Below are 68062 nucleotides of genomic sequence, written 5' to 3' on the forward strand. Positions count from 1 at the left end.
GGTGTGAGCTAAGGGTCAAGTTTTGTTCTGTTTTGTTTTGGCATATGGCCATCCAGTTGTTCCAGCACTATGTGCTGAAAAGATTATCCTTTCCCCATTGAATTTCCTTGGCAACTTTGTTCAACATTAATTGATCATATTTGTGTGGATCTATTTACGGACTCTCTATTCTGTTCCATTGATCTATGTATCAATCTTTATGCTAATACCAGTACTGTAGCTTTAAAATAAGTCTTGAGGGGCCAACCTCGCGGTGCAGTGGTTAAGTTCATATGCTCTGCTTTGGTAGCCTAGGGTTCGAGGGTTTGGATTCCGGGCATGGACCTACACACTGCTCATCAAGCCATGCTGTGGTGGCATCACATATACAAAATAGAGGAAGACTGGTGCAGATGTTAACCCAGGGACAATTTTCCTTAGGCAAAAAGAGGAAGATTGGCAACAGATGTTAGCTCAGGGCCAGTCTTCCTCACCAAAAAAAAAAAAAAGTCATGAAAGCAGAACAGAAGTTTCTTTTGTTCTTTTTCAAAATTGTTTTGGCTATTCTAGGTCCTTTGCATTTCCACAAAAATTTTAGAATCAGCTTGTCAATTACTAAAAAAAGTCTGCTGGGATTTTGATTGGGAATGCATTGAATCTATCAATTTCCTCTTTGCAGGAGGTGGTTATGGGGTTTTTTTGTGCTTTCTTTGTGGGAGGTTTTTTCCCCCATTAACTGCTGGTGACTTCAGCAGCATTGTTCAACTTACCTATGTGCCTGTCTTAACAATCCAGAAGAGGATGAGTTTCCTTCCAGTGCATGGAGCTGCTGCTCCTTACACACCTTGTGAACTTACACACCTCTGGCCTTTGCTCACCTCCTTCCCCACTTAGGTCTCCCGGGCACCATCCCACTCCCCCTCAGCTCAAATGTTACCCCTTCTGTGAAGCTGTCTCTAATTCACCCCAGACCCTGACTGAATCCTCCATTTTTCTGGGCCTCACACCACTCTGTCCTCATCTCCCTCATAGGCACACGAGACTTGGAATAACTTAATATCACTTTGAGTAGCCATTATTGCTTATATGTCTGTCTCCCTGATTACATGGAACTCTTCCACGGAAGGGACTAGGTTCTTTTTCATCTTGGTATTCTTTCTTTAATCAAGCTTTTTATTTCGAGATAATTGTAGATTCACATGCAGTTGTAAGAAATAATACAAAAAGTTCCCATGTACCCTTTACCCAGTTCCCTCCAACAGTAACATCTTGAAAAACTTTAGTACAATAACATAACCAGAAAACAGACACTGACACAAGCCACTGCTCTCATTCAGATCTCTGGTTTTACATATACTGATTTGTGTGTATGTGTGTGTAGTTAAGGATGTCTTTTTACTATTTAAACGTTAACAATGATTTACTTGGCTCCTACTGTGTGCTAGATAGTTGAATTCTGGAAATACAAGGTTAAGACAAGGTCCCTGCCTTAGTGGAGGTCACAGTCTTGTTGGTGTTGGGAGTTGAAGTTCTAAAAGTAATGTATTAAGGGTGGGGTATTTGTTGGGACCTAGAACCTAGCTCACCTTTTTGGTGAGGAGAGTGAGGGAACGTGGAAGGATGTCAGGGAAAACCTTGTTCAAGGCCCGCCACTACTAAGTGCTGAATAAATGTGTTAAATTGAAGGTTGAACCCAACATTATTTTCCAAGTAGTCTCATGCAAATCCCCACACCTTGAAGGTTTTATTATCTTCACGTTCACTTCTCAGGCAGGAAATTTAAGGCTCAGAGCCTTTATGTGAGCGGTGCAGGGGTCACGCAGTCAGGAAGTGAAGACAGCCCAAGTACTCTGACTCCAAGCCTAGTGCTCTCTCCCCCTGATGGCGATATTCGGTACACAGCTCCTTGCACTATGCCTGTGAAGTGTGAAACAAAATGGAGTCATTCATGTCAATGGGTTTTAAAACGGAGCTGGGAGGCCATTAAGGAAATGAGCCTTATGCATATCCTCACAGAGTGAACCATGAACCTCTGAACTAGGCCAAACGCAAATAGTCCAAGTATGCTGCAAGAAAGTCTGCAGCTTGTTACAGTGATACCTTTTTGCCTAGCCATAGTCTTAGCAATCAATCATAATTAGCCACGATTACCTTTCTGCCTCCGGGCCCAATTAAAATTCTTTGTAAGGACTTAAGCAAGCCTCCCCTCTTTTAAAAAAGGCTGATTTTCACTCCTTAGCGGGACACTGTTCAGGTTGCTACCTGAAGGATCTGTGGGCCCTGAATTGCAATTCTTTGATCCCAAACACTTCTGGTTCTATTATTGCCTCCTAGATTTCTTTAGGTAGACATGCCTTATCGCTATTTGGAATTCTGCCCTTAATCCTCTTCCTGTTTTCCTGGCTGTAAATTCTGGACACGAGGCAGTCCCACAGAGAACCGATGGGGCGTGCAACAGCCAACACTACAGCGCCCCGCGCCCGCCACGCGCTCGTCACTCCCCGGCCTAGGGGGCGGCTGCTCCGGCGCATGCGCAGGCTGGCGGCTCGCAGGCGTGAGGGGCGGGGCCGGAAGTAACGCTCCGTCTCCCGGTTGCTAAGAGACGGGGCTTCCACAAGCCAGACGGTGGTTCTTCGGCTTCTTTTCCTCCTTTTTTCCACTTCAGCATCTCCGAATCCATGTCGGACCAAGAAACTGACGGCTTGCGAAGCACCTTTCCTTCTTACATGGCGGAGGGCGAGCGGCTCTATCTCTGCGGGGAGTTCTCTAAAGCCGCCCATAGTTTCAGCAACGTGAGTCGCTCTCTGAACCTCTCACTCACCCATGCCCGCTTTCGATTCCTGATAACACTGAGGTCCTGATGATGCCCGGAGGACCTCTTGTTTTTCTTATTCACTTGTTCCTGATTGACGCTCTGTGAATTCCCTGCTTCATCACCAATTCCCGCTTGCGACCTGATTGTTAATAACCATTCTCTGCATTAACAGTGACCTCTTCTGCTTTTTTACTTAAAAGTTTTGTGATTGACTGGCCACCTTCCACAGAGCAGCCTCAATTTCCCATCATTGGCCAAGAGATTGGCTAGGAGGCTGCGCGTAAAAGTGGTGAAATCTCTGGCACGTGATTGCTCACAGAAGATCAGTAAATAACATTATAATACAACCTTAGTATAAATTGCTCCACCCCACCCTAAGGGGATTGAGTGCTCTTTTACGATATCACACTGCTAAGCTCAGTACAAGCCTATGAGAGAGGTGCTGTTATTACTCCATTTTATAGATGAGAAAACACATAGGAGTTGAGTAACATGCCTGAGATCACTGGACTACCAAGTGGCAGAGGAAGGATTCAAACCCAGGCTCTCAGACTCCAGTGCTGAGGTGCTCACCACCATGCCATACTCCCTCACAAGTAAGCTATTAGATGTTCTTATGACAATTTCTTTTACAACAAATAGCCCACTTCTTATTTCAGATGGAGTGGTAGGCTAGCCCTCTAGCCAGTGCCAAGGCTCCCTCTAAAGTCAAACTTCTCAACTGCTGCCTAGAGTCTTTCGTCCCTTTTGATCACCAACCGCACCCTAAAACCAAAATGATCAACCAGATGGGCCAACAGTTGGGTTCAGGAGCCCTGTCCCCACCCATTCTCCTCTTTCTGGATCATATTCCATCCTACAGAAGCTCAGGCAGAGAGAAAAGAACACCCTGACGGAAGATAGCTTTGGGTGAGAAATGGCCTTTTTTCACAAAAGACAGTACCGACTTCCTCTTCCGGGAAGGGTAGAAAGGTCTTAGAAAGGGGCTGCAGTCTGATGCCTCAGGCAGGCAGTACCCCACAGGCTACAGTCATGATCTCAAACACAAGAAGACAGGATGGGAGTAGCAGAAGCTTTCTGCTCCCACTTTAGGGCCAAAATCACAGTTTCCGTTCTCCTGGCATTTTCATCTGAATGCCCTGAAATAGTGATGCATGCTTAGTAAGCTCTGTGAAAAGAGAAGGCTAGTGGAATGGGTAACTCAAGTTGTAGGTTTTCCTAAAATCCGTTTTGTCAGCCTTCCGAATGCTTAGCCTTTGAACTGTATTTTGAGCGTGTTGTGCAGCCCTTTCAGGTTTGTGGCTGAATTTGGTGTGTACCAAACATCCTAAGATTCCATTGCCTGAGTGGACTGGAGGAACCCCAGACATGGGGGGAAATTCAGTCTAGCCCCAGTGATATTCTTACATTTCAGCCAGTGGCTTCCACAGTAGCTTGTGATTTGACTTTGTTCAAGAAGAGCTGCATATGGATAATCAAGTTGACTGAGCAGAGATCAGTGTTGTGCTGCTTTTGGTCTGATAAGATCTGAAGACCTGTTTGCTGGCTTGAGGCCCCTTGAAATTCTGGCAGGAGAGTTTGGGCTGCTGTTTCCAGTCCAGCTTCTACCCTGCCCTGCTTGGGGCCTGTCAACCTGACTGCTTCCTCTCTCAGGCTCTTCACCTTCAGAATGGAGATAAGAATTGCCTGGTGGCCCGTTCAAAGTGCTTCCTGAAGATGGGAGAGTTGGAGAAGTCCCTGAAGGATGCTGAGGCTTCACTCCAGGGTGACCCGACTTTCTGCAAGGTGACTATGGGTGGGAGGGCTCAATCTTGCTTTCATCACTGCCATTGCCTGTAGCAGCCTCAGGTAGAAAGTGGTTGGAGAACCAGCCAGACTAGGTAGAGTTTGGTGTCATTTGCTTTTATAGATCAGTTGCCTAGCACCCTGCCCCTGTATCCCAACCTTGACCGTCAACCAAGGACACTTCTGTTCCACAACACCTAAGTCCTGTAAGGCCTCATCTGTCCACTTCGATTTGACTCTCTCTCATTCCAGGGGATTTTACAAAAGGCCGAGACCCTGTACACTATGGGAGACTTTGAGTTTGCCTTGGTCTTCTTTCATCGAGGTTATAAGCTGCGGCCTGATCGGGAATTCAAAGTTGGAATTCAGAAAGCCCAGGAAGCCATCAACAACTCAGTGGGAAGTGAGTGACTATGGGGCCTATGCCCTTATCCAGGAAGGCTCTTGGAATCCTTAGATTTGAAGGAAGGCCTGAGGTGCATTGGGTGGGCAACCCTCACCAGGCCTAAAAGGGGTCCCATGCTTGCATTTGGCTGCTCTTGATTTTCTTGAGGGTTAGGAGCTGTCTACTGGGAGAACCAGTACCTCAAGCACTGTACTGAGCACCACAGCATCTGCTTCTCCTCAAAGCCGCCTGAGAATGGCTGTTTCACAGGCCAGTCTCTGGCCTGGTGTCATAGGGTAGAATGGGGTCCTGAGTCCAGCCTTCCCTAGTCCCTGGTTTCCTCCGTTACCATGTATGCACCATGGGCTCGCCCTTCCCATCAGCTTAGTGGCAGGAGGCGGAGGGAAGAAAGCAAGGCTTGCCACTGGGCAGCAGAGTGTGGAAATAGCATAGAATGGAGAGCTCACCTGGTGCCCAGGGCCTTCGTTTGTTTGGAAATCTGGCTGCCATGGCCTTGGGCTAGTGGGGGCTGCCTAGCTCCTAGAAGAGTGTTCTGTGAAATACCCTGTACCATTTGCCCTCTTGGCTGACTCAGAGCCAGTTCTGACACAACCTCCACATGCAGCCATTTCCACATAAAAATATGTGATAGGTTGTGCCCAGAGGCCCCTGCCGACCTGAGCCCCAGCTTCTGTCCTTACAGGTCCTTCTTCAATTAAGCTAGAGAACAAAGGGGACCTTTGCTTCCTAACCAAGCAAGCTGAGGTAAGGGCCCTGGTTCTGACGCCATATCCCCCTGAGGGAAGAGGCCACATGTGGCTGCAGGGCACAGGTCAGAGCGGCCTCTTGCCTGGGAGCCATTAGCTCCTGCCCATCACGGACAGCCATGGGATTCTTCCCCAGCTCAAGAGGGGTCTTGGGAGTCCAGCTGTTCCTGCACCAGACACCATGGTCCTCGGCCGCAGAGAGGTCCTGGAGGAGGAGCCTGGGATTGTAGACCCTGGGGCTGTGACTGGGTAATCCGTGCCTCTTGTTGAGGCTCTGTTGGTTCTTGCTCTGTCTGCCTAGAGTATGAAAGCCCAGCAGAAGCCTCATCCCTCGAGACACCTCCTACATCACCCCAAGAGAGAGTCCAAGCGGAAGGGCTCACTCAAGAGTGAGAAGATTGTCCGCCAGCTCCTGGGCGAGCTCTATGTAGACAAGGAGTACCTGGAGAAGCTCCTACTGGACGAAGGTTTTGGACACTTTCTTTGAAACAGGGAACCTGTGGCAAAGGAAATCTGGGGTGAATGCTTAACGCATGAGCCAGGGGCAGAGCCTATCATATGATACTTGCCAACATGTTCCCATGGCCAGATTTCACTAGCATTCTCATTTTACAGAGGAGGGAACTGAGGCACAGAATGGTTAAGTAACTCACCTAAGGTCACATGTAGGCAAGCAGTGACATGGCTCTCAGACTGGAATCCAGGACATCCAATCTCAGAACCAGTGCTCTTGAGCACTGTGGTGCCCTGCAAGGGAACGCTGGAGCTCTGGGCTCCTCTACCACCCCATGCGGTCCCTGAGGGGTGTCCCCTGGGCCTTCAGTCTGTACAGAGGGCAAAGGAATCCTGCTGGGAGGAGCTAGAAGGGGACTCTTAGGATACGAGTACTAGAGTGTCCCGGAACCTCGTCTGGTCCAGTCCTTTGTTTATAGAAAAGGAAAGAGAGACCCTGAATGGGGAGTAACTTGTCCAAGGTGACAGCAATTTAGTGGTGGAGTTGACACCAGAGCCCAGGCCTCCTAACCTCCAGTCCAATGTTCTTTCTACCCCACTGTGCCAGCAGCGACAGGGAATAGGACAAAACCTTGAAACGAATGTCTCCCATAAATATCGGGGGTGGGAGGATTCCCCTTAGCTGATAAGCCTGAGCAGGGATCACCCTTGAATCCAATGCCTTTTCTCCAGGACTGACTTCCCAAGGGCGTCTGCAGGATCCCCTGCAGGTCGGGGTCACAGGTAGCTTTACTGCTGGCACATCTCCTCTGTAACAGGCCTGAATAAACACTGAAAAACTGTGGAGGGGAGGGGTGGCCTTGCAGCTTTGCTACCAGCTCTAACCTCTGGTCAGGGCGATGGGCAGGACTTGGTCATGCCACTCCACCTCCCAGCGTGCACTAGCCCACTTGGCACCTGGGGAATCACTTGGCGGTGGCAACCTGGGCCAGGTTGGGCATCTAGACTCAGTCTTCTCTGAGGACAGAACTTGAAATGGGGGAGCCCCGAGGCCTGGGGGCTCTCCTCCAGCCGCCCCTTTTGCCAGCTCCTCATATCTTGCCATAAGGGGCCTGTGCACTAAGCTCTTGCACCGTGGGAGTGCCTGAAAGGGGATCTGGCCTCATTTAGTCCCAGAGAGACTCACCCTGCCACCCACATGCTCTCACTTTCCTCACTGTTTCTGCAACTCCAGGCAGAGATCCCCATAGGGGCCCCCGCAGCAGGGACCCCAAGCCAAGAGGAGGTGACTCCCTTAGACGTGTGTTCTAGTTGGTTCCTCCTCACCCCCTTCCCTACAGACCTGATCAAAGGCACCATCAAGCATGGCCTGACCGTGGAGGACCTCGTCATGATGGGCATTAACTACCTGGATACCCGCAGTGACTTCTGGAGACAGCAGAAGCCCATCTATGCCAGGGAGCGGGACCGGAAGCTGATGCAGGAGAAATGGCTGCGGGACCGCAAACGCCGTCCATCTCAGACAGCCCGTTACATCCTCAAGAGCCTCGAGGACATCGACATGTGTAGGTGTTGTTCTCAGAAGGGTGGGACCTTTGCCAGGTGGAGAGGGAGCAGCCCAGTAGCTGAGCCCCTGGATTCACTGGCCTGTGGATGGTGTCTGGGGGGTGGCTTCTCCCGTCAGCCATGAGGACGCTGCTCCTACCGCCACAGCCCCTCTTTCCCTTCCCAGTGCTGACCAGTGGCAGTGCTGAAGGGAGCCTTCAGAAGGCTGAGAAAGTGCTGAAGAAGGTGCTGGAATGGAACAAAGAGGAGGTGCCCAACAAGGATGAACTGGTTGGAAACCTGTACAGCTGCATCGGGAATGCCCAGATTGAGCTTGGGCAGATGGTAGCAGCCCTGCAGAGCCACAGAAAGGACCTGGAGATCGCCAAGGAATAGTGAGTGCCTGTGGAAGGCCAAGAGGCTGAGGCCGTGGGCCTGTGGGGGGGCTGGGGTCTGTCTCGGCCGTTTGCCAGGGCTGCTGGTGGCTGAGCTCCCATTTTCTGCCCTGCATGCCTGAGGTGGATTCCCCCAGACAGAGGAGCCACCTGCCCAGGACCGAGGGTAAGGGGAAGACCCAGACAGTCAGCGTTTTTTGCCACAAAGAGGAAGGCAGTGGCCTCAAACTCCCAAAAGCTGCCAATGGTTGGGCTCTTAGGGATATTTTTATTCTTACATCATCTCAACAAGCAGTCATCAACCCCAGACATGCCAGATGCGGCTAGCATTGGGAACACAATAGTGACCAGACGCCAGGGTCATTTTCCTGCAGATGTCAAATAAAAAGTGACATAGCTAATAAACCGCAATTGTGGTAAGTGTCAAGAAGAAAAAGTACAGAGCCCAGTGCTATGAGAAGTATATTCCAGGCAGACTTGACTGGGTGTTGGGGAACACACTTGGCCTGTGGGAAGGCCCTGAGGCAGGCAGGAGGGAGCTTAAGGCTGGAGAGCACAGAGTATTGCCAGAGGAAGAGTGGCCAAGAGGAGGCTGGACCACGTGGGTAGGGGTCGGGTCATGCAGGGCCTTGGAAACCACGGTGCTGACCAAGAGCATGGGCTCTGGAGTCGGGCCTCCCTGGGCTTCGGAATTGTTCCTCCTAGCTGTGGGACCTCAGGCAAGGCCCTTAGCCTCTCAGCCTCAGTGTGTCCTCTGTCAAATGGGCATAACAATAGCCCTGAGCTGATAGGGCAAAGGGAGCATGGCATGTGCAGGTACCTGGAAAGACCTCAGGATAGTGTCAGGTATCCACAGTAACAGTCATTTCAACTCTCGCAGGAACCAGCTCTTCCCGAGACTTGAGGGCCCCCTCTCAGAGGTACCATCGCTTTCTGGGAACCCTGGTTCTAACCTTGGGAGTCATTTGTGACTTTCTTCTGCCCAGTTTCCATTCACCCCACAGTTCTGAGCCTCTCGTCTCCTATCATCCCGTTTCCACTCACAGGTTGGCCCCCAGCTCTCCCTGCCTCCACCTGCTCCCTCCTCACCTCCGGAGACACGCTGCTTTTCATCCACCCCCTCTCCTTCCCATACTGACAAACAGGGCTTGGCCCCTCATTGCCTGCATGTTAAAACCAAATGCCTTTGCTTGGCACTCAAGGTCCTCACAACCCCCTTCTGCGTGCGTCTCCTGAAGGCTGTCAGTCCTTCATTTGGGTCAAACTGTATTTCGCGAACACTCTTGCCTCCTGCCCTCTTCTCCTCACTCATCCGAGCCCACATGCCATCCATTCCCGGTTCATTTCTCACCCGCCTGCCCCGTGCTGAGCAGGAATGTCACATGCTGGCCACACAGCAGGAGAAACAAATAAGCCACCGCCAGCTGTGGAGACAGAGCTGTCTTGGGTTCCTGGCTCTGTCCTCGGAAGCTGTGTGGATTTGATTGAGTTGCTCACCTTCTCAGTCTCCTTACCTCTGACAAAGGCACACTGTTACTGACTCACAGAGATTAAGAGGATTAAATAAAATATGTGTCTCCAGTACTTTGAATCCAGCCATGGCCCAGGCCTTAAAAATGTGAAAATCCTTACTTCGTACCACTCCTGCGTATCCACCTGATTCCAAGGCATTTCTACTTGGATGTCCCACAGGAACCCCAAATTTAACATGTCCAGAGTGGAATCCCTTATCTTCCTCCCAAGCCTCTTGCTCCAGCGTTCCCTCTCCATGAGGATGGCATTGTTGGCCACCCATCCCCAAGAAGAAGCCTGGGCAGCTTCCCAGACACCTGCCACCCCTCAGTGCGCAGGCCGGCGCACCCGTGTCCTGTCTATGCCTCCTCCTTCCTGTCTCCTGAGTGACTTCCCTTCTCTGTTTCCCTCCCACAGCTCAGGCCGGGCCTTCCTCACTTCTTGCCTATTTCCTCTGACCTGGGTTTCCCATAGCCCAGCTGGTCCTTCTGTGCAAAACAAATCCGGTGGTCGGGATAAAGTTCCAGCACCCTTCCTGACCTGACTTCTCCAGGCCCCTGTTGACCTGGCTCTCCCCGGGCCCCTAAGCATCCTGTGCCCCGGCCAGCACCCTGTGGCTCCTGTTAGTCCCTAAAGGGACTGCTTTCTCTTTCACTAGCACTTTTTTCATGAACCCCCCTCCTTCCCATCATTCAAAATTGAAGTACTAAGTGTCTCCCTGCCGCCTCTGCTCCCTCGCGCGCCACCCCTGCCCTGTCTGCCTTCAGACTTCACACTTGGGAAGGAACTATTTTCTATTCCCTTTTTCTTGCCAGCACCTGCCACATAATGGGCGTGTGATCAATGTGTGCGAAGTGGCTGCATAAGGAAGCAGAGATGTGCCCTCAGTTAGTTCCTTGTGAGTTGGGTGTGCTCCCTGGTGCTGTGCTTCCTCCTTCTAACCAGCCCCACCCCTCCCTGGCTGCCCCGCCAGCCTGCCATCTTCAAGGAGCAGCTCAAATCCCAACTGGTTTAAGCAGCTTCTTCCGTGACCCCAGCCTTCATTTCTTGGAATTCTCTGTGGATAATCTGACTATGTGCTTTCTCATTACTATTATGGTTGTTCCTTCTTATTGTTGTTACCTATTTTGTTATGAATGAATTAACTTATTACAACTTACTCCTTCATTCATCACACCACAGCAGAGCAGCCGCTCTAGAAGGGGAGGCCAACCCCAGAGGGGCTGGGAGCAGGAGCAAGGGATGGCCGACGGTCCAAGGAGAGAGGCAGGGCGAGCATTGCCGGGGGCTGAGGCGGCCTCGGAGAGGATGGGCGGGTGCGGGGTGGGGGAAGGGCACCCTAGGCAGAGGGACGGGGCAGGGACGGAGGATTTGGGGAACTGCAGGTAGCGCGGCAGGGCCGGGGCCAGGACCTGTGGGAGCGGGAGGACCGGGTGCCATGGGGAGGAGGAAGGAGCTCCGCCTGAAGGTCCTGGGGGCCGACGAGGTTTGCTTCCACACGAGTACTGCAGTGTCCTGCTCGATTCAGAACTGTGTGGTGCTGAGAGCAGAACTTACAGGATTTCTAAAACAAAAGTAACTTGTTTCTGTGTTTTTTTAAAGAATGTGTCTCGGAAAGAGTCCCATTCTTTAAGTGGCTTCATGGGAAGGTCTTCAGCAGCAGAGGGGGTTATGTCACTCCACCCCTGTGGGCGTGGCCGCGGCGGGGGCGGGGGGACAGGAATGAGAGGAGGAGAGCTTCGCGGAAGAAGTGGAGCCCTGCTGGGCTCCCGGGGCTGGGGGTCCAGGAGGCGGGAGACGCTTGCCTGGGAGGAGGGAGTGAGAGGAGATGCTGGTGGCGGAGGTCTGGGATGGGGGGGAGGGTTTTCTTGATTTATTTGCTGGGAAGAAGGTATTTTTTACCAGAGAGATCAGAATGTTCATATGGTAATGGTAAAGAACCGACATAGGAGGAGCAATTATCTTTTTCTTTATGGAAATATCTTAATCTTTTTTCTGATGACACGTGAATACTGCAAACAATTTAAATAATATGGATAAAATACAAGTTTCCCTCATACTGTCATTTCCCTTGGGTAATCATCGATAATAGTTAATTCTCTCTGCTTCTTTTAAAAATGCCCACTTTTAGTTTATTTACTGAGTTTTTGGTGGCCTAAAACAACATACCTTTATTCTCTCACGGTCTGGAGGAGGGAAGTCCGCAGCGTCTCCCTGGGGCCACAGTCAAGGTGTTGGGGGCCTGCGCCCCCTCCCGAGGCTCGAAGGGAGCTCTCTTCCTGCCCTTTTCAGCTTCTAAGGGCTGCATTTGTCATGCTCCTTAGCTCGTGGCCCCTTCCTCCATTGTCAAAGCCAGGAGCACAGCATCGTGCATATTTATTTTAACACAAATAGGACAATACACATAGTATATGCACCTGTAATCTGACTTTTAAACTTAGCGTATCAGACTTTTTCTCATACACAAAAATTGCCGTGCCAGGGCACTGATGAGGTGTAGATTGTTTCCAGTGTTTATTGTTACAAACCATGCTTTAATGAGTGTTCTTGTCACATTATCTTCTTGAGTAAGTTCCTAGAAGAGGAATTGCTGGATCAAGGGGACATCTTTGTGAGCTGGTGACTGATTGCCCTCCAGAAAGGTCCCGATAAAAACACAGGGCATGAGACAGCCTGAGTGCCACAGCCTTGCCGGCCTGGGCACTGTCCCTCCACTGGACCCTGAGTCCCTGAGGCCAGGCCCTTTGCTCTGGCTTCTTTTCCTTCTGCACAGTGCCTACAAAAGCCGGTGTCTAGTGAACACTCTTCTTGCTTCTTCCCCACAGTGACCTTCCTGATGCCAAGTCGAGAGCCCTCGACAACATTGGCAGGGTTTTTGCCAGAGTTGGGAAATTCCAGCAAGCCATTGACACGTGAGTGACCAAGGACTGCCCCTCTCCCACACTGGGGCCAGCATGTCCCACCCTCACACCGGACTCCCTGCCTGGGGCCAGGATGCCAGGCAAAGAGGCACCAGAAGACCTGAGTTTGGCTCCTGGCTCTGCTAGGCGACCATGAGCAAGCCAGTTTGTAAACTCTGGGGCTCATTAGTTAAATTAGTTAACAGAATAGTATCAGCATTTTCTCAAAATTTCCCATTGATAAGAATCACCCAGAAGGGCTGTGAATTACTCTCCCCTGGGAATTCTGATTCTACAGCTTTGAGTTGGAGCTCAGGAATCTGTTTTTAACAAGCGCCCCAGGTAATCCTTACCTTTGGGCAAGTTCAGGAACTAGTAGACCGATTGACCCTGGGACCTCTCCTAAGGCTGTTCTGTGACTCTGTAAGGTCACGCAGGGTCACTGGGAACAGAGTCTGAGCTCGCCAGATGGCTCAGCTACTGGGCTCTTGGTGTCTAGCTCTGGGGCTGGTGATTGCTCCAGTGGAGTGACTCAGCCCCAGGGAGACTGGGGCGAGGGCCTGACCTCGAGACCGGCCTGCACTGGGAGAGCCGGCTCCTTGGGCCACTCGCTTAGCGCAGAGGGGACTCATCCTTCAGGCCCCCATCGCTCGATTGAAATAGACTTGCTCACCAGTGGCCTTCTGCTACGGGCAGTTTGGTTTCCAGAATGGCCCCTGGTGTCTAAAAGACAGAGGAGTATGAGAGTTCACCCACCCTTAGTATCTTTTTATAGTAAAACATTTTATAGTAAGTGTGTGCTTATTGTTAAAATATTAATTTGGAAAATACAGAAAAGTAGAAGAAAAATTATTCAGTTGCATCACCCATCCTACTCTTTCTTATATTGATATTTTGTTCTTTTGTTCCAGTCTTTTTTGTTGATTTTCTCTTATATGTACTTAATAGTGTTTTTAAGCATTGTTTTTATGTTATTTCAAATGCTATTTTGTCAACATTATTTTCAACTGTTGTATCAAATTTGATCCAACAGATGTACCAAAATAGCTTTGGTAGTTCTTTTTTTTAAAGATTTTATTTTTCCTTTTTCTCCCCAAAGCCCCCTGGTACATAGTTGTGTATTTTTTAGTTGTGGGTCCTTCTAGTTGTGGCATGTGGGATGCCACCTCAGCATGGCTTGATGAGTGGTACCATGTCTGCGCCCAGGATTCGAATTGACAAAACCCCGGGCCGCTGAAGCAGAGTGTGCGAACTCAACCACTCGGCCATGGGGCTGGCCCCCCAGCTTTGGTAATTTTAAAATATATTAATGCTTATTAGCTCCACCCCTGTATCTAAAAGAACTGGTAGTTGAAGAACCTTTTTTTTTGATGAGGAAGATTGGCCCTGAGCTAACATCTGTGCCAACCTTCCTCTGTTTTTGTATGTGGGATGCTGCCACAGCATGGCTTGATGAGTGTAGGTGTGTAGGTCTGCACCTGGGATGCGAACTGCGAACCCTGGGCCACTGAAGTGGAGTGCGCAAACTTAACCTCTATGCCACCGAGCTGGCCCTTAGAAAACAATTTTTGTTCAACCACCCAGTAGGAAGCCTTGGTCTCCTGTGGCCAAGTGCAGGGTTTGAGGTGATGAAGCTGACCCTGGTTCATCGCGTCCCCAGGTGGGAGGAGAAGATCCCTCTGGCAAAAACCACCCTCGAGAAGACCTGGCTCTTCCACGAGATTGGCCGCTGCTACTTGGAGCTGGACCAGCCCTGGCAGGCCCAGAATTACGGCGAGAAGTCCCAGCAGTGTGCCGAGGAAGAAGGGGACATCGAGTGGCAGCTGAATGCCAGTGTTCTGGTGGCGCAGGCACAAGGTATGAGCTCAGAGAGGATCACCTTGCCTTCCCCAACCCTCGGGCCCAGCTGCCACACTGGGGCTGGCCCTCCTGTGGGCCGGACTTACCATCCCAGTGTGTCCCTGCTCAGATTAGCTCTGAGTCTGAGAGTGGGGATAAACCCCTCCATTTTGAGCCGCACGAGGCAAGTTCCTACTTTAAGCTGAGCCAGTTAGGGCTTGGGCACCCCTGCCCTGAGGAGCTCAGCTGCAGACAGACCAGCATTGTGTGATCATCAAGCGGCCCCACTTCCTCTTGCCATGGTACTCTTTACACATGTGCCCTTGCATTTCATCGCTGCACAAGCCAGTGAGGTAGGCACTGTGGTCCTCTTGTGTCGATGGGGAAACTGAGGCACCAAGTGGTTCAGCAGATTGCCCCAGGGCATATGAGAGGACTTTTTAGAGTGATGGAAATGTTCTAAAATGTTCTAAAACTGGGTTGTGGTGATCACAACTCTATAAATTTACTAAAAATCGCTGAACTGTATACTTACAAATGGGTGCATTTTATAATATGTAAATTACATCTTAATAAAGTTGTAAAAAACAGCAGGGGGCCAGGGACAAGGAGGAAGAGATGAAGCAAGGTTGGTGATATTTTGATAATTATTGAAACTGGGTGATGAGAGTTCATTATGTTATTCCTTCTTCTTTTGTGTATATTTTAAATATTTCATAATACAAAGTTAAATAATACAAAGTTGAAAAAGAAGGCTGGTAAATGATGGAGCTGGGACTAGAACCCACTTTGCCCGACTCCTGCACTCCGGCTCTTAAACCCCGCACTGAGCTGCCCCCGCCCTGGGTGCACAGCGGACCCCAGAGAGGAGGAAGTGTGACAGGCGCTATAATCGGGCATAATCCTTCATTCATTCATTTGCACTACAAATACTTACTTGGGACCTTCTAGGCACCAAGTTGGTTGTAATTAGAGAGCAAAACTGATAAATATTTCCTGCCCTCACGTCTGAGGAAGTAACTTTTAAGCAGAAACTTTAGGGATGAGAAGGGGCCAGCTGTTCCAAGCTCTGAGGACGGAGCCTTGCAGCCAAAGGAACAGCGTTTAGGAGGCCGGGCAGGAGTTCGGCTTATTTAAGAACCTGAAGGAGACCAGGGTCGGCTGGGCTCCTGGGGCCAGGGAGGTCTGGAGGGCGGAGGTTGAAGAGGGGCCGGATCTGCAGGGCCTCGGCCTCGTGGGCCCCATTACAAATTGTAGCTTCTTTCCTAAGAGCGTGGAGAAAACCACTGAAAACTAAGCTGGGGGGAGCCCTGATCCCTGAGGCCTTCCTTGGACCGCTTTCCTGTTCTAGGGAGGGCACCCGATAAGCTGGAGGTGAGACAGGCTGCACCCTCAGGGTTGGTGTTGTCCTAGGCCTCTCTTGAGGACTTTTTAGGCCCTGAGGGCCCCTAGAGAACCAGGCCATTCCCTGTCAGTCTTAGTTTCCCTACTCTGGGGTTGAAAAGATCAAATGTGGTAGCCTGGGAGCCACTGGGCTGGCGAGGCCAAACAGCCTAGCTGGCAGAGCTTGCGCTCTGCGCCATCCTGGCTTAGGGACCCTGGGCAGGTGCCAATCTGTGCCTGTCTCATCCTCTATAAGCAGAGATAATTATAGTACTTAGCTAGAGGGTTGGTGTGAAGAACTAAGGTAATACTTGAGTGCTTAAGCACTTAGAACAGGAACTGGCATATAGTGAGCGCTCGATATGTATTAATTTCTCTGCTCCTGCGCTCTCATCAACTTCCCATCAGTGTCTCTAACAGCGATGAGAAACAAGTACAGTCCTTGCAAAAGCCTATTTGTGGCTCAACAAAAATGTAGGTATAAATGTGTAGATTTGGGGATGCAGAAAGGAGGGAAAAGTAGAGGAAAACAGCTCCTAGACTCAAGATAACTTTGGGTTATGTACTCAGTTAAAAACGAGAGGAACAGTCTTTAATGTTTTACTCCCTTGAGTAAGTGTTATGACTCCTGCATAGACCTGCGTGTCAGAATGACACTGATGTTCGTTCACCGTGGTCTCTGCGTAAATACCGTGACTCCCCTTTTCAAATGTGTATTTGAAGAAAAGGTATATTTGACCTCATTTACTGTGATTCCACGTACTTTCAGAATTATTTGAATTGGTTTTCCAATAATAGCCTTTTGCAGTTTGGCTTACAGATACAAGGCCCTCCTTTCTCCACGGATCCCAACGCTTGGTGGGGAGTGGATCTTGTACTTAGTTATAGGAGAAAGTAGTGATGTGTGAAGTTTAGCCCTGAGCTAATATCTGTTGCCAATCTGCTTCTTTTCTTTCCTTTTGGTGAGGAAGATTGGGCCTGAGCTAACATCTGTTGCCAGTCTTCCTCTTTTCACTTGAGGAAGATCTGTGCCAATCTTCCTCTATTTTGTATGTGTGATGCCACCACAGCATGGCTTGATGAACAATGTGTAGGTCCATGCCCAGGCTCTGAACCTGTGAACCCTGGGCCACTGAAGTGGAGCATATGAACTTAACCATTATACCACTGGGCTGGCCCCAATCGGTCTCTTTTTTTGCTGAGGAAGATTAGCTCTGAGCTAAGATCTATGCCAGTCTTCCTCTATTTTGTATGTGGGTTGCTGCCACAGCATGGCTGACGAGTGATGTAGGTCTGTGACTGGGATCTGAAACCACAAACCTGGGCTGCCAAAGCTTTTTTCCTCAAGCAAAAAAAAAAAGGAAAAAAATTTGAACATTTTAAAAATATGAATTTTCTCTTTTGGAACAATCTAAAGATGGGGCAAGATGGAGTTGTCCCCCTGCCCTGGAGACACATGATGTGTGCACAAGTCCCTGCCCCAGACCCTTTTCCCTTGCTGACCCGGTTGAATGGCCTGAGATCCAAGGCTCAGGTTGCCAGGTTCTGGTCCTTCGTGGCGAGATGGCCCAGGAATGTGCTGGAAAGGGTGGCGCTGGGCAGCTCAGGGATGCTGCCTGAGGCCTGGGCTTACTCCAGCTTGCACAGGCTTGTGACTGACCCTGGGAGTGGCTGAGCAGGCCAGGGGTTCCCAAGGGCCCCCAGCACCTTGAAGCCCCCTGCATTGTACTGTACAGCATCTAATGTCACAATCTGCCTGTGCCGTGCCTCCCCCTGCTCTCCAGTGAAGCTGAGAGACTTCGAGTCGGCCGTGAACAACTTTGAGAAGGCCCTGGAGAGAGCGAAGCTCGTCCATAACAACGAGGCACAGCAGGCCATCATCAGCGTGAGCCTCCCCACCCCGCTGGGCCCCGGCTGTGGGGAGCAGGGCGGCTGGGCCCTCAGCCCCTCAGCCTTCTCAGTTGGCCATTCCACACATCTTTATTACCCACCTGCCCTGTGGACGGCGGTGGCTTTCAAATGCTTGCTACTGCGGTCAGTTTATAGAGCAACCCCATACACATGTTTTTATTTCAAACGCAAAATAGAAACAAAAGTTTTACAAACATGCTTACCTTTACTAAGTAAGCTGATATTTCCTATTGTATCCTGTTTTATTTTTCATCTTCCTTTCTTTTACTCAATGCGAGTTGAGACCTTCTAAACTGATTTTAGGATTTGTCATTTGAAAAATGCTGCCTCCTCCAGGAGACAATGTGAAATACAGTGTGCCTGCGCTCCCTCGCACTTCTCAGTGAGGCGGCTGCCAGCCACAGGCAGCTATGTAGATTAAAATGAATTAAAAGTAAACAAAATTTAAAATTCAGCTTCTCAGTCACACTAGTCACATTTCAAGTGTCGATAGCCGCACGTGGCTTATGAGTGCCACCCAGTGCAGATCTGGAGGACTCCTATCACCGCAGAAACTTCTGTTGACCGGTGCTGGCCTCGACCCTAAGCTTCAGGAGGCAGAGAGCATGTCATGATGCACACATCGCTCCCAAGGGACCCCACCATGTGGCGGGTTCTGCCCTGCCTTCCCCCATCCCCCACTGAGGATCTTCCTCTGTCGAGGGGGTCAGCCTCCCGAGTGTGAACCCTGCCCCTAAGTCTGACGTCCAGGGGAAGCTCACGGTGTCTGCCTCGTGGAAGCCCTGCCTGCGCTCCTCGGTCCTCATGCCTGTCTCTCCCATTGAATCCTCTTCCACATGGTTGCCCTGCAAATATGTGGAGAGGATGGCATGGCAATTCAGTTCAGTAAATATTTGCTGACCACCGCTTGGCCTGGGCTGCCCAGCCCAAAGGTGACGACGTGGTCCTGGCCCTCAGGAAGCTTAGTGTCAGCAGGAAGGTTAAAACAAAAACCCCATGTTCACGACCAGTGCCATAGGGACCAGGGGATTCAGAGGGAGAGAGCCCCAGCGGGGAGGCACGGCTGGGTGCTTCCCATCAAGGAAGGTTGGAGGTCACCTTGAAGGCTGGGCAGGGTTTGGGAAGGTTGAGAGGTGGAGAGAAGTGCCTGTTGGGCAAGTAGCCCAGGGCCCTAAGCAACTCCTCCTGGGACCAGGTCCCTGACACTTAACCCCCTAGATTGGTGTCTCGAGGCAGGAAGTGTACCAGGGGGCAGACCAGCACTGCTCCAGGCCCCGTGGTCGTTTGGCAGGCGTCTCTCGAGTGCCTACTGGTGCTCTGCCCTGGGCAAGCTTCGGGACAGCAAGGAAGAAGGCAGAACCTGCCCCCAGGGGTCCCCCAGAGCCCCGGAAGCCCCTCCGAAGGCGGCCGGCCCCCGCAGCCTCACCCTGCAGTGTGTTTCTGAGCCCCGTCCATGACTTGCTGCCTTGCTGCTACTTAGGGCCTTGAACTATCTCTTTACATTGGCTGAAGCAAAAGAAGCTTTAGGTAAAAATGTCGAAATTAGCACGCAGACACAACTCCCATTACACACCTGAGCCCAAGGGAAGTGAAGTCTGCGTTACCGCAGTCCTGTTTCTATATCTCTTACTGTGGGTAATTCCAGGTCCATAAGTATCAGTTAACCTCAGGACAGGAGCCTCCAGAGGAGCTGGGAGAAAACAGGGTGGTGGGGTTAGTACAGAGTCTGCCTTCTGGGGCTGGGGTTTGCATGGGGAAGGGAGAAGTGTAGGTGCTACATAGGGTTAAGAGAGGTCACCACTCCTCTTCTACCTGCAGGCCTTGGATGATGCCAACAAGGGCATCATTGAAGAGCTGAAGAAAACCAACTATAGAGAGATGCTCAAAGATAAGAAAGAGAAAGGTGAGCTCCTGGAGCCCCAAAGACGGCAGCTTCAGCATTCTCCCTCTGCTTTCTCTCCGGTTACTTCCAGCCACGCTTTCCTGCAGCTGCTCCCGTCGCGAGCTTGGCACTGCCCACCGAGCTTTCTGATTTCAGAGCCCCCAGCAGCCCCAGCCCGTCCCTGGGGCAGGAGAGGGAGACTTCTAGCCTGCTCTGGCTGGGGTTGGAACCCATGCGGCCTGCCTGGGAGCCCCCTCCTGTACTTCTGTTAATTCATCAAATATTTGTTGAGCATTTGTCACATGCCAGGAAGGTATGCGATGTAGGGGAGACAGAGGCCCGGCCCCTGCCCTGGAGGAGCCCCAGGCCCAGTGGCAAAGCCAGACAATTTGAGTTGTCAGCAGCTGGGTACCCTGCTCAGCGGGGGAGCCGAACGAGGGGGCTCTGATTGCCCGGGGGGAAACGGGGAAGGCTCAAAGAGGAAGAATCATCTGCTCCAGGCTCCAAAAGATGGTTCTCCAGGTGCGACGGGGAGGGGGCAGCCTTTCCTGCATGAAGAGCAGGAGCCGACAGAGGCAGAGTGACAGTAACTTACCCTCTGGGGGCTCGGACTGCGTGCCAGACACAGGGTAAGCATGACAGAAGGATATCCCTTGGTCCTCACGCCCTAGGATGTGGGGACTGGTTTTGGGGCAGTGGAGGCTGAGTGGGGTTGAGTGATCTGCGCAGGTCACAGAGCAGTGTGACTTAGGGCCGTGCTCGCCCGCGCTGCATGGAATGGCCCTTGGGCCAGCAGTGGGTAGGGCAGGGGCCGGGCCTGGGGACACGAGGATGAGCTAAGGGGAAGGCGGCTCTGTGTCACAGCTGTGCTCCTGCTGGCCTTATCACAGTCTCTTCCAAGGCCTCCCGGAACTAAGGAGGCCTTTGACGCCCCAGCCCCAGCTCTTTGAGTGGCTCCGCTGTGGAGGGAGTGAGGGAAGAGGAAGGGGCCAGGGCCATGTGAGAAGCTGCTCTCCACGCAGTGCTTCCTGTGCGCCAGGCGCTCTTCCAAGGGCCTTGTATGGACTGATCCTCTGAACCCTCCAAGAACTCTATGAAGTCAGTATTATTGGCTTGATTTTACGGATGAGGACACGGAGGCAGCATGGTTTTAGTCTCAGGCAGCCGGCTCTAGAACCCGGGCTTTTACCGTGGTTCTACACCGTTTCTGTCCAGCCCACTGTGCTGCCCTCACTCCAGCCAAGTCACAGCGAAGAGGCGCCAGGGCCAGGGCTCCATGCACCTGGGAGGACAGAGTCCCCTCCAGCCATCAAGGCTGAAGCCGTCCCTGACCCAAGCATGGCAGCGGGAATCTGGACGTGGGGTTTCTGGGCACCTGAGCAGCCACATGACATCTCTTTATTATCCACCGCCTGCCGTGTGGTGGCTGGGTCCCCTCAGAGAGGGATCTGCCTCTGCCCCCACGTGGCCTTGGAGCTGCTCTCAGCAGCCAGGGAGCAATAGACATGAAGAGAGCCAGGAGGGAAGCAGCGGGTGCTCCCAGCAGCCTCCCCTCCCCTCGGCAGGCGCGCTGTGCTGAGGAAGGTGAAAGTCCTGAAGACTCATCAAGCAGGCCCGGTGGCCGGTGGCGGCTGCCAGGCACTTCCCCCCTGGAACGGCAGGCGGCAGCATTGTATGTGTCTTCACCGCCAAATAGCAGCCTTTTCCCTGCTGTGAACCGAGAGCCCCTGTGGGCATCTTAGAGACCGGGGGCCTCCAGGAAGAGAATGTGGGGGAGACTGAGGCGAGGACTGGTGCCTTTTCTCTGTAGCTGGTAAAAGCAAGGAGCAAGGATCCCTTTGGCTGTAGAATAGCTCTCCAGCTGAACTTCCTGCTAGCAGTCTGCTCATATTTTTACAGGGAGCATCCCAACAAATGATGAATCTGCTTCGCAGGGACAAAGAGAAATGCAGAACGAGGATGCTGGAGAAATGAACTCTTCTGTCCTCTCCCAGCACCTCTGCTGTTTCTTATAGGGAAAGAGAATGTGCTCTGGGGCAGACTGTCCAGGGTTCACATTCTGGCTCTGCTGTTTGTTTATTTGCAGTGTGACCATTGTGTGTGATTTTTCTTTTATCAATCTCAGGTCCCTTGCCTGCAAACTCGAATCAGTGACACTGTGCAATCTCATGATGGCCGAGTAGTGTGATCTGTGCAGCTCAGACGATGGCTGGAACAGGGCTGCTGCTCAGTAAATGATGATTTCCTTCCTTTCTTTCTGAAAAGCTGCGCCGTCTCTCAGAAGCACAGGCCCCCAGGCTGGGCTTCACCCCGGCCCAGAGGTGAACAGACTTTTACCTTTCTTCTCTCCTTTCTCTTGTTTTTCAGAAGAGGCTGCTGAGCTGGATGACACACCAGTGATGGCAAGGGAGAAGGAAACGACGAGAAGAGGGAGAGACGAACCTGAGAAGGTGATGAAGCAGTGGGAAAGAGAGCCAGTTGAGAATGACAGAGAGACAGAATACGAGTCGTCTAAGGAAGCCTTGAGGATCACAGTGAATGGACAAGAAGAAAACAGGTGGAGAGAAGTAGAAAAAGGCAGCTCCTTTAGGCAAATGGAACTGGGAGCGATGGGGAGAGATTCAGCAGACATTGCCAAGAGGCTGTCCGGAGAACTAGGCCTAAGGTCAGGAGAAGCAGGCAGGAAACTACCAGAACTGAGCAGAAGGGAATCAAGAGAAATTTACAGGAGGCCTTTAGAGCTGGATGAGAAACCCTCAGAAGAATTAAGCAGAAGGGAATGGGAGGGACCGGAGAGGAGACTTTCAGAAGCCGGCAGGAGAGAGTTAGAAGAATTGGGGAAAACAGCATTGGGAGAAACTGGAGAAATGAAAAAAACAGAAAATGGTGAAACAACGGAAAAAGACGAAAAGGAAGACGAATGAAGCCATCGCTAGCAGGCGCTAGCCTCACCAGGCTGGCGTTTGCAGGCACCGTGGGGATGGCAGGAGACCGGACTCTTAAGCTGAGATTTGTCTTTCATAGGAGAAAATGTGGCCCAGGCCCCACATGTCACCTCTGCCCCTTTCTGTCACTGTTCTCCCTCTAAATAGATCCATTTCACTCTCACAACCCCTGGGTCTGTCATTCTGCCTGCTCACCCCACCCATCTCCAGAAGAGCCTTAGAGGACGAAGGACCTGGCACCGGGCACCCCTTCCAGGCAGAACTCTGACCTCACCCTGGCTAGGGAGAAACACTGAGACCCCCAAACCAGGCTTTAGGGAAGAAATAATGATGGGACCACCTCAGCCATCACACAGAGAGGGAGACCTTCTTGTAAACCCCTAAGCCCTGAATGCAGAATGAAGTGGCAGCTGGCTTGGATAGGGCATCGTGCTCCAGCAGCCCACAGGAAGAAAGAAGTTTCCTGCCCGGAAACAGGGAGTGGCCTGGGAGAGGGAGCTGCGCCACCTCCAGGCAGTCCAGTCCCGTCAGTCAGGCTCCCCACGATGGTTTCCTCCTCTAGAATGGGCACATGCCTCAGGGCTGCTGCGAGGACCATATGAGGGCTCAGCACGGCACCTGGTCCACAGGAAGCTCTCGAAAATCCACCCGAGCTTCCAGTGGCTTCGCAGAGGTGTCGGCTGAGCAGCTGCCTCAGAGGATGAGTTAGGATTTCACTACATTCTTCATCTGTCCCTTTGGCCATTGCCATCCTGGTTCCTTCTCCACAGTTCCTGGAAAAGTCGAGGCTGAGGCTGACTTTAGGCTGGGACCCGGCTGGACTAAGCCGAGGCAAGGGAGGTATTTCAGGTGCAGCATTTCATGGGGCGCCAAAAACTCAGTAAGCAAGATAAACAGTATTTTAATGCAACATTGTAAAAAAAATTAATGCAAAAAACCCATGATGAATAAAATATCAAAATTTTAAATAAAGACAGGATCTGAGGGCCCTCCCAGTGGCCTAGTGGTTAAGTTCGCTGGCTGCTTCCCTGCTGGGCCTGGGTTTGCGGGTTCAGATCCTGGCGCGGACCTACACACCGCTCATCAAGCCATGCTGCCGTGGTGTCCCACATACAAAATAGAGGAAGCTTGGCACAGATGTTAGTTCAGCCACAATTTTCCTCACCAAAGGAAAAAAAAAAAAAGGATCTGACTTTGCACTCGCAGGACCCTGCCTCCGTTGCCTCATCCTGATTCCGGCGCTGGGCCGGGAAAGGGCCCTGCTCCCCTCTTTAAAGAGGTCATCAACGCCTACGAGAAAAAAAGAGACCAGTCGAGTCGCCAGCGGCCTGGCCCCCAGGGCACAGGTGAGCACACGGGTAGCCCGGGACTCGGCCGGCCCCGGTGTCTGCTCGCCGCGCCTGCGCAGAGAGGACCCGGCCCGGCCCTCCCCCGCCCCCGCGCGCGCTCCGCCCCCGGGCTATGTAAGGCGGCCCGGCGGGGTCGCGCCACCGCTGGGCTCCGTGTCCCTCCGCGCAGGCGGGCGGCCCCGGAGAGCTGGTGCCTGCGAAGGCGGCCACGGCAGCGCCCCCTCCTCATCATGGTGAGCGGGCGCGGGAAGGCCAGGAGGGGAGGGGAGGGGGCGGGCCGGGCTCGGGGTAGCACCCTAACGGACAAGGGGGGATTGGGGGATTTTCGGGAGGAAGTGGCATGCAAATGAGGACTCGCGTTTCCGGAGTTGAGCTCAGGCTCGCTTGGCGGTGCGGTGCAGCTTGGAGGTAGGGGAGACGCGGGAAGAGGAGCAATGGAGAGGGCCGCTGGAGGAGGAGGGGGCTCCGGAGCTGCAGAAGCTGCTGTCCCCGCCAGACCCAGATGGCGTGTGGGCCGGGAACAGTGCGCCCGGGGCCGGTCCCCACTCCCCGCGGCCCGTGCTGGGCGGGCATTCTTCGCCTTCGCCTGCTCCGGGGCCTGGTCTGAGAAGACGCTGTGCCTGTTGAGCTCTCAGGGTGCTGAGGGAGGTGGAGCCAGTGTAGAGGAGAGAACGGTTTACTGTAAACGCTTGTCACTTGTGGCTTTTAGCAGGCAGGAAAACAAGTGGCTCACAGAGGTGCTGCTGACACACAGCAAAGTGTGGGCAGAGCTAGACCCTGAACACAGGTGGCCTGTGCCGCCCAGTCCTGGGGCAGGCACAAAGGCCACGACTCTGTGGGGGGCCGAGGGCAGAGGAGGAGGTGGCAGGCGAGTCAATGAGCCCCTTTGTCCAGCGCTCTCCTGCCCTGCCCCCCACCAGCCCTTCTGTGGGACCATTGTCCCCCCATCTCAGACAAGAGAGTATTATCTGTTGCTGCCATTGTTGGGGGAAGGGAGGCAGTCTTTGGGTAACCGTTCTCAGCCCAACCCTCTGCACTCAGAGCAGGACAGTTGTGGCTGTGCCCAGACATAGAGACTCCCACCTCCAAAGAGGTCATCCTTAATGGGTGCCAGAATATAAAGTTAGGGTCCACTCCTAGAACCACAGGCTTCAGGCCCTCCCCATGCAGGCACTTCCAGCACATTTTCCCTTTAGAGGTGGCAGCAGTGGGGTGATCCTTGCGGGTACAGCCCCAACTAGAGGAAAGTAAGAGTTTAGGAACCTCAGACAGGCATCCGTCTCCATCCTCCACAACCAGATGCTGATGGTACGCAAGGCCGGAGGAGAGACAGTCCACCACTCCACGGCTCTGGAAGGCGCCTTGCTTGGAATTCAGGGCTAGGGAGCCCCGAGCAGGGGTTCCTGGCTAGAACAAGGCCAGAGACAGAGACAGGAGGGCAAAGCTGGCTAGGTGGCCCCAAGTGACCTGGCTGACATCTGCTCTTCCCCCCTCACAGAATAGAGGCTTCTCGCGAAAGAGCCACACGTTCCTGCCCAAGATCTTTTTCCGCAAAATGTCATCCTCAGGGGCCAAGGACAAGCCTGAGCTGCAGTTTCCCTTCCTGCAGGATGAGGAGACGGTGTCCGCACTGCATGAGTGCAAGACACTCTTCATCCTGCGCGGCCTGCCAGGGAGTGGCAAGTCCACGCTGGCACAGGTCATCCTGGACAGGTACCGTGACGGCACCAAGGTGGTGTCTGCCGACAGTTACAAGATCACCCCTGGTGCTCGAGGAGCCTTTTCCGAGGAGTACAAGCGGCTGGATGAGGACCTGGCTGCCTACTGCCGCCGGGACACCCGAGTCCTTGTGCTGGATGACACCAACCATGAGCGGGAGCGGCTGGAGCAGCTCTTTGAAATGGCCGACCAGTACCAGTACCAGGTGGTGCTGGTGGAGCCCAAGACGTCGTGGCGGCTGGACTGTACCCTGCTCAAGGAGAAGAACCAGTGGCAGCTGTCAGCTGATGAGCTGAAGAAGCTGAAACCTGGGCTGGAGAAGGACTTCCTGCCACTCTACTTCGGCTGGTTCCTGACCAAGAAGAGTTCTGAGAGCCTCCGCAAAGCTGGCCAGGCCTTCCTGGAGGAGCTGGGGAACCACAAGGCCTTCAAGAAGGAGCTGCGACAGTGTAGGTGGCAGGGTGGGCGGAGTGGGGGCACTTAGCCTCATTCATAAGCCCCCTTGCTGGGCACAAGGTGCTGCGCGCACAGGACCACTGTTGTTCTCAAAGCACTGGGAGTAAAGTGGGGAGGCAGGTGGCAGCTCAGTGGTATAGGCAGAGGCAGCCTTGGGTAGTGGAGGCACAGAGGGATACGGGAGAGGCGCTTCCCAGAGCACCTTCCCTCTCCCTGCTCCCTGCTCCCTTCCTTTCTGCCCTCTTCCTCCCACCTGCCCTCTCTGGCCTGGATCTTGACCACTGACCCTGGCTTAGAGGTGGGAAAACAAATTACTGTCATAACAGGAAATATGTCAGCATTTCATATAACCTTAGAGGGAGAATCTGGTCCAATGTTTTCAAACTCATTTTTAGCAGCAGAACCATTTTCTAAAATAAAATATTCCACGGAGTCCTAAGCTGCAAACAGATTTTAACTAGGACCACTGTGACTTCACTGGGCATGGTTCTCAGGCCTTCGGCTACTAAGTGCACCTCCTGTGGCATCCTGCCGCTCCAGAAGGCAATCTCACACCGAGTCCAAAGCCCTCATTTTGCAGATAGGAAGACAGGCCCAGAGGGATGTGGGGTTTGCCCAGAGCCAGTGAGAGCCTGGCCTCTGTGGACTCCAGCAAGGGCCTCCCCAAGGCTCCCTCCTGGAAAGGCCTGTGTGCTCCAATGAGAGGGTAGGTGTGGGATAAGGAAGGACCCTGGTGGCCTTCATTTTCCTACAGTGGCCTGTTGGGGATATGTCAGCTACTCATCCATCTGTTCCTTGAGTCCATTTCTAGTTCCCTCAGATTTTAGGTTGTCTTCATACTGAAGTATCCCCACCCATGTTTCTTCGTTGTTCAGAGGCAGGTAATCTGTGCCTATATATGTTCTCAGAGAACTCTTTTTCTCGGCTCCTAAAGCTCATATGCTGGGGGAACGGGACAGTGGTATCTGCAGAGATGCTGGCCAGTGTGAGCCCAGTCCCTGTGAATAGCTTGACAGGAAAGCACCCGAGAGGCAGGGCTCCTGGTTAGAGCTGGTGGCTGTGCCCTGGAGAGTGACTGCCTCTTGAAGCTGCTTTTACCATTAAAAACTGGAATCTTTTTCTGCCCAGGACGCAGCAGGAGAAATGTAATGGGCCAAAAACAAGGCCTGCTCTCAGAGTGGAGGCCTCCCTCTCCCATGGAGGGTGAGAGACATCCTTGCAGGGACTCAACTCTGGGAGTAAACAGGACAGACAGTGATTCCAAAGCTAGCTACAAGGCTTGGAGTCTGGAAATGGAAATCACAGATGCTCCAAGTCTCGAGACTACCAGCCACATAATGTCATCCCATTATATCCCTAGACCCTTCCTGCAGCAGGCCCTCCGCAGGCTCTCATCCACCACGCAAGCCTGCGAGGACTGAATATTATGGTGAGCAGGTAACTTCTCATCCCGAGTGAAATGAGGCACTACCAACAGTTCCCCGGGTGGCTGTGGGAAAACTAGGGTATATGGTCACCCTAATTATTGTACTTGGTTGACAGATAAGGGTCAATCACTTGCCGAGGTCAAAGGGCTGGGAACTTAATTATGCTTTTTCTGGCTCCTTCCATTGTACCACATAGTTCCCAATCCCTTCTTTTCTTCCGCCCCTTTTTTCATGACCTGCTTCCCTCTCCTGGATGTGCAGCTGGGGAAGCTGATTCCTTTCGCCTATGCTCCCTACTCCTGGGTTCCAAGTGTCTTAGTTTTCAAGTCTGGGGAAGAGATGTAAAAGGCTACATAATGTAAAGCCCAGGAATTGAAGTGCTTGTTTATAGCTCTAAAGTTGCTCTTAGTTTGACCAACGAATGAATAAATTAACTATAGAGGATTGCTCAAGAGTTTATGCTTGAGGTCCGATCTTTTTCCTCTGGGCCTCCTGGTCTTGGTGACAGATGTTGGGATGGCCCCGCTCTCTCTCTCCCTGCAGTCGTCCCTGGGGATGAGCCCAGGGAGAAGATTGAACTGCTCACCTACTTTGGGAAGAGACCCCCAGGTGTGCTACACTGTACAACCAAGTTCTGCGACTACGGGAAAGCCGCCGGGGCAGAGGAGTACGCCCAGCAGGATGTGAGTCCTCCCTAGGGATGCCGCCGAGGTGGGGAGAGGGCAGGGTCTCCTGGAGGTGGGTGCCAGCTCAAGGCAGAACCAGAAGCCAGCCAGCCTCTCAGGAACAATGGCATCTCCTGCTCCAGCTCGCCTCCTGCAGGCTTGGTGGCACAGACCTCAGCTGCTCTTTCTAGGGAGTCTGTGAGTCTATGCATTCATCCCCAAGGCCTGCTCACCGGTGCCTTTCCTTCTGCGGACTCATGGAGAATGCTGGTCGGCAGCAGACTCCTGCTCTGGCCTAAGCCTGCATTCAGTCCCCAAACCAGGAGTCCCTTGCCCCCAGGGAGCCTGGTGCTCTGAGGTCGCTGTCCCTGGGTCTGAGGCCTGACCTTGCCCTGGAGTAGGGACGCTGAGAGATAGTGAGGCTTATTGGCTTAGGGGCACCAGACCCTTCCCCACCACAGAGCCCGTATCCTCCACCCACAGCCCCCTGCCACCACATGGTGATGCTTAAACATCAGGCATGTTGCCCAGATGCACATGGCTGTCTCCAGCCTCCTTCAGGTCTCCTCAGCGAGGCCTTCCCTGACCCTCCGCCCGTCTCCCCCCTTCTCTGCCTAGGTTAGCACAGCCATTTGGCTCGGGTGCTCATTGGTCTCCTCCCACTCGAGTGGAAGCTCCTTGAGGGCGAGCATTTTTTACAGTTTAATTCAGCCCTGTATTCCTAGCACCTAGCAGAGCTGCATGAATGACTGTATAACACTTTCCACCACCGTCTCTAATCATTCATTCATTTAGCAATATTTATAAAGCAGCTGTTATGCAGGAGGCACAGGACAAGGGATTGTGAGCAAAAAAGAGCTTTTATGGTCAGATGGACTTTGAGAATCAGATACACCCAGGTGTGTTATCAAATGTTAATCCCCACACTGAGGTTGGTTCTGCATCATCCCCATTTTACAGGTGAATAAGCTAAGGCACAGAGATGCTAACTTGCTCAAGCTGTGCAAGCAGTAAGTGGGGGCGCCAGGTTCTGAGCTCAGGAGGTCTGGCTTTTAACCCTTGCTCTGTCCTGCGTCTCTGGCACCTTGGTTCTTTTCACATCAGCCTGAACTGTGTCAGTGGAGAGATGTCCTCCCACAACACACAGGCTGTGTGTGGCAGATGTTCGTGGATGACGCGCCTTTACCCAAAGGGCTCTGCTCAGTTGTGCTCACCTGTTACCCCACCCTTGGTCAGCTGTCCCTCTCTGGAGGCCACACCTCTAGCTCAGTCCTCTTGTTCTCACTCTCCGTAGGCAGTAAAGAAAGCTTACGGCAAGGCCTTCATGCTGACCATCTCTGCCCTCTTTGTGACACCGAAGACGACTGGAGCCCGGGTGGAGCTGAGTGAGCAGGAGCTGCTGTTGTGGCCAAATGACGTGGACAAGCTGTCACCCTCTGACAGCCTGCCCCGGGGGAGCCGTGCTCACATCACCCTGGGCTGTGCGGCTGACGTGGAGGCCGTGCAGACAGGCATTGACCTCCTAGAGATTGTGCGGCAGGAGAAGGGGGGCAACCGAGGTGAGGAGGTGGGTGAGCTAAACCGGGGCAAGCTCTACTCCTTGGGCAGTGGGCGCTGGATGCTGAACCTGGCCAAGAAGATGGAGGTCAGGGCCATCTTCACAGGGTACTACGGGAAGGGCAAACCTGTGCCCATACAAGGCAGCCGAAAGGGGGGTGCCTTTCAGTCTTGCACCATCATCTGAGTGGTCTCACCACAGAGGGCCCCTGACTCTACAAGGGAAGGGGGAGGAGAGGGAAACATGCCCTCTGCTTGATCTTTAAGATTTTTTTTTTTACTCAAAGTTAACTTTCCTATAACTTTTTAAAAACTTATAAAATAACTGCTCCTCTTTTCTTGCTGCCTCATCCCCTCTAACACTCAAGCTCTCAACACAAGGCGGGTGGGCAGACACCATTCAGGAACCTGGATCAAAGCTGATCAGGCTGGGCCTAGTTGGGCCTGGTCCAGCCGCAGCCACAATCTGGAACCCTGCTTCAGGCTGGTTCTCTCAGCCCCTGGCCCAGGTCCACTGCCCTGCCCAGAGCTGGCTAGTGGGGAGCGATACTTGAGAGCTGCATGTACCCACAGAGTGGTCACCATGGCCAGGGGAAACTAGTGGTGGATTTGCGAGGGGAAGATCCCTGGGCTTTGATCCCATTTCTTAATCAGTGTAGCCTTAGGAAGGCTGGGGCTGTTTACCAGGGTAGAAAAAGGGGTTTACCCACTTTTGGTCCTAAGCGCCTGTCCCCTCCTCCTTCACACTATAACTAGGTAACAGTTTGATAACTAGGGAAGAAAACAGAATAAGCAGCAGCCACATCCCAGCCTGGCTACTGGTCTCACCCCAGGAAGGGGATGGGCTGGCCATCCTTTCCAGTGGTATGGCTCTGCTGTGTGGATGGGGAGATCGAGGAAGACAGTACCTTGTGGGGAAGCTCCAGTCTTGCTGTCTTCCCAGCCCATCTTGCCTCCCCGGTGCCTCTGGAGGCCTCTGTGCCTCCTCTAAAGGGGGCTGGTGGGTACCAAGAGCCGATGGAGTGGACTCCTGGCTGGTAAGGGCCAAATCCCACATGGGGCCTCTGGGAAGGGGTTTTTAACACTGCTACATGTGCTTTGGTTCCTGGGGTACCCTCCACTGTTCTTTGCTCAGTAACAGGGCCTTGCTAATCAGGTTGTCACTCCACAAAAGTGCTTGGGATTTAAGTTCCCATCCTGGCTTTGCCCAACCTCAGCAACTTGTAAGACTGATAATGAAATAAATCATGTTAATCCTAGCTGTGTGCAGTCTCTCTCACCCTTCCGTGCCCAGCTCAGTCTTCCCTGGGGCGAGGGCTGGGTATATTAGGACTGGCTTTGTCCCACAGCTTGGGGCCATCGGTCCTGTCTCCCCTCTGCTGGCTGGTCACAGCTGTGGTGAGGTTGGGCAGCTGAACAGTGTTGGCTTTCATGAGGAGGCAGGAAGGAGAGAGGCTTGTCTTAGATGCACACAGAAAGTGGGGGTTGGCTGGGTCTGAGGGACATGGAGCAGAGCCTCTCGTCCCCCGTTAATTGTGGCAACAGGTCACAGGTGTGCCCAGCCCAACCCAATCACAGAGACTTCTCAGCAAGACCCAAAGTGCTTGGTACGGGTTTCCCCCAGTTCTCTAGAGAAGGCCACCCTCCAGTCAGTGCTACTTCAAACACAAGGGAAGACCTGCCATTCAGGAGTCTCTTCCAGGCCAACAGGAGCCTGGACAGCTATATGGGGAACTTCCCAGGCCTAACTCAGTCCTGTCATTTCACCATGGCCTTGGCAGCAAAGGAGGAAGACTGGAAAGAAAGCAGGGGCCCCGAAGGAAGAGAAATCCAAGGTCTTTCCCCAGCCATGTCTACCATCGAAGCACCAAAAATCTAAGCTTCAGTAAAAGCCTCAAGTGTCCCTGCCTGGAACTCCTAAAAAGTTTACTCACCACAAACACTAAGCTTAACCGGAATAGCATGACACACGCCACTGCTGCCTTCCCCAGCCTGCCTCCCATACAAAATCAGGAAGGTGGGATTTTTGTCCTTGTCTGCCTTTCCCTCAAGCCTGCACTGGCAACAGGAACTGTGAGAGTCTGTATAGACCTCCTGTGTTTACGTTAGTCCAGCCTGACACTTAGCACCCACCCATGCTCTGTGTGAGCTTTGGACACGCAGCTTCTAGTGATTTCTGGTGGCTTCCACCATAAAATGAGCATGTTTTCTGAACTCACCTCCCCATGACTGACATCAGGCACTCACATGCTAAATAGGTTTGGGAGAGGCAGCCAGCATTCCACCTACCCCGGGCTCTGGGTGCCCACATCAGCATCAGTTCCATGGTGGAGGCTCAGCTTTGGCCCCCGACTCTGGAGTGACACAAAGCAGCTACCAGAGCAAAGTGCCAGAAAGGGTCAAAACATTTTATTCTCTTAATTTTTTTTCTTTTTTAATAAAGTTAAACAGTAAAACAAAACTTCACAAGCTGCCTCCCTGTCCACCCCCGCCTCCCTCCCCTACCCGCAGTCTTCAGCGCTGGCTCCCTTTCCTTCACCCCACTCACGCAGACACAGGGTATCCAACTGAGAAAACAAAACTGCTCTAAGTACATGGAGACATGATGAAGGGAGGAGGTGAACTGTGTCCACATTCAAGGTGAAACTGAGCAAGTCTGCATTTTCTGGGTTCTAGGTGGTTTCCTTTCATTAGCCAAATTGAAAAAAGAAGTTTCCTGGCCCAGATGCTGTGAGGGAAAAGAAGAGCCTGTTAGTTGGCTCTGTGGGTTTTCAAGGGAAGATCACTTTGCTCTGATTACGGAAAAGTCTTCAACGGCTGCTTCAAACTCAGAGAAAAACATCTACAGGTATCAAACGGCCTGGGCGAGCATGGTGTGTGTGTGTGGCTTCTAACACCTTCACTCTTGCAGAGAAACCCTGGTACTAGGCCGCTTAGAGACGCCTCCCTGAGCCTGCAGAGGTGTGACGCTAATGGTCTCAAGGCAGGGTGTGCCTGGGAGCCTCCCTTCCTCCATCCTCAGCACCACCTGAGTGGACAGATGCCCTGCTAGCTGAGAATTCAGCTGCCTCCACTCCTGGGTCCCTCTGACTCTCAAAGGGCTGCCTAACTGGGGAGTCGCTGCATCTGCTTGTGATCTGGGAACTCCCAAGGGCACCAGGCATACCCACCTTCAAAGCTGAAGCCCCCAGGACCACCGAAGAATGCCTTGAAGATATTGTTTGCATCAAAATCTGTGGAGCAAGGCAAGAAACAGGGAAGGGACAAAAAGGTGAAAAAATTAGTGTTTGGAGGGGAACTTATCATGACACTGAGAATGGGTCTCCAAAGCTTCCCCAGATATTATCACTTCCCTCCTTTCCCAAAATTTCAGAGACTAGGAGTGAGCAAATCTGCCCCACGCTATGCGAAACTTGCTACTTGATCCCACTCCTAGGATATCTCCCTTCTCCTTCCAAGTGCCAAAGGAAAGCTTTCTTTGTCTCAGTGCACTTTGCTGGCCCTTCTTCTCAACCAATGCCATTTGTACTTAGTGACACACTTTCCCCACACTCTTGTTTCCCTATAATACTGGGGCTGCTACTGAAAAGGCTAAAATTTATCACTTAAATGCTACCAAGAATAAATACAAGAATAAGACCTATGATTTACTGTATTTGTTTGATTCCATGCTCTGTCTAGACTGTATGCCAGAAAAAAACCTATGGTTTATTAAAGCACCTACCAGGTGCAAACCCTGGTGCTGGGTACACAGCAGACATATCATTTCATCCTAATAACAGTTTGTCAGGGTAAGTATTATTCGCAATTTATACTCAACAAAACATAAGTAGGGAGCTCAAGTAACTTGCCCAAGATCACATGGCCAGTAAAAGCAGAACTGAAAACTCCCAACTCCTGTGTGACCCCAGAGCTGTGCTCTTTCACCAGGCCACAGCAGGTCTGATGTACCCAGCTAGGCCTGACTTCCTAAGCTGCACAGAAAGATTGACCTCAACCACCTGATCCCATAAGCACATTGTGTCCAAAAGTGAATTCCTCCTTGCCTGCTGATCTGCTCATCTTCCTGGGTCTCCTAGCTCACTGAATGGCCCTATCGAGTCAGCTGTGCCAAAGCCACTCTCAACTTAGTCCTTTCCCTCTCCCAACATATTCAGGAGCCAACTCCTGCTGAGTCTATCAGTCTCCCAACTGTGCTCTCCAATCCCTTCCTAGCAACTGTGTCTTCCCACCATCTCTATCCTCCTCCCCTTCCAAACCACCTCTCCTCACTGTCATCACAAATATATTTCTAGAGCCTAAATTTGGTCCATAGCTCCCCTACTTAAAACCCTTCAACAGCCTTCCACTAAGTATAGCTCTTCTCAACTGCTAGGCGTTTATTATTATAAACCTAAGTTTTTAAAACACACACACACACACACACAACCCTTGAACTGGAGAGGTCAGGATTATCTATATAACATCATCAATCTTGTTTTAAATTTCAATAGATGTTCTTAGTGGAAGAGAATGGCTGGCATTAGAGACCGTGGCCTGAGAACTGTGGCTAGTTTAGGCCTCTTTCACCACAGACTGAGCTCACAGCGAGCAATGACACTGATAGTTGTGCTTTACTTCATCCTGAGTCTTTCGGGAAAACCGAGTATGCGAGGGCTTACAGGACCGTGTGATGCACATAAATATCGGTCAGCACACCCTCTGCACTGGGGGACAAAGGCACTTCCAGCCAATAGGAAAAAGCCCATATTCCTTCCTCTAGCCCCTAAGGCTTTCTGAGGTCTGACCCAGCTACTTTCTGGCCTTGTCTCTCACCACCCCCTGCCTTGAGCACCTCTCTCCTCCCAGACTAAGCCCCTTGCAGCTCCCCAGGTGCTGTGCTTTTCTGCACTGCCAGGCCTTCCCTCACTTGTGCTTACCTCCTTGGCGCCCACTTTGCACCCTGGGCACCTGCTGCGCTTGACTGCACTCACCGGATCCTCCGTCCATTAGAGCAGGGGTCAGGTTTGGCCTGTCGGCTGGAGTTTGCAAACCCCTAGACTGTGGGTTCCCAGAGGTCAGGGAACCGGTCTGATTCATCTTTGTTATTTCCAGTGCCCAATACAAAGCCTCACACATTACAGGTATTCATCAATGTGCACTTCACAATCACTGCGCTGATTTGTCACTGGCTGATTACACAGACTCTCCCTTTGGAGTGTCTCTAGAAAAAACTCTAACATTCCACAGCTGCCAGATTTATCCCAGGCTGTCCCAACCGACTCACCACCCATATTCATGCCCTCCTCATCCAGGTCCTGTCCACTGTCATAGCGAGTCTTTTTCTTGGGATCAGAGAGGATGGTAAAAGCTTCTCCAACTTCCTTAAACTTTTTCTCCTCCTCCTTCTGAACTTCGGCACTGGCTCCACTGTGCCGATCTAAAGGGAGGAGAGTACAGGAGAACTCATCTCAGTCTCAAAGCAAAGTTTAAGAGGAAGACCACTTTATGTCTGATTTTAGAATTTGGCGCTTCCCCTAATTTGGAAACTATGGAACTTAGCAATGCCTTATCCCCAGCTGAAGAGCCTCCCTGGGCTTTCGTTCTGGACTGAGTTTGGCAGTGAGCCAGCGTGCTCTTCCCACAGAGTCCCCTCGCCTGCCCGCTCTACCTGGATGGTGCATCAAGGCCCGTTTCCGATAAGCTTTCTTGATCTCATCCTCAGAGGCATTCTTGTCCACTCCTAGAATCTTGTAGTAATCTTTCCTCTTACTCTTCTTCAGTTCCAGCTGTGCATTTTTTAGGAGTTGTTTGTGTTCTAGAGGAAGACATCAAGCATCAATGGAAAAATCTGATTCTAGCTTCCCTTCCCAGGTCCCACATCAGATGCCTTGGAGGAAGAAGCCTTGTTAACCAGACTAGGGAGTTTTACGGTGTTTTCTTCTGGGGATTAAAAAAAAAATCTACTCATACTTAGGTTCCTCACATCAGCCTCATCACACAAGAGGAAGTGAAAGTGACGGGGACCAGAAAACAGCAGCCTCATCCTGCACTCAGGATCTCTGTTCACTCCTTCCTGGCTGCTGATCACATAAGCTCCACGTACAACTCTGATCCCTCAAAGTACTGTGTCTAGTTTTAGGGCCTGCAAGTAACATCACATAGTTCCCTGAGAAATTCCTTTACCTTTTGTTTTCTCTGTCTGATACACTTTTTCATAGTCCCGCACTGCTTCTTCATACTGTTCTGTGTCCATGTAACTGAAAAGGAAATACAGGGCAATACAGCAACATAAATACCAATGGCCTTCAGTATCACTCTAGGGGAAGAGGAATGGCTCAAGCAAGAGACACACACTTTTGGTTGAGATGCTTCACGAAACAGGAGTCCTTAAGGTAGCCATGAGAAAAAATTAACTACCAGTTCCTCAAGGAAAAAAAAGAGAGAGGTCTCATGCCACTTGCACTCAACCAGCAAAGTGATACTCTGCTCTGAGCAGAAAGCAAACCAAAGGAGAAAGTTCCTTCTGATTTCACACAGCCACCAAGAGGCATCTGGCCTGCCTTAGGAAGGCACTTACTTGATGTCTTGGAATTGAAACACACAAGAGAAAAATTATCAAGTTTGATAAATGGATATGGAAGAGCTTTGAAATCTGCAGTGCCAGAAACATGCAGGGCCAGCTCCAGTCCAGAGAAGAAGTGGGATTAGTGAGCCACTAGAAGGATCAAGTTCAAGGTGGTGGCGGCTGGCAAATGCTTCCATTAAGACCAATCAATCTGAGAGATGTAGGTAAGTGAGATTAAAGGAGACTAAACACAGGCTTGCTCCTGTTTCGACAGTGCAGAAGAAAGGAGGGGCCCTGACTAAGACAGGAGGAATCTAGCTTGACAGGCTGATTGCCAGACCTTTTAAGGGTCTCTTCCACAGAAGCAAAGTGGCATTTTTCACATCTTACTAAGCTCACTGGTGCCAAGACTGGCCTACCGATTGAACAGGGCTTCCTAGGTGAGTCCATGCTTCGTCAAATACTCCACTATATTTCCCACTACAGGTGGAATGCCATTCTCAGTGAGCCCCTGCTGTTGAAGCTCTTGGAGACTGACTCCAAATAATTTTTTACAGGTAGAAAAGCTCTGCTTATTTAGTGGCACTGCCACTATCTCTTTCATGTCTTCTTTTCAGCCGAACTGCTGCAAGAAGGGGTTCCAGAGACAGACACCACTAGCTTGGCAGTGGGAAGTGAGCATGCGGTGCAGCTAACTGCTGCACAACGAAGATTCAGTTTACTTCACTGTTACAACACAAGCCCATCTTCACAAATGCCACAGAGAGGCCAGGGCAGGGGGACTGCTACTGATGTGGCTAGCAAAAGAGAAGCCCAACGTCTTAGGCATCTCTGATTTTCTGAACATCTTGACTTACGACTTAAAAAAAATGGTGACAAAACCTATGCCCTGCAGACACAAGGTACAAATGCTACTAGAAGCTCAGAGAACCCATTTACAGGATGAAGTATAATATAAACTGAAGTAAAAGAAAATTGATAACTGATAGCCCTGGGTGTAGAATGATCTGACAAACAAGCAATCCTGATGAACTTTCCAGGACCATATGTAATGTAAAAAGCTGATATTACATGATTTGCATTTTTACCTCTTTTTTTTTTTCAAATTAAAGGACATTCTTACATTTAATTTTTTTTTTTAAGTTGAAGAAAAAGAAAAGTAGAGCTTTAAGGAAGATGGGAAACTCTAGCCCATGATGGGAGATGTAGCAAAGATCTGGCATCTCCCCAACTTGAGGGGTAGGTTGAGGCTGACTGGGGCAGCAGTCAGGCCTCTGGGAGGCTTTGGTCTGAGCTAATCTCCAGTACCTCTTGTCAACCCCAGCTGCTTACAGGGACTGCTGCCAAGTTCTCAGCCAACTGTGCCAAACAGTGCACGCTGTCCCCTGTGGTGGGATCTCAAAGGCAGAGCCATTCAGAGGACAGTTCTCTTTCTACCACAAAGATAAGGAGCTGTCTGATCAAAGCAATTCTTGATTTTTGTTTATTGTACTTATACGATGAAAATAATCCTCCATCCCATTATCCTCCTAACAAATCAATTTTCTGTTCTCTCCTCATTCCCTGTTCAAACATTGCAGAGTATTCTGTTGAGTGATACAGTATCATGTAACTAGACATACAGGTGGATTCTCCTTTTTTGCTATTACAAATAAAACTGCAGTGAACACGTATAGAGCATTTTGTGTCTATTAAAATAAATCTTTGGCTGGGTCAAAGGTACTCTTTTGTTTTCCAAAGCTTCTACTTTTGTCTGCCAGTGGTTTGTGAAGATGAGATGACTAACAGTCTCACAGAATCTATAATATAATTCTGTGTATGTTTCTGTTTGACAGACTTAGTCATCTATTTAGAAATTCACTGACAAAAAAAAAGTACTGCACACAGTAGCGATTATCCTATTTTTTTCTTCCTGAGAAAATATTCCCTGAGCTAACATCTGTTGCCAATCTTCCTCTTTTTGCTTGAGGAAGAATCACCCTGAGCTGACATCCGGGCCTATCTTCCTCTATTTTATATGTGGATCGCCACCACAGCATGGCTGCTGACAAGTGGCGTAGGTCCGCATCTGGGAACCAAACCCAGGCCACAGCAGCAGAGTGAGCCGAACTTAACCATTAGGCCATGGGGCTGGCCCCACAATTATCATATTTTTAAAAATGTGGACAATTTGGGGAAAACTAAATGGGAGGTAGGACACATTCTGCACCACTGACAAGACTGAGGAGCTTAAAGAACTACAGGCTCGTCAGGCATCAGTAACAGCACCTGTTCCTTAGATATGACATTTTATAATGTTACAGATCGAGTGTTAGAGATCGGTATACAACAAATAGATCTTCCTTTAGGAACTTTAAAGACAGGAGGTTTTTCTCTGTCGGGGAAATAATCTGAAAAAAGAATGATGGATTTTTGAGAGGGGTCTCTCCTAGCCTTTGCTAATGTTCCTGTCTGGAGAAAGAGAGTCTAGTGGGTCCAAGAAAGAAGAAGTATGCTGGGGAGCACCTTGACTCTGAAGGCAAATCTGGGCACTAGAGGCAGGCATATCCTGGGGCTCAGAAATCACCTAGTGAGATGGGGGTACTGCAAAAGGGGGTTCTTTACACGGCTTGGAAGCTGAACCACATTAAATCTCTTCTAACCTCAAGGACTGTCTTTCCTAACCCAGAGCAAACTGGATAAGCACAAGTGTCTCCAAGAGATTTTATTTCTTCCTCTTCCAAGCGCCATACATTCATTCAACAAAACATTTATTGAGTGAGCACCTACTGTGTGCCAAGCACTGTGCCAAGTTAGAGCAAAGTGTACAACACAAAATAAAATCTCCAAAGGAAATGGATTTAAACTTTAACAAAAGGAATTTGGGTCAGGCATCAGAGGAAACTTACTGACCGTGAGGGGCGTAAGACACAGGCATGGGAGACTGAGGGAGCTTGTGCAATCTCCTCCGCTGGAGGTCTATAAAGATAGTCTAGGGCTGGAACAATCCCACCTAGAGGCAGGGGGAAGGACCAAATGACCTCACAACATCCCTGGGTCTGCTTCATCATCCATAATACAATTCCCCTGGCAGGCCAGCAGCAACTCCCTCTTCCCCCGACCCACCAGAGGCACTTACCACTGAGCTCTTCTCAAGTAGGCTTTTATGTAAGTGTCATCGAGCTTCACTGCATTTGTGCAGTCTTCTATTGCATCATCTAGTTTCCTAAGCTTCAGGAGAGAGAGAGCAGTCATACTTCACATCTTTGGTGATTGAGGGAGCCCAGAAGCTGTGAGCATGGCTTCAAAATTCTAAGAGGATCAGTCATGCTGGCCCCCTAACTATCACACTCATTCTTGGTCACTGGGGAGGCCAGTATCTCACAGGACAAAGGATATTAAATTTGAAACGGGTTTCCTGTCTGAGTGATGGAAGCCAGGCACACCTATCTGCAAGGATAAACCACCTCTACCACTCCAGGTCAGTGCCCAACCATGATACGGAAATAGTAAGGGTGGTTCCTGCCCTCCACTCTTCCAGAGGCCAACTAGAAGGATCAGAATTACTGTGATTTTTAACTATAGAACTCTGCAAGCGGGCAAGGAGCCTACTCTTTTGTTTCTTATGGTGTAAAGGACCACAAGGGCACACAGGCCACTTTCAACTGAGCATGGTGACAATCGGTTATGCTGGAGAAAAAAACTAAGCCTCCCTCATGCTCTCATTTCCTCCAAATCACTCCTAAAAAAGAAATAATCACTTGCTTAGACAAAAAGACTATTTGCTTAAAAAATTATCCCCAAAACTCTAGCTGTTCTCTTACTGGAGGAAAGGGACCTTGAGGTAGAATGAGTGGGAATATCTTTCCAAATTGTCCCTCAAGTGTCCCTAAATTCCACAGGAAAGATAAAAGTTTGACTCTCAGAAGGAAGTTCCTAACAAGCTGAGATATTAACCAAAACGACTTTTTCTCCTGTCTTCTGGTTTACCCTGATTGGGCAGCTTTCCCAAGACCTCTCTGATGTCTCTTAAAAATAGCTCCACAGGCCCCAAGACCCAGACCAAGTGCTTACCTTGGAATTAACCGTACCCCGATTACAGTAGAGTTTAGCATTTGTTTTTATATTGTTGGGGTCTATCCCCAGGGCTTCTGTGTACAGTTCATATGCTAGCTTGTAATTTCCTTCTTTAAAGGCTTTATTCCCATCTTCTTTCTTTGCTTTAAGTGCTTTGGCGTTCTACAGAGAAAAGCAAGGGAGGTCAGTTCACATCCAGAGCCTCAGACCACTGCACGGAGAGGCCAGAGGCTGTTTGCAATTTCTGAGATTCCAGTAGTTTAGCATCACACAGCCTCCCACCCCACCCCACCACCTAAGCTATTTGTTCCTCACTGGTGCTTCCTACAGAGTGGACAGGGGAAACCAAGATTTACAAAAGAATACCAGGGAGACCTGTGTTACCCAGAGTTTACCTCCACTCCCTAGGATAAGCATTACTATCTTTTCTTCACTGAAGGAAGAAAAAAAGAAAAGAAAACACACTTAGATATTAAAAAGAAAGATTTGACCCTATCTGATCACATTTACCTTTCAGGCAAATAAAAGTAGTCTTGAAATCATTTCTAAGGAAAGGACCGAGCATCCTGGCAAGGCAGGAAGAGGAGGCATCACGTTCCTTGTGATTCTAAAACCCTCCATTCTAACTCTCTTAAAGGCTCAAAAAGGAAGCTTTCTTTCCCACCCAGATCTGGTGCCTAGAACTTACTCTGCAAGCAACACAGGCCTTCTCGTGGTCAGGAGCCATCCTGAGAGCCTGTACAAAAAACTGAACCGCCTTCTCAATACAATCTTCATAATAAAGGCAAAGCCCTCGTACATACAGAGCATCTGCATTGGTGGAATCCATTCGTAAAATGTCACTGCAATAGCCAGAAAGGGGCACATTTAGCTGTGGGTTGATCTCCCCATCACTACTAACCTGTGGCCAGGTTTTTTCTTGACCATGTATCTAGTATGGAAAGTATCCAAAGGTAGAAAGATTCCCAAGAACTCTTCCCAAAATAAATCACCTATATTTAACATACTTCTTGTGTCTCACAATCTTCATTAGAACAGAGGTTGGCAAACTATAGCCGACAGGGCCAAATCCTGCCTGCCACCAGTTTCTGGAAATAAAATTTTAATGAAACCAAGCCACATTGTTAATATATCTATTATCTATGGCTGCTTTTGCACTATAATGGCAGAGTTGAATAGTTGCAACAGAGACCATATGGCCTGCAAAGCCAAAAATATTTACTATCTGGACCTTTACAGAGTTTGCAAACCCCTGGAATAGAAAGAAAAGGACATTTAAAAACAAAAAAACAAAATAATTCACACATCTGTTCTTTCACATACAGCTCAAGTACCTACTATACTATACAAATCCAGTCTAACCTTTGGCTTTAAGTCCTAGGAAGGTCTGATCAGCCCTACCTGGCCCACCTACAGGACATATGGTAGCTCTGGTTGTAGAGAGCCCCCAGACAGCATTCGTCCAGTGGTATCTGGCATTTCAATGCAGAACTGGCCTGACTTCATACCTGGCCACAGACTGTGCTTCTGGATAACGACCCAGCATTGCTAAACATTCTGCTTTGAGGATTTTGAAGCGATGGCAGGCAGGGGCAAATTCTAGGGCACGGTCCATGCAGAAAACAACCTATTTGAGGAAGAAAAGCAAATAAGGTTCTTCAGCCAGGATTCTAGAAACGTCTTTAGTTTGGTCACAGGTAAAAGAGGGATTCAAAGGAAAGTAAAATCAGAGTTTAAAAACATACCTAATTGATTTGATTAAACCACTGAAATGAGAGCAGTTGATCCAGATGATAATGATGACAGCAAACATTTACTGAGTACTTTATGTATCAACCCATTCAATGCTCGTGACAATTTTATGACGTAGGTAATATTATTACCCTTCTTTTACTGATGAGAAAACTAAAGCACAGAGAGCAAGTAATTTGTTCAAGGTCACCAAAAGTAGTAAGTAACAGAAACAGCAATTATCTTAGACGCTAAGACTCCAAGGCCTCTAACCTTAATCACCATGCTAAGCTGCCTCCACAGAGAATCATATCCATAGGGACTGTGATCAAAACTCACCCTGCTAGTGCAGAAATACTGCTATTTGCTACTTTGCATAATTCATCATGCTTAGCCTATTAAGACATGGAATACCAAAATAACCTAGTATGAATCATTGCTCTCTATGTCACTCAAAGTGCTCACAGTTCCCTCCTTCCTGTGCCACAAGCCTCACATCTCACTGACTACCCTGCTGGCCATTCTTCCATTTCTGTTTTAGTACAGAAATATACCAATGAAATAGTTCATTTTAATGGGTTCTAAATAGACCGTATCAGATTACTATACCCAACATGTTGCTACACAAACCAAAAGCCAAGTATCTCTCTCTCTCTCACACACACACAGTTGGGATTAGTTCAATCTTTCAGTTTCATAAAGGCTCTCCATATATTTCCATTTTCTCTTTTCAGAAGTTTGTTCTTTGAGCTCTCATTTTTGGTTTAGCTGCTATTTCTGGGAGATCCCTGCTGAATCATATTCTTCTCTAAGAATAACTAACTCAAAGGAGAAATATGGAGTTCAGGAACATCCATTCCCTCTGAGAATCTGGCCATGGCAATCAGAAAAAGAGAAAGTCTGAAAACTGAGAAGCAGTTTATAACTCAAATTCCATCAACAGGAGACTGGTTAGTTAAGGCAGACACTCACATAATGGATACTATGTGGCTCTAAAATAGAGGGAAGACGTTCTTCCAAGGTCTGTTAAATGGAAAAAAGCAAGGTACAAAACTACATATAGGATATTACCTTTCACGCAAAAAAAAAAAAAGAAAATTAAAAATCTATATTTGTATTTGCTTATATATGTAGAACAAAACTGTGGAAAGAAACAGAAGAAACACAAACGGTGGTTACCTTAGGCGCTAAGAACTAGGCAGATGAAGATCAAGTTTGGGGCAACACTTACCACTGAGTATTTGCTTATACTTTCTACCTTTTGAACCAGAAAAAGCACTTATTTGAACATTTAAATGTGAAAATATGAGGAAACAAGTAAACAGCATGAGCGGTTCTACTGGGAAGACTTTCTGCAGTCCCGACAGAGCAATGGGAGGGACGCCTCTCCTTCAACGGCACACGTTACTATCCTGGAAGTTCTAAGGACAACATGAAAATTCAGGTATAATGTAAAGTCAAGGTGCTAATTTTCCCCCTTAAATGGGAAAAGAAGGGGATGGGGGGGCAGCAGTCAGTCAAAATGTAAGCAGCCACACCCTGCTGCCTTCCCAGCATTCTGTACGGAGATGGTTCTGCTCAGCGTCGGGGGGTAGCAGTTGGAGGCTCAGTGCTTCACTTCCCACCCCCCACCTCCCCATGACTAGGGACAGCTGCAGGCAAAGAAGATCTTTGTTTCTTCCAAGTTCATCTGCTTCCCCTGCCAGGATCATAATTCTTCATTTGTGACATCACCATGAGCTACAGTGGGGGGGCTGGGATGTCACAAACAGAGGATTCTGTCACAAACTGGGGATTCTGGCTCCAGAGTGGGCAAGAGAGAAAAGAAACCCAAAAGACCGTCTTTGGAGACAAAGCTTTTGCCTGTGTAAACCTCAGAAAACAGGACAGGAGGCAGAATTGCTTTTCAAACACACACACACAAAAGAAACTTATGAATCACACTACAAAGACACTGTACTTATTAAAACCAATGGACAGAAGAGGGATGCTAATAAGTTAATGCTGGGACTCTGCATAAGCTAATCAGATATATTTATTACCAAATAAAAGACCTTCACAGTGTGTGACTTAAGAATGATTTTTAATTACATCCTTTTATCAAACATTTATTGAGCACCTACTACAGAAAGCAATGACCAAATTCCCACCTATGAAGTGACAACTCCATTCCCTGGATGGTACTCACAAACTTCTTTTAAATGATCCTAAATATCGATCCTAATCAGTGGTTTTTAGGGGCCATTCACCTCGCCTTTTGAAACTCTAGCGAAAGATACTTCCAAGTACCATCTAAAGAAAGGAGTTAGGAATTACAGAGATGAGGCATAACCACAAGATCTAGAAAGATACCTAGAACTTTTATACCTTTCTCATGTTTCAGATTTGTCAACCCTTTTGGCATGTAAATTTTCATGAACTATCACACAGCTCCATAAAGCAGAGTAGTAAGCTTCTGCAGAAAGGCCCAATATCAAAAGGGTAGGGACGAAAGGTTACATATGCTATTCAAAAACATAAAAGGGGCCTCTCTCCATTTTAGATTTACAGCTCCATCCTGTATGCATAAAGCAGGAGTCAAAATTAGCTCTCGTTATTCAAATAAAAATGGATTATCCAAATCCAATATTTAATTCCAACTGGCTTTTTCTCTATTAACTGGCACACTTTTACACCACTATCTTACATTAAAAACAGGAACAAACTCAAGTAAACTCATTTTGCTTTTTTATCATAAAGTCAAATATAACTACGAAAATAAGTTAGCAAAAAAAATTTAAATGCTAGCAAGGATATAGAACAACAGGAACTCTCATTCACTGGTGGCGGGAATGCAAACTGGTACAGCCACTTTGGAAGACAGTTTGGCAGTTTCTTGCAAAACTAAACATACTCCCACCATATGGATCCATTAATCGCACTTCTTGGTATCTACCCAAAAGAGGTAAAAACTTACATCCACACAAAAACCTGCACGTGAATGTTTATAGCAGTTTTATTCATAACTGCCAAAAACTTGGTTGTAACAAATGTACCTCTGGTGGGGCATGTTGACAAAGGAGGAGGCTAAGCATGTGTGGGGGCAGGGGATATATGGGAAATTTCTGTACCTTCCTCTCAATTTTGCTGTGAACCTAAAACTGTTCTAAAAAAGAAATTATACAGTCTTAAAAAAAAAGAGAGAAAGAACAGTCAAATTGAAGTGATAATTCACTAGTCTATTGCCCCTCTTAATTATCGTGTGTGCGCACACACACCCACCCAGAAAATAGGACTGTGTGAGAAAGGGTAGATGAGATTTCCTCATGGTCGTACTTTACCTTCCGAAAATCCCGCTTCTCAAAATCCGTCTCTGCTATTTTCTCATATTCTATGACTGCATTAGCATTCTTGAACTATACCAGAAAATCAGATAGGAAAAGTTTTAATAATAAAAAAAAAAAGTTGTAGATTCAACAACCACAAAAGTCAACAAGACTTCAGTGAATTTTTTACTTCAAGAAAATTAGAACCACAGACTTTTCACAAACCAAGTTGGTAAAGACGCAGTCAAGACTCCTTAACAGAAAGGTTAAGGCCCAGCTTTCACCCTCAGTTTGAACTTAAAGTCAGGAATACAAGCATCATACCTTGATATATACAAAATAAAGGTAAGGCACCATCAGGGATTGAACAGAAGTTTTAAGATTCTCACTAAAATGCATCCAGAGGTTAACTGGGTGTATATGGAGATGGAACTAAAACATGTTTTGCCTGCTACCAATTTAATCAGAATTTGAATTTACTTAAATTCTTTAACTTCATTTAAATCAGTTCCTTGAAGCATCTGCCTATCCACCCAGCCATCTCAGAAACCCTCCAGTTTTCACAGATTTCTAAAGCTATAAATCATATTCAAAACCCTTTTACAGATAAGGAAGCAGAGGCTCAGAGTCTATGAAACTTGCCTACACTCACCCAGGTGTGGCTTGCAGCAGAAGTGAGACCAGATCTCAGTTCTGACTCTCAGGGCGCTATTCTTTCCCAATATACTACACTGCCTCTTTGGATACAAACAGGGTTAGACACATACCTCTTGTTGTGCCTGAGCATTTTTGTGATCCAGTTCTAGGGCTCTCTGGAAACTGCGACATGCTGCCATGGCATTCCCTAAAGATAGGTGGCATTTGCCCTCTCGTAGATGCCCCTATAAAAACAAACATGAAGAGGGAAGAAAAGGAGCATGATTGGCTAAGCAGAGAGAAATCAACAGCAGCCACAAACATCCACACAAAACCAACGTGGGAGGAAAACGACCAGAGCAATGGTTCTCAAGCAGGGCTGATTCTGCCTCCCGTGGGACAGTTAGCAATGTTAGAAACATTTCTGGTTGTCACAACTGACAAAGGAGGGGGTGCTACTGCTATCTAGTGGCTGAAGGCCAGGGATACTGCTAAACATCCTACAATGCACAGGATAGCCCCCCACAACAAAGAATTATCTAGCCCCAAATGTCAATAGCGTCACGATGGACACACCCTGGGCTAGAAGAACTCAACAGCAGCAACTGAGTCCTCCCCAAACAGCCCCATTACATACCCGGACGAAACTGTCATCCAACCTCACTGACTGCTGTGCATCTCCAAGAGCTTCCCGGAACCTTCCAAGCATCATCAAGGTGGCTGCCCGATTTCCATAATAGCTAGCATTTTTAGGACACATATCTACAGTAAAGGCAGAAGAATGTAAAACAAAGTTTAGCATGGGTCACTGCTTTAAAAACTCCGGGGCCATCTCCCTCAGAACTCTATCAAGGCAATCAAACTATAACAGGAATGCTGACACACTCTTCAAAATGCCATGGCTAAATTTTTGACTACCTGTGAAAATGGACAGCAGCAATGGTGCAACCAACTTAAAAAGAAAATAAGTTATTAAAAAATTATTTATACTTAGCTTTAAAGTACACTGATTATCTTTCGGGGGGGAGTCAGCACCCTTGTCTTAATGAATTGTGTTTTTATGTAGTAAGATATGAAATGTATTTGCATTTGTTGATTTGGGGGGTGCGGAGCCCGTAAGCAAGTTAGGTGAGAAAAACGCTGACATGGGATTGAAATATCCTGGCAAATTGAGCATGGAGGTAACTAAGACTTGATAAAATCTACACAGACCATTTTCTAGGATAGTAAATGAATTGGAAATGGATTTAGGTGGGTATCTTTTTGCCATAACATCTAGAATTTCTGGAATTGCCTTTAATTTGCCAAAAGAAGAACTACCCACTTGGGCTAGAAAAGTAATTCCTCATGAAGTCATTAAGACTGAAGGAGTTCACAGAGTAACAGTTATCAACCCACCAGGCAAAAGGCTACTTCTTAGAGAGGAGCTATTTATAATAGTATTTGGCAAATTATTTTCCAGCATAAGCACTAGGTCCTCACCTATGGCTTTTGTATAATAGTTATAAGCTTCATTGTAATCTTTCTTGGCATAGTATGCATTTCCTTGTTCCTTGAAAGACTCTGCTTCCCTGGAAAGGAAAGAGAAAGAGAATCATGTTACTTGACCTAGGGCACAACCTCTGTAATGTCATGGGAGCAATCTTTGGTCTAGAGCCCCTGGCACACTGAGCTAAAAGTTAGTGTGATACGTGAAAGAATTTATACATTTGTTCAATGGGCTGATGGACCAAAAGGAGGTTCTAATGAAAGAATCCAAGTTCTTCAGATGCTATTTTTTGTCACTTAGATATATTCAAACTAAAACAAGGAAACCTCTCTCATGCTGCCTGCCTTGCCATTCCCGCCTCTAGTCATTCCCCTTAGGACAGGCAAATTTACACATTCTCTCACAGAAACTAATCTTTATATTTATCTCCTTTCCATTGTGGCACAACTGCTGCCACTTTAGCAAACTTACAAAAAACTGGCTACAGGTAATTCCATTCAGGGACAACTGATTTCTCAATGTGAAATGGGTCACATTCTTAGAGTTTTGATGATTTATTCTCCTGAAAAGTGGCTCATGCATTTGTCACTGGAAGGACAAGCAGAGCAAAAGCAGGCAGCAAAGGAGTTAAAAGCACAGCATATTGGTGTTTAAGATGAAGGACAGGGTTGAGTGACAGCAGAGACCAAGAAGTTGAATGACAGGGACATACAAGGTATAGGCTGCCAGTGCCATGCTCTAAGAAGTATCCATCTACTGGTGTTCCCTCTGCCCATCAAGTCTAGGTGGGTACTTAACGCCCCCTCTGCCATCCCTGTAGTACCCTGTATAACCACCGAGAGGGTAATATCAGAATTTTTGTCCTACCCCAAGATCCATTTCTTGAAGCCGTGCCATTCAACAAATTATACTTTCCAAAAGGAACAATGTTATATAACTGAGAATTATATTCCTGACCAAAGAACTAGAATCAAAACAGACAAGGTTTTAAAAGAACAACAAACCAGTAACTTCTATCAAAGATATCCCAAATCATTCTTCTGACCAGCTTGAGTGACAAAGATAATTCTTTACCAAAATCAATACTGCAATGTATTTTTAATATAGGGAAGAATCTTTGTTTCTTTTCCTGTCCTCCACACATGCAAATAACCCAGTTCAAGGGCTCCCTGAAGTGAGGACAGAAGTACATAGTTCTTAACCTTGGCAATAGTATGGGAGTCTACAGCTTGATTCTATGGACATCAGCATTGGGGAGATTGGTGATTTATTTACTTACATATTTTAAACTACAAACCGGCAAAACCACCTTCCTTTTATTTAGGTGATCTCCCTTTCCACTTTTCATCACTGTCCTGACAAGCCCTATTAACACCAAAAGGCTGCTAGAAGAAAGGAGAAGGAAAATGGGAATAACCTGTACATGGTGACAGATTTGAACTGTGATGGATATAAATCTGCTTGAGTAATTTTATTATACCAACTGTCACAATGCTGTAAACAGACCACCTGCTATTAGAAGTCCTCAAGAAGAATCCCTCAACTGCAAGACTTATGGGACCAACTGCAGTCTTTCTACATGGTGTACACCATCCTATAACTCTAAGCAAAGCATTATAAAACCCATGAGGAGCCTATCCTTTAAGAGTAGACGTGCCAAGAGATTTGAAGAAAGGGCTTCCCCAACACTGGATTTCAGAAGTTGAGTCAAATTCCTGTAAAGAAAAGGAGTAGTAAATTCAAAGGAAATAGCAGGCCCAAACGGCACCTGAGAAGATCTAGTCTTCTCTTGTTGGCTGGTGACTAAGAATACACAAATCCTTGAGGAAAACCAACAAACGCTGTCAGCAGCATAAGGCTTGTTAGTTAAAGGTGAAACGATCTGTAGAGCTACTGACAGGTGCCCTTTCTTTCCTGAAACACTAACCCCCAGGGAAGCAAGTGAGTTCAGCACTGGCTTCTAGCAAATATGCAAAGGATGATTTCTGTGGAAGATTAGTAATAATTATTGAGGCCAGGTACTTTCCATGCATTATCTTCTTACCAGGTGAGTTTCATGCTTGCCATTTTTCAAAGGAGGAAATTAAGGCATAGAGGTTAAAAACTGGCTTATGGTCAGGATGTTGACCCACACCTGTCGATTCCAAAGCTTCTTTACTTTCTACTCTGCTAAGTAAGCTTTCTAAGGCTCACTTCTAGCTTTGCCTAAGACTTTAAAAATTAATCTGTACTGCTAGTAACAAGACATAGGCAATGAATATGAATTTCTTTAAACTAAGACACAAAACAGCCCCAGAATAAAATCCAACTCGAAAACGACAATCTGGATTTAAATAGCTATATGACATTCCTAACAATTAGTCATAGAGCAAGGCTCCTTTCTCTTTAAGATGCAAGACCTAGTGAACTGGACTTTGCCTCCCCCAAGAAATGCATTTCATTTAGTAAATGGTGAGTAGATTCCATTCTAGAGCAAACAAAGCGAGTAATGTAGAGTCAGCCCACAGCAGAAAGAACAAGAATTGTGTTGTGACAAGTTACCATGTTTTTAACCTCACTGCACAGCATCAGGCCAGAATTAGCTATTCCCACACAACTGCCTCATGAAAAAGGACTTATTTTCATAGAAACATGGTTGATTAACAGCTGCCTAAACAATGGGCACTTAGTGCTTTTAGAGTGAATGCTTATTTTTTGCCTCCAGGTCCAATGCCCAAAGTGGAGTCCCTCCTTCATTCTGAACCTCCCCACCAGATACAAGACAAGCTTTAACCAATGGGCCTGACCCTGAGAGACCAGCCGAGGAAAGAGTGGATCTTTGGAATCCAGCATGGCAGCAGCAAGAACTGAACAAGGCTGCATCAGGAACAATTCCAGGGTCAAATCCATTCAAGTCCTGCCCTGGGAGTCTGAGAAAGGGCTGAAGCTTGTTCAAGTTGCCCTTACAGCAAAGGGACTGAAGGATGAGATGTCAAAGGCGTGGGACTGGAAAAGAAGGAGAAGAGCTGGTTAACACTGGAATTGAGGGCAATCTGGCGGTGGCATGTGTCACTCCACTCACTGCCAGGGTCAATTCATCTGATAACCAAGTGAGGTTATAACAGGTAGCTACTAAAACACATCAGTACTGAGAAAGGAAGAATTAGGATTAACTGGGTTCACCTGGACCACCTAAAAAAAGGAAAAGATTCCAAAATGGACTAAATTAAACGACAGATTATTTTCTATGACCATAAAATAAAATTCAGACTAAACCCTGAAATATAATACCACAGCAAAATATAGACTTGGCCATGACTGACTTGATGGGACTATTAACAGCTACACTCTAGTGCTTTTTCAGATTTTCAAAGCATTCCCCTTGAAGATCTCCACAATGCCCTTCTGAAGTGGTTATGGTGATACATGTCCTCGAACACAGGAAGAGTCAGTGAAGCACCCAAGGTGGCTGCACAGGTTTTCTAATTCCTAGAGTCCTATGTTTTTTTCCACTAGCTCCTGTTAGTGTTAAGCTTTTTAGATTAAAACTAATTTATCCAGTTTCCCACCCAATCCTTGAGTCAACTCTAAACAGAATAAGCTTTATCTCTCTGATTTACCAAGAGATGTTGGGAATGACTCCACCTCCACCAAACCAGCCCTTTCACTTTAATAGCAAGCAACAAATTCCTGTGAAAATAGCTACCTAAAAGTTTTCAAAAAACTCTGTTCTCTTCGGATGTACGATGGGAAGGTCTCCCACAACATGGTCAGTGCTGGAGGGCTGGCAGCAGCCTTCTCTCAGACAGAAGTAAGGAGAAGACATTCCCCTCCTGGTCTGCTTTGCTATTTTAAAATGTCTTTATTTTCAGAAATAACCTCATCAATCAGAAAACTGCAGCTCTGAAAATCTGGTCTTCTAGACTACGTGCTAAAAATCTATACATCCTCCAATCAGGGAGTTACATTCCCTCTCTCCTAATTTAGTACTCATTCATCACAGACGCTAATTACTCCAACAAACACTGCCAAGGGAATCATTCGGTATCACACAGGTCTTAGCAGGGCTCAGCATCATGTGACCAAATCAGACAACCTGGGCTTAAGATCACCAGCCAACTTTGCACATTTACAGCTCAGCTAAATTAAAAACACATTAAAACACCACAGCTGACACCGCAATGTGCCCCAAATTAGATGCCCTATAAAAATTTCCATTTTCTCTCTAAAGACTTCCAAGTCGTACACTTGAGCAAGACCTTTGCCTTAGGCCAACTAGTCTATCTTTTAGCAATTACAGAGGTATTCAAAAACTTTAGTCAGCTTTCACTAATGCAGGACTTACTGGGTGGTAGTTTTTAAAACATGCTCAACATGGCTGGGTTCTCTGTGGAACTGCTTCACATATCACATATTTGCAGATTATTAAAATAGGGATGAGATGCTGCATTGTTTGTCAGTATCACTTTAAGCTTTATTCTACCTCAGTGCAGGAAAAATAAAGACCAGTATGGGTTCACTATTCTGCAACATTTGTAACCTAGGAAATGCTGATTAGGTTTTTCATGACAAAAAAACAAATACCACACTGCTTTTATTTATTTCAAGTATTTGGCTAGAATAATATATTTTTAATAAAGTTCAGCTCTTCCAATAGTATTAATAGTTTAAACCAAAACAGATGCAGCAGTTTGAATGAGGTCTTTTTTTCGTTTTCTTGATGCATTTTGCTACTTCTGTGTGGAAGACAAATCATCTAGCTTTGCTAAAATTACAAATCAGGATAAAATGATTTCTTTTGTTAGAGGAGAGGAGTGTTTAGGAGCCTCTGATTTTGGAGAATAATTTTATTGGCAAGAACTTCAGAAAAATAAATCTTTTCTTTTTTCACCCTCAGGCTATTAACAATAATACTTTATACTGCCAGTGAGTTAAATATCCTTTATGCTTTCCTATTATTTTTACTACTTTCAAAATGTCATCCTTACTCTATGATTGTTGCACCTATTTCTTTTATTCAGTCAAATTTACTAGTTGCCCGTTGATCTAGAAATGTCCTCCACCCTTCAGAATTTAAGGGATCTTGGCCAGTTTCAGAGCAAAAATTCCTCCCTCCTTCCCACAGTCCAAGACCTCTTGTCCCCAAAGGCACGTCGCAGGGCCTGTTTCATGTGGTACCCTCTCTGACTTTCATGAGAGAATAAAGTAAAAGGTGCCCAGGAGCCTAACTTTTATTCTACCTTACCAAATACATATTATTCTTTTTTTCTTTTTTATCTTCTAACTAATCTAAGGATGAAATGACAATTTAAGTTTCACATAGATAGGTGGAAGCCATATATGACTTGGAACAATTCCACAGATTGAGTGCTTGCTAAATGCAAGGTACTGTATGCTGAGTGCAAATAAAGGCTTTATAATGGTCCAGAGAAAACAGAGGGTGGGCTCTGCTACCTGTTGGTAACGGTGGGCTACCCAGCTTCCTTTATCCAATTTCCTATATAACAGACAGCTGCACTTTCACATAAAGCACAACTGAAGCACCTGCTCTCTCCCCAAAAACAGGGAAGGCAAGGAAGATGAAAACTTACTAACATACCAGTTTGAATTGTTCTCTGGCTGGACATTCAGGGGGAAGCTCAACAGGGGTAGATCCCGAAGGGACTGAGAGGCACCAAGTGGAGTCACAGATACAGTCTACACAAGGCAGTAGCACTCTCTACTGCTCAAGGAGGGAAGGACACCAGGCAGCATGCTGGAACTGGCTACGTCTTTCTTACTCAATGGAGACAGCAAGCAAGCAAGCAACCAACCAATTTGGCCAGAAATCCCATCACTGCATGCAGAAAGATATTCACATGGAAATACCCACTTCAGCTGTGAGTTATAAACTTATGCTAGATCCTTAAATGGGAGGTGTCACAATCTGTGTTATCTACCTGACCTTCATTTACCCCTGGGGAGAAGACACCCAGCCACAAAGCTGCTCTGAGAGACAAGCTTCCGTGAAGCCACTCCGAGACACCAGTCACTGGCTTTTCAGCATGGGCCAGAGGCTTGTTTGCATAATGTATCCCCAGACTCACCATTTTCTGTGCCTTGGTTCCCGATTTTGTGAAATCTCCCACAACCCTTATGAGGATACTATAAAAAATCTAGCACCCATCAAAAATCTAGAACTGAGGAACTACAATTAAGAAAAAGGCTGCTTTCTGAGTGCTTTTTTGGGGGGAGGGGGGTGGAGATGAGAGCCAGAGTGGCGAGTCTGGATTGTCAACTGATATTTTGCTTCTAAAGTTCTCTTGAGTCCTTAGTTCAATGGGTGGTTGACTACCACCAGAGCAAGTTGTCCAAGGAAGAACTCTGAGGACAGAAACTCCGAGAATAAGAGAGGGTCTTGCTTGCCTCGCACTCCCTCCCCAAAAGTTTAATATTAGAATCAGAAGAGATGGTTAACACTTTGCTTATGACAGTATGGCCTTCTCACACAAGCTTTAAGTCACATGCCAATAGAATATTAGGTCTCAGAATCAGACTTTGAAAGTGAAATATTCCTCATCATATTACCATTCTCAAAAGCATCAACCTCATATCCCCGCCAATGGTGGGGTAAAACATAGTAACTGCCATTTTGATCTGGTTGGGGAAGAAAAAAATTGTCAATCCAATAAAACAAACAGGCTATTGGAACAACTAGCACTCTGAATCCTGCTCTCACTGCTGAAATTTGGACAGTTTAAAAGAATACCTGGAACAACCTCTAAGTAACTTCCACATCACTCAGCACTGGAGGAAGGGGACCAAACATTAGTGGAGTAAGGGAGAAATGGGCTCTCAGAGGGACTTTGCATCAGACCACAAGGCATCTAGGCAGCCGCTGGCCATTGTTCTCCAATCTTCTAAAGTCCTAGAGAAAGAAAGCAAAGGCAAGCGCCCAGTACTCAACTTTTAAAAACTTTTAAAATACTAGCTTGAATGGCTAAACTAATCCCTCATTGGCTGGAATGTACAATAAGGCTGGGCTTTAAGCCAATCAGAGCTCTGGTCGTTGGGAATGGACTAGACACTAGAGCAACTGCCACTCACTTGGCCCAACATTTTATTAACATTGCTCAATTTACCTCACTCTGGATAACACGTAGATCTGAATTAAAGCAGCAAAGAACAGAGAGACCCTTCTTCTATACTCTACCTTTCTCCAGTAATGATTATTTAACAATTTTGCCACTTAACATCAGGATTCAATTAATTTCCTGGTAGTCAGGATTCTGTATACCTAGGTTTATTCCTTCCTTATCCGTGATTTTTCTGGCCCATCTCCCATTTCTTCATCTCTGACCCCACAGTTAAAGTATACCAAAATGAAAATGAAGGCTGAGAGCAGTGTTTCTCAATGATTTGGCCTTAAGGTCAAAGATGAATTTCCATTCAGCTTGCAGGCTTACTGAATGTCTAGATGCCTGCCCTGGAACTTTAAGAGAAAGTTCAGGGGGACAAATGCCTAAGAATTTAAAACAGGGTGAGGAAAAAGAGTGGGGAAAGCCATCTCCACAAGCTTTTCAATTAAGGCTACAAATTCCAAAGCTTTCCAAGAAGCTGCAGGAAACAAGTAGCAACTACAGCAGACCCTGGAACACAGATTCAGCATTCAGTGCTACCCACCAACATGGATAGAGAAATAAAAGGCAAAATCCACAGAGAGTTTACAATAGCTAGGTACTAACAAAGGGCCTACTAATTACTGTTCTTGCTCACATCCATCAGGAAAACAGATACAGAGAAGTTAAGATTATCAGTCAAGGAATCGGATAAGGATGTCCTGGTTCCTTAGTCTATGGCTCCCATTGGTTCTTCAAGGCCTCATTGTCCAGTCATGCCAGCTATATGCTGTGACACAAGTGCTTCCTCTATTGATGAACAACTTGAAATCCTTCAATTTTACCATAAGAAAGACTACCTATGGAGACCAAGCTGCCCCCCAGCCCAGGAGAGTGACCAGAGAGCCTTCACTCAAGACAAGTATTCACATATTAGATAAAGCAATCAGCAACTTCCCGGGAAAATGTGAGGCCTTAAATTAGCTGATATGTAAAACTTCTGAAATTTAGCCCTCTGGCTCCCAAGTAGCTTTATCTGTTCTGGTGGTCAAAGAGAAATAATCTTCATGTACAGAACCCTGATCTATTTTGGAGTGCCAACTAATACATCTTTTATTTTAGCCTCTCAGCTGCTATGGGGGAAAAAGAACTTTGTCAAAGTGACAGGCAAAAAAAATTGAAGTCCATTTCTTTTCTCTCTAGAGATTCTAAAGCTAAGGAAATAAAACATGGAGCTATTTAAAATGCTGCAACCATGATGTCCAGTGTCTTGAAAGCTCCTCTCATTTTGCCTCCTGTGGGACTGTAACAATTTAGCAGCAGCAGCAGGATGTCCTTGAGCCAACATGCAAGGAAGGAAGGACTCCATGCTGGACTTCACAAAAACAACCCAAGAGACTCATCAACTCCCGTGTCCCCAAGTGAACTGGTAGTCGGACTGTAACAAGAGACATGAACTCGGCCAAATGACTAACCAAGGCAGAGAGTAAAGGGCACTTGTAAAGGATGTTCCTATCCCTGCCCTTTGCCACAGCTACATGGGAGGACCCCAAGATAAGTGTGAAATGTACCACCACCTTCCTCTAAGACTTTCAAATCCCCCACTCCATTTTCAGCATTGGAAAACTATAGGTAAACGAAGCTTTTCTTAGTAACAGATCCCAATGTTTACCCTCCTAAGGATGCCTTATATGGCAGAAAGTCAAACTGATTTTTATTTCACTACATTTTCCTTTTGCTTTGCTCACACCTAACTGGTAGATGATAAACATCTATGTTTTATTATGTCTAGAAGAGATCTGTATAAATATGTCTACATAATACGTCACATATAAATATGTCATATAAGTCTATTTGGTAACAATGCATTTTTTCAGTTAAATTTAGTTATTTTTTCTTGGTGGCAGACAAAAAATTGTGCATTTTACAATCAATGACATCTTAAATTCCATGAAATAAGGCACTTAACATAAGTCAACACTCTCCTCCATTTTGTTGAACTGCTACCAAATACCATATATTTTTGTGTAACGTGCTCACACTACAGCATCACCTATTTTATGTTTTTTAATCTATCTTCAGGTTCATTTACTACAGTTCTATGATAAGAATATTCTCCAAGGCTGTAATTTTTTTTTTTTAAGGAAAAGGATTTACTTTAAGATAGAGGGCTTTGAAGTGAAACTCAAATTAGGGACAGTCCTACTTCAGAGATTTATAACGGATGAGTTTTTTTTAAAAAATTACATATAGCCCAAGTCCCTATGTACAGCACAAAGAACCACAGAACTCCTTCCAAAGTAAATCCTTACAATTAATTTAAGCTCTGTGTTGAGATCTTTGTTTCCCATTCTGCAGTTCCTTAATGATGCTGATGACGTTAACTCTAAATACGTGGAAAGAACTAGGAATGATGTAAAAACTCAAAACTAAGAAGAGAGAGACTAGACTCTGATATCCTGACTTCTCTGATATCCCAGGGACGTATTACACTTTGTCCAGCCTCTCAGCTCCCAACAGGTCAAGGAACCTGGAACACTGGCTGCAGTCACTACCCTTAAGCTTGATAACCATTCATTCTGCTTCAATGAGTACCTCGTATTTCTGGCCTGAATAGTAAAAACCCTCAGAATCTTGATTTCAGATCTCATGTACTAATTCTACATCACCACCTCAATCACCCAGACTGAAGCCATAATTGGCTTGGTATAATGATACGAAATATATGGAAAGGAGACTGAGGAAATTGTAGTCAGTTACTTTGCAGTTGATAAAAAAAAAAAAAAAGGGCTCCAAGCTTCCAAAATCTGCTTGCTAATTCTAAGTATGACTACCCACAACTGTGTTCCAACCCCACTTCCAACAACCTGCCTTAGCTACAGCCAGAATCCAGAGTGTTCTCGAAAAACACTCACTCAGCAGCTCCCTTGGCTAGTCCGGACTGGCAAACTCGAGCCACTGCGGCTGCATAGCAGTGCCAACAGCGCCCAAGCAGCTGCCCTCCTCCTTGCTCCTCACTTAAGAAAGAACAGTCCTGGAAGAACGAGGAGCTTAGGAAGGAAGACGGAGGAAGGGTTTGACGTGTAGAGCATGAAACAAGCCCCTCACTCTTCCTTCTTTCTCTATCATCTTCGACTTCTGGCGTAACCGGGGGCGGGGAGGGCGACCAGGTCAATAATGGACACACAATCACCTCGGACCCAGACTAGTGCTCGCTGGGGTATAATTTCGGAGGGAAGGGGGTGAGGAGAGCACGGGCTTCGGAAACGTAAACTGCTGATAACAACGCACAGAAGTTAACAAGAGAGGGCGGGGGTCGGGGGCGATGTAAGGAAGTCGTCATCGTCGCCGCGCAGCCTCCCCCACCCCGCCACAGACCTCTCAGAGCCCCTCAGGGAACTAGCTTCCCTAGTCAGGACGACCTTCCTCTCTGCTGGGGAACAAGGCTGTGCCTCAGCTCCCCACCCAGGCGGAAGCGGGAGGGGAGGGCCGACCTCCGAGAGCGCCCCTTCAGGGGGTCCATCCGGACTTGATCTCAGATGGGGGGACGCGGAGGGCGGGGCATCGCCTCCACACCTAGGGGCTGTATCATGGCAGGGACGGGTTTCCCGGAGCCACGGAGCAGAAGCTAGCCCCTTCCACTACCCTACCACCCGTTACCTCTTCGCTTCTTCGTCGTGGAGAAGCTCTGGCTCGGTCGCCGCCATTACCACATCGCACCCCGCGGCAGCCGCCATCTTACCGCCGGGACCAGAGAGCCGAGTGGAAGGCAGACGGTGAAGAGCACTTCCGGTCGGAGCATCGAGCAGCTCAGCGGCGCTGCGCCCAGAGGGGCTCCCTCGAGCCCGTCTACCAACGAGAGGCTCCGCTTGGGGCCAGAGCGGCCTTCCGCCCCCGGAGGTCCACGGTGGTCTCCGCGCCGGGGCGGGGGCGCAGGGACGGTTCCTGTGCGTAGGGGGCGCCACTTTACCCGTGGGTCGGTACAGGGGGGATGTCGCCTCTCTAGGTTTTGGCTTTCCTCAGTATTTCAAGAGCTTCGTTGCCATAGCAACTTCCAATCCTAGAGAATCTCCTGTAAGGTTCAGGGGAGTCTGAGTTGGGTGGGGACCCAGTGACCCAGGACTCTGGAAGGAAAAAGCGCCCGCACTACTGCCTTCCCGACCTTGAAGTGTGTCCACAGCTTCCTCCCGGGAAAGGCAAGAAGAGACACTTTGAGCCCAGTTCCCCCGCGTCCATCGGCCCCTGGAAGCCCTGCCCAACCAAGCCAGGGGAACGCAGGGCGTCTTCATCCCGCGCCTTTCATCCCCTCCGGATCTCCAAGCACCAACTGGTTCATCACCCTAATGACGCTGACCCCTTTATGAGGCTGCTTTCATGTCAGCTGCCTGGGAGTGCCAACTCAGCATTAAGGCTAGGGAGGGTGGCACGGCGCCCCAGACCCTGCCCTGGAGTTTATAAGGCAGCTCACGGGGTGAGGTCCCTGCCCCAGTGTCCCTCGTTCTCCCACCCCTCGTATAAACTACCTGCTCAGCACGCTGGTCTTGCCGAATGCAGTCTGGATTGGGAACTCAGAGGGCAAGGACACAGCCTAACCGTTTTTGTAGTACTTCCCTCACCCAAACAATAATACTTGTGAACCTGAATTAAATTCGGGTTTTCTGAGGTTAAATTGGGCGGATTTGACGTTAAAATTTTAAAGCTAAGGGGAACTAAAATAAGAAGGGGGTGTGGGCACTTAAAAAGGATCTACCCTCTTCCTCTAGTAAAACAGAATGTGCCCTTGTCCGTAGGCTGCTTGCATGGTCCCTGCCTATCACAGGGCTAAGGGAACGAAAACACACCCAGCCCTGGGTAGGGGAAGGTGGGAGAGGCTCAGTGGGTTGGAGGAGAGGTCATTCATCCAGCCAGTCATTCAATAGCCCTCTTCAAAGTGCCCACTCCCCCTACTTCAGTGTGGGATGGCACAGACTCACAGATCACCTGCCCTGCCTGCCGATGGCTCACAGTCTACAGTCTAATGCAGGCAGTCTTTCACCATCTTCCCACTTTTTGCTCTCTGCATCTAAGGCAACTCATCTACTCCGACAGCTTTATCTGTCGATGACTCTCAACCCAGTTGACATCTCCAACCTAGACCTCTTTTTCTGAGTTCCAGATCTGTATAACCAACTATCTACTGGATAGCTCTTGGATGTTTCACAAATCCCCAAGGCTTAACATATTTAAACTGAACTTGTCATTCTCTCTCCACTCCTCAACAACAGAAAAACCAAATGCGGTACTTGATTCTCTTTTCCCGAATTCCTTATCTTGTTGATTGGATCACCATTCATCTGGTCACCAAATGAGAAAGACGGGAGACATCACGATCTCCTCCCTCTTTCTCACTCCTGACTCCTAACTTATCACCAAGTCTTGTTGATTCTCCTACCAAATGTCTCCCAAATCTATCTATCGCCTTTCCATCCCTTTCCAGGTTCTTGTAATTTTTTAAAAACTTGGAATACTACCGAAGTCTTCTAACTGACCCCCCAGTCTCATCTCTCTCCAATCTTCGACTTCTGCCAGAGTGACCTTCTTAAAGCAAAAATTGATGTCACTTCACTGGCGTAAAACCTATCAATGGCTTTCCACTGCTATTAGGATACAGTTTGAACTTTTTGGCCAACCACCTAAGGCCTTTGGTTATTTGGCTCCTTTCCACCATTAATATTGAACTCACGTCTTTGTAGTTCCAGAAAATGCCATGACTCTTGCCATGCTTTCTCCACCCTTTCCTCCCAAGCCCTTCAAACCTCAACACAGACATGACCTCCAGGGAGTTCTCCATAATGCCCACTGCCTCCAAGTTAAATGCCCCTTTGCTGTGCTCCCATAGCACCTCTGTGATAGGTCTTGCCATGCTATACTGTAATTGTTGGTTTAGATGTCTGCCTCTTCTAGACGGTGACGTTCTCATGAGCAGCTACAGTGTCTAATTTGCTTTTTCTCAGCTTTTGGTCCTGTACGTGGCACAGAGTAGGTGCTCAGAAGACATCTGAGGAATAAACGATTGAATAAACGAAGTGTTACTGTATTATGGTACCCTTTAGAGACAGAACATTTCTCTATCTGGTGCATCAGACGCACCAGAACAGCACGCCGCGTCCGGCGAGCCTAGAACCGTGTGCACACAACCTCCGCCTCCAGGTCTCAGCCGTCACTTCCCCCGCCGGCCTCTGGGGGCGCTGTGAGGACGGCGCCCACTCCCCACCGCCGGAATTTGTCTTGCCGGACGAAGGCTGGGGGGCGGGGCCAGCGGAGCCTGGCTCGACACGGAAGGACGGAGCCCTTGCGACCGCCTTGCCCCGCCCGTGGTCCCCGCGCTCCTGGAGGGGCCCGGCTGGGGTGCTGCAAGGGCCCCGGGAGGTACGGAGCTGGCAGGCTGGGATCGGCCACTGCGTCTGGGCCGCTTTAGGTGGCAGGTTTCTGTCGCTTGTGATTCCCTCTTGGGGGTCCCGTCGTGGGGAAATCTGCGGCGGAGTCCCCACTGGAGGCTCCCTTGGGGTATCCCTTAATTGCAGGGCTCCCTACGTACATGGGGCCCCTTGCGGGGGGGGAGGAGGGTCTGACTCAGGAGTTTCCTCTGGAGAGGTTTCTGTTTGAGACCCTTGTGGGTGTGTTCTCTCTATCTCTGCTCTCCGGGGAATTCTTCGTCTGGGGCTCCTTCTGGGAAGCCTGTATTTGGGATGTTTTCGGGGAGATCTCTGGGGCCGCTTCGGAGAAGGAGTTTCTGTGTCTGAGCCTTCTCATCTGGGTCAGTCGAAGGGTAGCAAAAAATTATCTCCTTTCCGAAGCCTTTTTTCTTTAGATTCCTTCATTCCTTTCTTGTCTGTTGTTCTTAGCCATGGACTTGACTGGGAATTAGAGGTAATTGATTGTTGCCTAGGTAAGTCATACAGGAAAGCAAAATATCCTCCTTATTTGCTCATTCTCCCCAGGAAGAGTGGCTTAAGACAGATCCACACAAAGTAGTATTCCTGCTTATTTCTCCATGGAGTCGTCGTTAAAGAGAGGAAGCTGAGCCAGAGCTCCCTTCAGCAACTGGTCCTCCGCATCCTTTGCACAGAGAAGGACTGGCCAGTGGTTCCTTTAAACTAGCAATCCTCTTCCTCCTTTATGGCAACATATATTGAGCACCTGCTCCGTGTCACTTCCTGGCCAGATACTGAGAATGACAAAGATCAATAAGATACAGCTTCCTGTCCAGTAGTGGACACAGACAAATGACTTCAATACATCCTGACTAGAGTAGGGGACAGTGCTGAATCCCCGAGGCTGCGAATTCGGTTCAGAACTTGGGCTCTCAGTTATGGGAGGTCTGCCCTCTTTGACCCCACCTCACCCAGTGTGCTTCTGTTCTTCAAGGTTGAAGGCTAAGCATGGGGAAGAGCTGCAAGGTGGTCGTGTGTGGCCAGGCATCTGTGGGCAAAACTTCAATCCTGGAGCAGCTTCTGTATGGGAACCATGTAGTGGGTGAGTGTTGTTGGGGGCGGGGAAATGGTGGAAGAATTTGAAGAATGAGGAGTAGGATTTGATCACAGCACACAAAAGCTTTTAGCTGTTCCCAGTGGTTATTACATCCCAAAGAGTCACATCTACATCTTGACCCTCAACCCTACAACACTGAAGACATCTGAAGGAAGGGAACCCCGTATCCTAGATAGGGAGGAAAAGCTCCCAAGTCACACTTTTGCTTAGGATGGTATGAGCATGACATTAATATCTGTTCCCTCAAATCATTCCAGTCCTGCCACTCAGTCTCTGGCTCCCTCTCCTCAGCCCCCCACATTTCTCTCTCTCCCTATCTGGTCAGGTTGTCAGGATATACTCATTCATTCAGGTTTCCCATCTCCCTCCTCCCTACAAACGAGTTTTCTCCTCATTTTATCCCAGGTTCTGAGATGATTGAGACGCAAGAGGATATCTATGTGGGCTCCATTGAGACTGACCGGGGGGTGCGGGAGCAGGTGCGTTTCTATGACACCCGGGGGCTCCGAGATGGGGCCGAGCTGCCCCGGCACTGCTTTTCCTGCACTGATGGCTACGTCCTGGTCTACAGCACGGACAGCCGAGAGTCCTTTCAGCGCGTGGAGCTGCTCAAGAAGGAAATCGACAAATCCAAGGACAAGAAGGAGGTGTGTATGGGATCCCCAGTGGTGAGAGAGCCTGGGCCCTGGGCTGCCTTGTGGTGGCTTGGCTAGGCTCTGTTTTTCATTCATTTGCCAGGACATGGGTTAGGAGCTAAAGGGGGATTGAAAGGCACTGAAAGGTGTCTTCACCCCCAGAGGTGGCCACATGTTGAGGCAGCTCAACCAAAGAGGTTGCTCTTCAGTTTAAGAGCTCCTTGACCTGAGGCATGAGCCCTACTTTCTTTATCATGATTCTGTTCTCTTAGCTATGAAGGCCCTGCTGTTCTCAAATCTCCCTTTAAGCCACAGGCATTCTGGGAGTGCTTCCTCACCAGTTGTTTAGCTAGAAACTGACTACTAGTAATGAATAAGCATGGGTAATATAGGGCTTATAATAAAACTCCTGGAGGGAGGGCCAGATAGAGGCCAAAATTTGGACAGAAAAAGAGAAAAGAGCAACCATCTCCCTCCCCCTAGTCTGTGATTTTTAATATAGGAAGAGATGAGACATCAGCCGTTGAGACTTTCCTTCTCCTAGGATTCCTAGGTGGTCACCAGCCCTCACACCCATTCTAGAGGTCCATGGTCCATCCACAGGCCTCTGCTCTGTCCCTCTTCCCTAGGTCACCATCGTGGTCCTTGGCAACAAGTGTGACCTGCAGGAGCAGCGACGTGTAGACCCAGATGTGGCTCAGCATTGGGCCAAGTCAGAGAAGGTGAAGCTGTGGGAGGTGTCGGTGGCTGACCGCCGCTCCCTGCTGGAACCCTTCGTCTATCTGGCCAGCAAGATGACCCAGCCCCAGAGCAAGTCCGCCTTCCCCCTCAGCCGCAAGAACAAGGGCAGCGGCTCCTTGGATGGCTGAATGGCTGCCATCCCTTCTTCACCTTCCCACCCCCATTCCAGCTGCTGGGGCTCTGGAAGATGGGTTGAGGGGAAAGGGGGGTTAGGCAAGCTGCCCTTCCCAAGCAGCAGGGGAGCCCCCCACTAGGACAGGCAGCTGAGCTGTCCCAGGATCAGGCTACTTTTGCTCCCTCCCAACTCTGAGAAGTGCACATAATCTAGGTTAGTGCCCCCAACCCCTACCCCCCACCCTCAGTTCTTATCCTGTCTGCCTTGCTGTGACCTGAGGCAGTTGTGGGTCAGTGTCCCTTCTACCTGTCCTGGACAGGAAGCAGAACTACCATGCAGAAGTGCCCAGTGTAGGGTCTGGTTCCAATCACAGGGGTCCCACGCCTCTGGGCTTCCTGCCAATGACACACACACACACACACACACACACACGGCACTGGCCTAGACTAAAGGGCATTCAGGTATTGTGTATGTGTGTGTACGTGTGCACACGTGTACACGTGTGTGCATGCTAGTGTTAGGGGTGCCCCTCATCCAGCGCCCTGACATTTCTGCTGTCCTTACCTTGGCTGGAAGAAGCCAGCCTCTCGGGAAGTGTAATTTTCTGTGTTACCTCTTGCCCCATTGTTTTGCTTCCTCTTTCTGCTCAGGGAGCAGATGGGCCTCATTGGGTGAGGTGGAAGTGAATGACTGGGCTGAGTCACCCACTGGCTTTGTGACTCAGCAAGGCCTTTCCCCTCTCCCGGCTTCAGTTTTCTCATCTGTGAGGTGACGGGTGTTGCTTAGATGACCTTCTAGATCCTCTCTAGCCCTGTGAGTTTATAATGCCCATGGCCTCCGGCTGGCTATGACTGTACCCTTCGCTTCTCCCTCTTCAAGGTGCTATGCCTACCCGTCCCGGAGGCTGGGACACTGCTCTCCACCAGCCACCAGGGGGCAGGAGCGCACTATCTGCTCTTGTTGCCAGAGTGGCTGCTCAGTGCCCAGTGGGGCACATCACACCCAGGGGGGCCGGTCTCCACCCCTTCCTATGGTTGTTTTCAGCTAATAGCTGGACTTGTATTTATAAATTACCTGTTTTAAATGAGCCTGCTGCCATGGTGAAGGCTGGACAAGGTGCTCCTCTGGCCCTTCCTTCTTACCTCAGATGCCTCAACAGAACAAGGCAAACCAGTAGCAGCTTCTCAGGAGCTGACAGATCTGTCGGGGCTCAGAAGGGTGGTGACACTCGCAACACGCTGCAAAGTGAGCTTATGACCCACAACTTCCTGTGCCCACTTCGTGCTTCTGCCACCATGCACACCTGGCACAGGTGAGACACTATAGCCAGGCAAGCTCCAGTACCTGTGCCTTCTCCCCGAGACGGGCGGTGAGCAGGGACAGGCGGCCAGGGCTGGGCGAGGCAAGTTAGGGCTCGTACAGACTCGCGCTTAAAGTTCGTTTATTGATGCATTGGATACAATAAAACCACAACCGTTATCAAAAAGTTTCCCTCCCCCACCCTTTTCTTGCTTTCCCATTGGAAATACCTAAAAAAAAAGAAAAAAGATGATACAGGTGGATACTGGCAAAGTCCCATATTGTGGGGTTTGGGGGGCAGTGCTGGGCAGGATGGGGGTTGTGGCATTAACTTTGACGGCACGAAAATGGGTCTTGAGAGTGTATCAGACTGATTCCCACCGCTTAGCTTCACAGTGAGGGGGCTTGGGGTGGAGGTTGGAGGAAGGAAACCCCTTGAGTGCTAGGGACCAGTTTGGGGTGAGGAGCTGGAGGGGACAGCTCTTTGGGAGCCCTCGGGGGCGGGCGATCCGGTGTTAGCTGGGTCCATAGTCTGAGGGAGACCCAGTCCCCCCCTCCGAAGAGCTGGGGTTCAGGCAGAATCAGTGAAAGGCTAAGAGGCGAGTCCTTTTGTGGGATTCATCACTTCCTCTATTAAAACTCGGCCCAGCCAGAACATCCCCCTCACCTGCTCCTATCCTAGCCCCATCCTGTCAGAGCAGATGAAGCCCCCAAAGCTTTTGGCCCCACCTTAGCATTGCCCCCTTTCTCCTCCACAGACTTCCATCACGCCTCCACCATCTCTGTCCAGATAGCCTTGCATCCACTCCAGCTTGAGACCTGTCCCTCATCTCCCGTGATTCTCCAGAGAAGCCAGTGAATGGGGAGGGCCTCCTTCCTGGGGCATGAGAGTAGAGGTCACAGCCTTGTACCCAGGCTAGAAGGAGTTTAGAGTCCTAGGGCCTCTGCTATGTGAGTATAGGTCTTGAGTAGGGGAAATGAGAGCACCGTGGGGCTGGGGCTAGGGTTTTGCATAGATCTTGGGGATTTCTCAGTTTGCTCCCCCTAAGCCAGGCTGGGAAGGACAGGGGAGGCCAAGACAAGCCCTGGAAGGCCAGGGAAAGGAGGGTGGGGATGGATGGTCCTTAGGTTGCGGGTGGGGAGGGGATTCGTTCAATCTCCAGACTCTGTGAAGGACAGCTGCCCTTAAAACTAGCCGGCTCCTCCTGGATCGGGCAGAACCCCTAGGCTGTAAAAGGGGGTCCCTAGTGGGATGTAGGAAACCGAGGCATCTCGCAGAGAGTTGGAAGGGGAGGGCGAATGCTGGGACATCAGCCCTCGCCTCCCCCAGGGGCTAATACGGGGCAAAGACGATGGGTCCTGTGGCAGGGCGGACAGCTCCTGTTGGGGTACGAAACAGAGCTGGGCCCAGGATCGGAGCCGGGAAGAGGGTGGTGGCTGCTGTAGGGGCAGGCCGGAGGGCCAGGGGCCCTGGCAGGGCACAGATGGCTGTGGCTGTGGTGGGGATCGGGCTGGGCAGGAAGCGGGCTGCCAGTGTCTTGGTCAGTTGTTTCTGCAAGGCCAGTTTAGACTGCAAAGAAGAGAGAGAGGAGTGGACACAGTCTCTGACCTCAGGAAAATCCTGCCCCCTCCCTGGGCTCCATCCTTGGGCTTTTTGCTGCAGGAAAAACGTGCCTTTTAGGGTTCCAAACCTAAATCCTCCTTTCCCACCCCCAAACATTCATTCCAGAGGGCTTGCTCCGCCACCTGTCTTCCTGCCCAGAGGAGGAGACTCTAAGGATGGGCGAAGGGAGGGGCTCTGGGGTGGGGTAGAGATGGTCTCCAGGAGACACACGCCCACCCTTGCTCTGGGCCCTGAGATTAGTACCCCAGCCCACCTCCCCGGAAATTCCTCTGGGCAGATGCCAAGACAGCCAAAGACTTAACCCCAGCTCTTTCCCTGCCCAGGCAGCCTCAGCGGGGTGGCTTCCTTCCTGCCCCACCCCTCAGCCCCCCAGCTGGCCCTCCCTTCCAGCCCACCCTCTCCGCTCTTGACCCGGGTCCCAGCTCTGTTGCCTGGAGACAGATACCTTGAGGATACTCACAGCCAGCGCTGCGTGCTTCTGCAGCTTGCTGTGCTGGCTGGAGGGCTTGGGGGGCTTCCCGGCCAGGCGATCTTTGTGCCTCCTGCTGCTCAGGTGCTAATGGACAGAAAGACAGACTGGGAACAAGGTGAGGAAGCCTGAGGACCCTCAAACTACCCTATCATCCTGGGCTAGCTCACCCTTCCTCTACCTACAATTCACACATCGAAGGCACATTTACTGGGTGTCACCCTGGAGTGGCCCTGGGAAGGGGAGGCAAGAACTGGCCTTTGCCTTCCAGGGGCCCACTGTCCCACTACCCTCGCTCCTCTCCACCCCCGACTCTGCTCTATCCACCTTCTGTCCTCAGGTTCCCTCCCTACTTGGCACTGGTCCCACCCCCTCACCCTGCTCCACCCCGCTCCATCCGCGCTTCCCCCACCTGCTTGAGTTGGGTCTCTGAATTGACCTGAAGCTGACAGAGTGCACAGTGAAAAGGGGGACTGGACCCCTGCTGGCCTCCCCGGCCCCCTGTCACTCTCTTGGCCTTGTGTCCGGCTCCTCCTCGGGGCACTGGGCGGCCCCGGCCTCTTCGGGGAGCCCCTCGCTGACCTTCCACCATCCACCGGTGCTTGGCTCCTGGAGGAAGGAAAGAAGACAGCCTGTCAGCACCTAAGAGGGGCTGCAAGGGCCATGGAGACCCCTCCAGACTGCGTCAGTTTGGTTGCCCCTTTAGCCTCAAGGCTGGTCAGCACATAGACTCCCCTCCAGCCCCAGGACATTTCTCTGTCTTATCTCTGAAAGGTCCTCCAAGCTTCTCTCATTCCATGCCAACCTCCCCCAAGGAAGGCCTTCTTGCAGGGTAACTGGGTGGCTTCCCTTTTGCTCTCAACAGACCTCTTCCTTCTGGGTCTGACCTAAGGACAGATGGAGGAGGTGGCTACCGTCTTCCCGGGAGTGATCTTCAGTTCTTGCGGCCTCAGACTTCTCTTCCCAATTCTCCCTCCTCAGGTGTTAGCAGGAGGACTCAAAATGCCCAATAACAGCTGAGTATAACGCCTCTGTCACCAAGCCGTTGAGCAAAGTGCCCAGAAACCCAGCCTGCCCAGACCTGGGGAGGGCAGCCTCCCTGCCCCCCTGCCCCGGACTCCAGCCGGTGGGGCACACACG

The 68062-nt window shown here is 49.1% G+C and overlaps 5 protein-coding genes across 13 annotated transcripts in view; 3 read left to right on the forward strand and 2 right to left on the reverse strand.

Annotated features, from left to right (window-relative positions):
• The first annotated feature begins 2568 nt into the window (after positions 1-2568).
• On the forward strand, positions 2569-22659 carry ODAD4 (outer dynein arm docking complex subunit 4). Of its 6 annotated transcripts, XM_046677703.1 has the most exons (13): positions 2650-2771; positions 3259-3390; positions 4448-4579; positions 4832-4982; positions 5668-5729; positions 6033-6198; positions 7525-7749; positions 7917-8124; positions 12462-12548; positions 14197-14393; positions 17543-17643; positions 19488-19572; positions 21919-22659. In XM_046677703.1, the coding sequence occupies exons 3-13, from the start codon at positions 4511-4513 to the stop codon at positions 22473-22475; spliced, it is 1908 nt and encodes a 635-aa protein (XP_046533659.1). In that variant the 5' UTR covers positions 2650-2771; positions 3259-3390; positions 4448-4510; the 3' UTR covers positions 22476-22659. The 6 variants fall into 6 exon arrangements, with proteins under 6 accessions (XP_046533656.1, XP_046533657.1, XP_046533660.1 ...); XM_046677700.1 differs by lacking the exon at positions 3259-3390 and having other exon boundaries at positions 2569-2771; XM_046677705.1 differs by lacking the exon at positions 5668-5729.
• Positions 22660-23975: 1316 nt separating this feature from the next.
• CNP (2',3'-cyclic nucleotide 3' phosphodiesterase) lies at positions 23976-30928 on the forward strand. 2 transcript variants are annotated; one of them, XM_046674734.1, is made up of 5 exons: positions 24154-24253; positions 25344-26013; positions 27381-27449; positions 27991-28130; positions 29407-30928. In XM_046674734.1, the coding sequence occupies exons 2-5, from the start codon at positions 25401-25403 to the stop codon at positions 29854-29856; spliced, it is 1272 nt and encodes a 423-aa protein (XP_046530690.1). In that variant the 5' UTR covers positions 24154-24253; positions 25344-25400; the 3' UTR covers positions 29857-30928. The 2 variants fall into 2 exon arrangements, with proteins under 2 accessions (XP_046530691.1, XP_046530690.1); XM_046674735.1 differs by lacking the exons at positions 24154-24253; positions 27381-27449 and adding an exon at positions 23976-24078.
• Positions 30929-32056: 1128 nt separating this feature from the next.
• On the reverse strand, positions 32057-58323 carry DNAJC7 (DnaJ heat shock protein family (Hsp40) member C7). Of its 3 annotated transcripts, XM_046674731.1 has the most exons (15): positions 58170-58305; positions 50380-50418; positions 47427-47515; positions 46582-46706; positions 46076-46189; positions 45324-45398; positions 41781-41899; positions 40961-41114; positions 40270-40434; positions 39335-39426; positions 35835-35908; positions 35320-35466; positions 34936-35088; positions 32840-32902; positions 32057-32397 (listed from the first exon to the last, which is right to left on the reverse strand). In XM_046674731.1, the coding sequence occupies exons 1-15, from the start codon at positions 58244-58246 to the stop codon at positions 32360-32362; spliced, it is 1524 nt and encodes a 507-aa protein (XP_046530687.1). In that variant the 5' UTR covers positions 58247-58305; the 3' UTR covers positions 32057-32359. The 3 variants fall into 3 exon arrangements, with proteins under 3 accessions (XP_046530687.1, XP_046530688.1, XP_046530689.1); XM_046674732.1 differs by lacking the exon at positions 50380-50418 and having other exon boundaries at positions 58170-58323; XM_046674733.1 differs by lacking the exons at positions 50380-50418; positions 58170-58305 and adding an exon at positions 50220-50369.
• A 2484-nt stretch (positions 58324-60807) lies between these two features.
• Positions 60808-65016, forward strand: NKIRAS2 (NFKB inhibitor interacting Ras like 2). Its single transcript, XM_046676204.1, has 4 exons — positions 60808-60917; positions 61917-62024; positions 62445-62686; positions 63304-65016. The coding sequence occupies exons 2-4, from the start codon at positions 61931-61933 to the stop codon at positions 63541-63543; spliced, it is 576 nt and encodes a 191-aa protein (XP_046532160.1). The 5' UTR covers positions 60808-60917; positions 61917-61930; the 3' UTR covers positions 63544-65016.
• A 130-nt stretch (positions 65017-65146) lies between these two features.
• The window catches only part of ZNF385C (zinc finger protein 385C), a 34571-nt gene continuing 31655 nt past the window's right edge, over positions 65147-68062 (reverse strand). The window contains exons 7-9 of the mRNA XM_046676205.1: positions 67335-67531; positions 66899-67009; positions 65147-66399 (exon numbers count right to left, since the gene is read on the reverse strand). Coding sequence (XP_046532161.1) covers positions 66163-66399; positions 66899-67009; positions 67335-67531 — 545 coding nt within the window. The 3' untranslated portion in view covers positions 65147-66162. The remainder of the gene's footprint in view (positions 66400-66898; positions 67010-67334; positions 67532-68062) is intronic.

The sequence above is a fragment of the Equus quagga genome, chromosome 11, assembly GCF_021613505.1.
Source record: "Equus quagga isolate Etosha38 chromosome 11, UCLA_HA_Equagga_1.0, whole genome shotgun sequence".
Lineage (NCBI taxonomy): Eukaryota > Metazoa > Chordata > Mammalia > Perissodactyla > Equidae > Equus > Equus quagga.

Excerpts from the sequence above, each read along its gene's own strand:
- ODAD4 (XM_046677700.1), top strand. The coding sequence starts at position 2,658 with ATGTCGGACCAAGAAACTGACGGCTTGCGAAGCACCTTTCCTTCTTAC. Across the intron at positions 2,772-4,447 it reads CCGCCCATAGTTTCAGCAAC|GCTCTTCACCTTCAGAATGG; the intron begins GTGAGTCGCTCT and ends TTCCTCTCTCAG. Across the intron at positions 19,573-21,918 it reads CAAAGATAAGAAAGAGAAAG|AAGAGGCTGCTGAGCTGGAT; the intron begins GTGAGCTCCTGG and ends CTTGTTTTTCAG.
- CNP (XM_046674734.1), top strand. The coding sequence starts at position 25,401 with ATGTCATCCTCAGGGGCCAAGGACAAGCCTGAGCTGCAGTTTCCCTTC. Across the intron at positions 26,014-27,380 it reads CAAGAAGGAGCTGCGACAGT|ACCCTTCCTGCAGCAGGCCC; the intron begins GTAGGTGGCAGG and ends TTATATCCCTAG. Across the intron at positions 27,450-27,990 it reads TGCGAGGACTGAATATTATG|TCGTCCCTGGGGATGAGCCC; the intron begins GTGAGCAGGTAA and ends CTCTCCCTGCAG.
- DNAJC7 (XM_046674731.1), bottom strand. The coding sequence starts at position 58,246 with ATGGCGGCTGCCGCGGGGTGCGATGTGGTAATGGCGGCGACCGAGCCA. Across the intron at positions 46,707-47,426 it reads CTATTATACAAAAGCCATAG|ATATGTGTCCTAAAAATGCT; the intron begins GTGAGGACCTAG and ends CCTTTACTGTAG. Across the intron at positions 41,115-41,780 it reads GAAGCACAGTCTGTGGCCAG|TGACATTTTACGAATGGATT; the intron begins GTATGAAGTCAG and ends TGGCTATTGCAG.
- NKIRAS2 (XM_046676204.1), top strand. The coding sequence starts at position 61,931 with ATGGGGAAGAGCTGCAAGGTGGTCGTGTGTGGCCAGGCATCTGTGGGC. Across the intron at positions 62,025-62,444 it reads GTATGGGAACCATGTAGTGG|GTTCTGAGATGATTGAGACG; the intron begins GTGAGTGTTGTT and ends ATTTTATCCCAG. Across the intron at positions 62,687-63,303 it reads AATCCAAGGACAAGAAGGAG|GTCACCATCGTGGTCCTTGG; the intron begins GTGTGTATGGGA and ends CCTCTTCCCTAG.